The sequence below is a fragment of the Sprattus sprattus genome (assembly GCF_963457725.1).
Source record: "Sprattus sprattus genome assembly, chromosome: 18".
Lineage (NCBI taxonomy): Eukaryota > Metazoa > Chordata > Actinopteri > Clupeiformes > Clupeidae > Sprattus > Sprattus sprattus.
This window is the reverse complement of record NC_137916.1, coordinates 16,501,103-16,572,286: the sequence shown is the minus strand read 5'-3', so window position 1 is coordinate 16,572,286 and position 71,184 is coordinate 16,501,103. Positions and strand designations below refer to the sequence as shown.

Genomic DNA, 71,184 nt, shown 5'->3' with positions numbered 1-71,184 from the left:
GGACACACAAAGGGACACCCTATGTGGCTTTGAGAATGAAGAAATAAGGTGCTGTGGCTACGTGTACATGAAAAATCTGAACAATCAAACTAAATAATAATAACAATAATAATAATAATAATAATAATAATCTAGCTGTGTATAAGAACAGAGCATGAGGGATGGGAGAGGGAAAACAACAGCTGCTCGGAGGTGCCATTTAAGAGCTCCTTGAATGACAGATGTTTGGCTCTTGCTCAGAGTCTTTCCCTGCTCCACATGATATCATGTCCTACTTATCTCCAACGGTCTCCCGAGACCGTACAGAATAAGAGCCAACAGCCTGGTGCTGTGAGAAGGGGAACGAAAGAAATACCCACTGACTTTACCTCTTTCAAATGAGAAAATTCTGTTTATTACACAGGTATGAATTTACAAATGTACTGGAAACAACAACAATATACCAACTGTTCTCTTGAGTGGCAAGTGGTGTGAGTACACTCATGAATGAAGGTGATACTTGTTTACCATAGAGGAGCTTTCAGTTCCTTTGGGCCAGTGTATCTCTACACCTAAAGAATACTTTGAGCAGGCTGTCAGTGTTGCTGGGGCCATCTGAGGTTTCCAGGGTAACATCCCGGCAACCATGCACGTCAGTCCTTACCAGTAACACCTTTGGGGAAAAGCCAAGGAGGTGAGAACGAGTAAGTGAGGGAGAAAGATGTTGCTAGATTGACAGAGTTAAAAAGTGTGAAACAATATTGGCTTGTGTAATAATTAGATTTCAGCATGATGCAATCATGAGTCAAATAAAGCTGAAACTGAGAGTGTGAACAGAAAGGATCTAGAAATGATCACATTGGTGGGCAGGGGAGGGAGTCTTGTTTCTATTTATCTCCAGGATGCCATCGTTGTGATGTGTTTCCTGAAGCTTACCTGGGTTCTACCTGCACTATTATTTCATCTGAACAGTGAGATTAACCTATAGGTTTACTAAGAAGGTTCCAATTTGAATTTAAAATGAATAAAATTAAGGATTGAAGCATGGCCAATACTGTTTCCTTAAATTTTATCGGATTAAATTAGTGGTGGATTAAAGCAGTTCACCGAATTTGGCCCACAAACAACAAAATTGCCATCAAGGACACATTGAATCATGAGCCTGGGGGGTAAAACAGAAAGTTATGATTGTACTCACATTTTGTGTAATATCACATTTATATTAGTGAAAGTCATACTTTGATGTTTGAAGTGATTATTAAGTTAGTGACGTTAAAATATATTATTTCATAATAATATTCATACAGTGGCATGGCCATAAACTACAGGTAGGCCTGTTGTGTATGCAGTTGATAACAAAGCCTTTCAAAAAGTAAAGAAGGTGTAGGCTATTTTTACCCTCCAAATGGAATGTAGTTACCACTAGACCTGTTCTAAATGCAGGTAAGCCTATGACAGGGGTGACCATTCAAATGGGATCATTGCTGTGACCAGAGGAACGGCCTGCTAGATCACCGGAGTGTGATGGAGAGAGACGATCCCTCTGTTCCTGTTAAGGTTTAATTCACAGACAAGATTAGACGATACAATCAGCGGTGACACTGAGCCCAAACCTCCGCTGAAAAGGATACTAGACCACTTAATCGTTCAGTTGCCATGTCAGGCAAATAGAATCTGCCGACGGCAACAGATGGTTGATATTATTTTGACGCTGGGATTATGGGTCCTCCGAATGTCACTCAGTGAGTATGAATGTGACTGAGGCATCGCGCTGACGCACTGACATATATAAAGCCTCCCGTGGTTAAAGCCAACTCAGGGGAGAGCAAGTAAACCCCACTGGGCTCAGAAGTCTAACTTAAGGAAAGGCTTGTGTGAGCAGAGACACAGTTTCTCTGTGTGAAGGTGCCACACAACTGCAAACTCCCCAGGGAGAGAGAGAGAGAGTAAGAGAGAGAGAGAGAGAGAGAGAGAGAGAGAGAGACAGTGAGCTTGATTATCAACAGCAGATTAAAATGGGGGTGACCCCAGCGGCTGCCCCATCAGAGAAGGGAGACAGTCTTCACGTGTCTCTATTGGACAAAGAAGCTTCAGTTCCCCGCACGGGGATTAGACCAGTGCGTCATCTTGCAATTTTTTCTGCCTTGTCCCATCTGAGATTAAAGAACTGGCTTATACTTAGCCTAGACAGAGGAGTTATAAAAGAGGGGGGTATCTTCCTCATAGCTCATGGGAATTCTCCAGCTAAACAATGCGTTTTCAGTTACAGTGATTCCTATGGGAATGCTGAGCTAGCACTTGTGTGTCTGCAAACAAAATCAGTGCATTTACTTTTCCATTCATCTTAACCTTTGGAGAGTGATTCTATTGCCATTAGTATGTACACTAGTTTCAGCAGTAGACTTCTTGATATCATTTTTTACATCATGTTACATTTCAACAACACAAGAGCAAGACACAAATGTAATGTATGTGAATCTTCTGAAAACCATACTATTTTCAAATCATAATTGTTCAAACTCCTAGCTCTGTTCACTCAATTTGTCTCCTTTCTTCCCCTCCTACTCTAGACTATCTCTACTGTGGGATGCTGCTGCGGCAGTCTTTCCACCTCCTCTCCTTGCAGAAACCCTCTGCTTACAGCTTGCCATTCTCCCCACACATACAATTACATGTTATACTTATACAACACATGTTATATTGACATACTGTCTGCCAGCCTACTTACCTGTAATAATAACCTTACACAAATTCCATCATTGACATAGTTTCCTGCTTCTGTTCTGCCTGTCCTTATCATAGTAATCTAAGTTATGAGGACACTGTATACCCACTAAGATGTTCTACAACCAATACTGTCTTTCTTCATTTTATCCACTATTATTATTCTTTGTATCATGTATATATCTTTTTTTTTTCATGTATCATACACATTATGCCACATGTAAGCTTTTTATCCATGAATTCTCCTCCTTCTGATTCTCCGCTGATCCATCCCAACCACCACCCAAATCGCTATCTCTCTGCCCGCATTGAGACCATTTTGATTGTCATTGGTGCTATATAAATACAATTACATTTCATTTAGTTGAAACTTATGTATCACCCTCCTCCCACTCTACACAGCATTACATAAAACTTGAACAGCAGCATCTCTCAGACAGATCAGAGCAATGGTTCTTGGCTCGTTGGCAAGAGAGGAGAGAGGAGACGGCAAAGACTAAACAGATGCACTGTTGAGTGCACAGCAGGTTTTCCATGTCCCAGCTCAAGAGGAGGTAACCAGAGAGGGTCAACACCTTCCACTTCAGGAAGCCCTCGGAGAAAAGCGGAGGATTTGTGTTACACTGACTGCAGGCATGGAGTAATCAATGCCCCTGTGATCTTCACAATTCCTTGACGTCACAGAGATGGCTGGAAGCTAATCCATAAACAATCCCCCATCCCAGGAATGCTTATGGAAGAGTAAAATACTATTGTACCGTTAATACTAAAATCCAGTATAGTATGACAATGTACCTTAACATCATAACAGTTACATAAAATCAAATGTATGAAACAGCATACACTACGACAGATGAGACTTCTGTGATAATGTCTGTTTTCTCTCTGGAAGCTAAAGGGAGAAATATAAATACTTGTTGTAACAGGAAGTAACACCTTTAGGTCACTGAGGGCCAACATCTTCCCTGTTCTTCTAAGATGCATGTCGCACTGGTCCTAGAACAGATCATGCAGATAATCCTGGTCTTTCTAGAGCCTAAGACTGTGGATGGTGTGATTACGTAAGCTTTCATAGCAACATATTGCACCAATTTTGCAGATTACCTTCTGAGAGTCATAGCACAGTACCTATTCCTGGAAACAGTGATTATTCTTTTTTTTCTACCTCTCTTCCTGTCTCTAAATATTGTTAGATTTGAATGTAATCTGCTTGAATGCTGGGTCATGCCAAGTCAGGTCACTGTGAAGACAATATGCCATTGTCAGAGGCAACGAAGCTGAGCTGCGGTGTGCTGTCCCCTCCCTCCTGCCATCGCCATGACATCACGTTAAGCACACGCGCCCGGTGCCCCCGATCCAAGAGACTGAAAGAAAACGACATTACCAGCAGGAATTTTTGACCACCAAACAAGAATTGCCATGAGGGGACCCAATTTACACCTCAGTTTTGTAATCTAAAAAACTCTATTCTTGTAATAAATGAGTATACTGAAATACCACTGTTGCCAGTGTTGCTGATAGTTTTACTTAAATGTACTTTACTTAAATTCTCCACTTGCACCATTATACCATTCACTGGGCATGATGACAGCAGAACTGATGGGGTCCTGTCTGCAGTGTGTAAAGAGAGACGTCTTGGTCCTCAACTGTGGAATTTAATCCTGCTGTCTTCACCTGAGCTCACTGCCATGTCACATAGGACCGTTGGGCTGTTAATGTCTTGCATTCTTCTCTTTCCCCCCCCTGCCTCCTGCACAACAAAACACAGAACAAATACATGTCTTTCCGATGATCGATAACCTTCTCGCCGTCATTGACCACCTTACCAATTCCACTGTAGAGATGTTTGCAAAGAGACTAGTAATGACCACATGATATCACATATGCCATATGTCATATGCCACAGTGGAAGGGCTCATATACATCATGATTTATTAAATCATAAAAAGTAATGGTGTAAAATAGGAATTTTAATTAGACATGGTAAGTACAAAACTTACAGTAACAGGACTTAACAGAAGACAGCAAACTAAACCAAAGACTCAATCAAGTTGGACTACACAAAAGTGGATTTCAAGACTACTTGTTAATTATAAGCTTAATTATAAGAAATGTCTAACATAGAGGTGAACACGCATGTGACACAAGACTGCAGTACACATTATCTTTGACCACCCTCTGCACATTCTCTGTGGTCAATGGTCATACAGTTAATTCAGGGTTACACTTAATGTTGAGAGCATGGCTAAAGGCTTCAGAGAGTACTGGGTAATTACAAGCCAATTACATTGCACTTATGTTACTAATTACACTGCCATTACAGTCCATTAAATAGGGTGCGTTACCTCATTTGGTTAACTGATATCTTAGCAACAACAACAGCGATGATCCATGGTGATGACTCCCCCACCCCACCCCACAAACACACACCCCCTCCTCTTCATTTGCCCCATGCCTTAAACCGTCCTGTAGGTTATATCGGTGTTTCAAAAAAGATTTATGTCGCACTGAGTATCTTCACAGGAATGTGTTTTTCGGTCTGGTTGACAGGTTCGCCTCCTCTGGAGGCAGACATTATATGAGAGGCGCTCACTAGCAGTTATGGGATGTTTATAGTAGGGATCTATATATGCTCACCACTGCTAGAGCAGACGTCAGTGTCATTTATCCCCTTTCCACTGTAAGGACTTGAAGGGAATGCTAAGATGGTAGCAGCCATACCATGACAACAGCCTAAGTACCCACACTGACTCATCAACCCAAAATGGCCATATGAACACACATCAAGGCATGTAACATCTGAAGTCACCGCTCAGTTTTAAAAACTGACCCCGGCACATTTTGAATCCAACCCAGGCAACATTCTCTGAAAGAAAGTCATCTGCTTATGTTATGTTGGGGTGGAAAAACAATCTTTCCAAATGAGATTTGAGGCCCTAGCATCATGTTTGCCTTGTCATGTCTATTTGAAACACTTAGGTAGCCCTGGTGACTGTGAGCTGACCGAACATCTGTTAATGACATTTCACACATTCAGGGGTCACCTTAACTCCTGCAGCCCAGTGCATGAATGGTTTGTGTGCACATGCAGTCCTACTAGTCATTGGTTGTAGAATTTTGTGTGTGTTCTTGGGAACTTTCGGATATTTGGTGCAGCAGATAATTTGTTACATTGCTTGCAATGCATTTTTGTTGATGATCTGCAGAAAATGTGGAGCATTCCAGAACTTTCTGATGGTCTCTGTACAGATGACAGCCTCTCCCAATGCACAGCAGAAAAAATCAATAGCAATGTGCCAGATTAGCCAGGGGTCACAGATGGAAAAGAGGTTATGTAATCAGACTGGGTGAGAATAGAGGTTCCCTGTAAAATCATTTTTGAAATCAATATTTTCAGTCTATTTAATCTGTCATAAACTGGACTAATATTGGTTGGTTCAAATTCAGGTCCATATGTTATCTGTGCTCAAATGTAATGAGCCAGATGTCATTATTGTCTTCATAACTGCATGTGAATTAACACACTTTGCCTTGTAAATCAGCACAGAACTGGTATCAGCCGCTATATATGCATACACATTGTATACAGGGTGCTGGATAATTGATGTTCTTATCAGAGCACACAAACATACTGTGCATGCTGCAACAATCCCCAACGGTAACAAGGCCAGCCAAAGGAGGTGATAAGTGGGCAGACGAAAGCAACTAAAAACAACCAAACCCATCACCAAAATGTGCTCTACCAGAGACTTGAGCTGTTCGGGTTGTAGTGACCCCTATTTTCTCCCCTTTGCAGCAAAGCTCGACACATTGGTGACCTGTCATGATTTTATAAAAATAGCCTAAGTATTCCAAAGCTGTCAGTAAACAACAAATGTGGGCAAATGGGGGCCTTTTCGGGTCACGTTACAGTCCACCGAAGTGTCCTAATATTTTATAGAGCTCTTGTGACCATAACGGATCTCTGGTGGGGCCAATTAGATTTTCTTGGCTCTAATGCCTTGCTTTTGTCCCATGCGGGATGATACCACAGTCACATGACACAGGTAAATCATAAAAGTCCTGAGAGGGTTTCGTGTTTTTCCATTGTCACACACAACTGCAAATGTTAACTCATGCAGAACCATTGGCTCAGCCATCCTGTTGTAAGCAGCAGGAGGGTCATAAACAAGCCTATTAATACCCTTTTGATTCAGCGGTCTGGCATCATAACTAGAAGACTACCGATGACACAGCATGTACGGTATTTAACCTTCGACATGTCAACAGGCCATCAGAGAGGCGATGAAAAGGAAAAGACCATCCAGATGTTTCAGACTCCTATGCCTTCAGTTCTCAGGAACAGTGCTGTCAGTGAGCCACATTAACAGAGACATCTTGCTCATCGTTTTACCACTCACCTGCACTGTCAACGACTATGTAAGGCAAAACCATTCAAGTGTTACCTAAGTCCAAATGATTCGCCCGCATGGTGAACCACGTCTTTCCAGCAGACACTGGCACACCAATTAAGGACACCTGATTCGAACGCATAAATCTAATATAGACACACACACCTTTTGGACAACAGAGACACCGTACACCACTTATTTCGACTGGACACACATACACACATAGACGGTGAAATTGAGGACTGGGTGATGCTCCTTCATTGATATGTCATGGAAAGTTGCCATTAAGGGCACAGGGTATTACTGCGTTGCTAGCTGAGATGTGCTCAACTATCACATCTCCCTTCTGGCTATCGCACTGAGGATTTACCCTCAAGAAAAGTTGTAGTGATCCTCATATCAAACGGAGCCAAGTGAGCTAATCCATGTATTGCATGTCCACAAGCTCTACATATCCATTTCTGTGCCCTTGTGGTCAAGGCCAGAACTCTGAACAGGCAGATGTCCTAAGGCTTGAGGCTTCATGAACATGGAAGTCATCTACGATTGTAATATTTTAGAGAGCCCATTAAAACTTAATGGACCCTAACATCAGAATACTGTATGAAAGGGTCAAATTCACATGAAATCAGCTTTGGCATTCTAGTACTGTATGTGCCAAAGTATTCTGAAGTCTCCACTCTATTTTGCCGTGTATGCTGATGCTCCCTTGCAGAATGTATTTTATTCATAGAAAGCCATTTTCCTCCCTATTGTGTCTACAGCCAGACTTAATAAAGAACAGCACTTCCTTTGAGGCTTGAAGACATGGGAGATTCACGTAACAGTATTCATCAATGCAAAGTGCTGTCTAAAATGTAAGACACTAAAAAATGCACTTTTAAAGATTCACATTATTTCAAAGTGTCCTTAGGCACTAAGTGTTCTGTAAAATGTCCAAAACCTCGTAAAGACCTTAACTTTATGTCAGGCTTTTCAATTACTGCTGACATGAACATGCATGCGTGTCACGCCTCGTCCTTGAAAGGATGACCCCCCCTCCGAATGAGCCTGTTCTGGCTGAGTATGCAGTCTACCACTTGAGGTGCAACAGATCCCCCTCAAACTGTTGCATAAGATGGCTGTGGACTGTACAGGCCACCCTGATGGAGGCGTATCTGCTTTCAGGCAGGCTATGTGCTGTCTCCGCTACTGCTCCCATGATGGCGAGGTATGGGTCCCACAGTAAACCCCCTGTGACATGCTCCATGTCTTGTGATAAGGATGGGGCTAGGAGTGTAGGGTAAACACGTCCATGTCAGACCATGTGGGGCCACGGAGGGTTAGCTTGGCTAAAGGTCCGGATTAACACTCTCAATTAACACTAAAAGAACTCACTGAACCAGCAGATACCAGTAGGCCTACTACTGCTGCTGGCAAACATGTTAATGCTACTGGTAGAATGTTCCTAGTGCAGAATATGATCATCACATAGACCATTCTACCCAAGGAGAACTACTTGAAGTTGAACTAAATTAAGCTTGCATAAAGCACAGGAGACAGGACATACAACACCATTTAGATTGCAACCTTAACGCTTGACTTCAAAGCTATTGCTGCTCAAAACACTACATTGTCATGGGGGCAATCGCGTGGGGTTGACTTGGAAAAATAAATATTTTGGAAATATAATGGGTTCTATGAGGTTTTGTGCATTATACAATTAACAATTACAGCAACTGTAGTGATGCCAGACACAGAGAAATGCGGGTAGGATGCTTTGCTTACGTTCTGTTTGGTTTGCCCCTAAGTGCCAATACTTAAAAGCAGGTCTGGAGTCCCTTTTTGCATTCCACTCGTTTGGTTAAAGCTCTCTGCCATAATTTTGAATTCAGTTGTAAAAGCATGGACATGGGCCTTTTTGGGTATTTTTACTACACTTACCCCATTCATTTCCAACATTATTAATTGTGCAAACCTGAGCCAATTTACAGGGGAGAAGTGGAGACGGTCTTACTTCTTACATGCACAGTAAACCTTGACTGATATTTATTGACAACTCTGACCTTGACCTTAATATCCTTTCCTTGTGTTTTAAGGTCAAGTAAACAGCTAATTATGGACACTGAAATGAAAACAAAGGAGAATAAAAAAGGACGCCTGATCCTATCTGATTCCTTTAAGAAATCAAGATGTAAGGTTTAAGCCTTGACCCTTCGTGCTAATCTCCACTCACATTACCTCCCACTTTCTAAATCACAGCTCATCCCGACATCACTAGTCTTTCCTTTGTTCCCTGGAAGATGTCAGGTAGCACAGCAGATAAAAAACAGTGTAAAGCAGACAAATAAAGCCCTTAAGCTAGGCACCATAACACACCATATCCTTTCAAATGCAAGAAGTCTTGAACACCATGTGCATTTTAAGCAACATGGCCTTGAGTGCAGTGTGTAAGAAGATTGGACCATTTAATTGAAGTAAACATTTAATCCATCAAAATCACATACATATTTACACCAAAAAATCTCAGTACACACCCACACATACATAAGATTACTGCCCATTAAAAAAAAAAGATCATAGACTCTATGGAGCAACTGGCCCTCCATTCCCTCCTCAATTTCAGAATACAGTGCAAAAAAAAAGTTCAGTTCACTGCGACTTTTGAGGTCCACCCCAGTGTACTTGGACAATGCTAATGCCACTTCGGTACTATCGACGACGCGCTGAAAAAAGAGAGATAGAGACGTGCGCACTGAAGACATTCAAAGACATCAGCAGAGGGACAGAGAAGAGGACGCACTAGAGCACTTGGCCCGGCAAGCCAGGGACTTTAAACACTCCCCTCTCCAACCCCGTTATCAGCAGCTGTGACTTAGCTAGTAATGGCTTTAAAATGCACTTCTTAGAATTCATGAACCACACCAAAATATAATAAAAACACATGCTTGGGTCATTCCCTACAAACCACACCCAGATCACTTTGCCATTAAGTCTTTAATTGCTAACCAGTCTTTATTGCAGAATAAAGCCTTTATTTTAGCTGGTCATCTTCCCACTGCTCAAGTTTGTCAACGCTGCACCCCCGATTGGAGACGGCTCACGGAGTTGAAAAAATACGAGGTAGAGAAGCTCATCCAGCACTCGCTGTGACCAGCCCTGTGCTCTGTTACAGCCCGAGAGAGGCCTCTCCAGACGGGCCTGACAATCACAGCAGCTTCTTTGTGATGGCATTTTGACCTTCTCTTCTCATTCACAGGCATCATCACCACAGACGCCACTGACAAGAGATGTGGTCAACTGAAGTATAGAACATTAAGAGACCCTGCTTCGTAGCCATGACTATATCAACCAGACCTCTGACGGGGTATTGGGGGAGAGGGGGTGCCACACTCAAGCCCCCAGATGAAAACATTTATCAGGGAGTAGGGGAGGTGTGCGCGCGTGCATGTTGGTGTGTGTGTTTGCAAAGGTTTGCGGGTGGGTGTTGAAGAGGAGGCAGGTAACTCTTCAGGACTAAAACCATTGACTGAACAGAGAGTGTCTCTCGTGCTGCAAAGCATCCTGGGATATGGGCTCTGGAAACAATCTCCGTACAAAGTAGGGCACTGAAACCTGAGAGATGGCCACAGCACATAAGCATCGGGGAAAGAAGGGACTGACTGGGGTCGTTAGTGTGTGCTGTGTGTGCTGTGTGTGTGTGTGTGTGTGTGTGTGTGTGTGCGTGCGTGCATGCGTCACACTGCGAATACACAGGACAGAGGACCAGAAGCAGAGTAATAGGGCAGGTCAGGGCCTGCATCGCTCCACAGTGCAATGTTTACTCCGTTTAAAAAGTTCAATAGTATTTACATCATTCACACAGCAATCTCAAGCACACAGGTAAGGCGTCGGGTGCGTCTCTTAAGGGCTTCAAATTCATTAATGCACTCGGCACAAAAAAAAAAAAAACAGAATCAAAAACAGGAGAAATGGCCAAACAGCAGTTCTCATAAATACATTAACTGCATAACACTGTCATGAGAAGTATAATCTGTATAATAATAATAACAATAACAACAACACATTTTCCAGTCCCTTACTGTCCAGCATAGAGAAGTGTGATGTAATTTTTGTGTGTGTGCTCAGAGAGGACTGAAGAGGAGCTGAATGTCTGACGCTGGCATAATCCCCTTCCTGTTCCCCCTGCAGGTGGGGAGGGGAGCCCCACAGCACTGGGAGGGGAAGAGGGCAGGGCTGTTGTGTTTGCAGGATGGGGGTGGGGGGGGGGGGGGGGGGGGGGGGGTAGGGGGTTTGCTGTCATATCCACTGAATATGTTTCTGTAGCTCTGTCACCCAACAGAAGCCAGCAACTATCAGGACATCTAGGAATCACAAAATATATATATTTCTCTGAAAAAGGCCTCTGCCCTTCTCACTTAATAAAAGAGTTGTGGATGGGTGTGTGTGCGTGTGCGTGTGTGTGTGTGTGTGCACGTGTGTCTGGGTGAGTGGGGGGCTGGTGGGGGGGATCAGAGCATTTAAAGAAGCAGACAACATTGTCAATCCTAAACATTTGCAACCTTGCATAATTCCATATTTTTTGTACTATGTAGTAATGAGCTCCGTTTGAGCATGTACTTCATACGCGCACAACCAGCCATGAAAAAGAGATGGCATAAGAGAATGCATGTTTCATGACACAGATACATATATGAGAGTCTCTCAGGTTGGTTTTGTGACGTATGATGCCCATTATCCCACGTCATCCACGTGTGAGCCAGCGACACCAGCAGCAGCAGGGCCATCCTCATGGCTTGAGAGTAGAGGTCACTGCAGACGGGAGGGTGAGGTGGCGGTGGACACGTGCTTGAACAGCTAGAGTCCTCGGTGAGTAATACAGGCACACACACGCGCTCTCACTCACTCTCTCTCTCTCCCTCCCTCTCTCTGACGCCTTATGTTACAGCTGGGGTCTTTTCCAGGGTGGAGGTGGGGGGATGGGTTTGGGGGGCGGAGTCTTGTGCTTGGCTTGAGTGTTCACTTAGGGTAAGGTAGTTTTATTTATTTTTCTCCTGTTCGCTCCTGAAACTCCTCGGCCTGTGGTGGATTCATCCTGCCTGCATCTAGTGAGGGAGGGCAGAGAGGGCGGTGGCGTTGGCGACGGCGGGTGTTCCGGAAGGCAGAAGTCGGAGGTTCAGTCGCCAAGAATTTCCTTGACGAAGCTGGCCACGTCTGTGTCTTTGGAGTCGTGCAGGGTGAAAAAGGGATGAGTCTGTGACGGGACATGACAGAGAGCGTCAGACATGGTGCAGGGGGGGGGGGTTTCACAGAGCTCACGTGTATGGGCATGCATGCCAGTACACGCATCACACACAAACACACCCAAGGCAGTGTCACCACTTAGTTTGGTCTGTCCTCTTGTGGACATTTACAATACATCATTAAAACCCCTAAAGCAAACAAATAGCGCTCAGCAACAACGTCTGTGTTTAAGAAATTATAACTGATTGAAATGGAAAAATCAACAGCAACCAACCATTAGATCTGAGTAGGCTGGCCTCTCTTTAGAATTTTTCTTTAGGCTGCAATAACAAAACAAGGATTAAAAATAAATATAGTCACAAATAAATATTGCAAAAGCAGTTACTCCTGTTCATTCAGAGCAATAGAAAGCCTTTGAGAGTTTTCAAAGTGTATGAAAACCGACTGCAACAATAACAACTTCAGAATAATTGGACACATTTTGTAGTTTTTAAAATATAAAGTAAATCTTTCTTCTGAACATGGGATAAAGCATATGGACAACTGTGGAGCCAAAGCAGAGGCGGATCTAAAGACCAATTGTGACTCCTAATGGCCAAACAATGCCACAGCTCTCAGAGCAGGAAAAGGAGGAGGAGAGAGGGGGGGTGAGAAGAGAGGAGAGAGTGTGGGGGGGGGAAGAGGAGTAATGGATTGGGGATCTCACCACTTCGAGGTGAAGTCCACAAACTCTGGGGAGAAGCGGTCAGGTGGGAGCTGGGGGGACGGCTCGTCCACCACCTGCTTGAGCTGCTGGAACGGAGTGCCCCATGACTCGTACGGGAAGCGCAGGATGGCCATCTCAATCTAGGACACACACACACACACACACACACACACACACACACAAAAAAATAGGTCAGTATCATTTTTGAATGATAAAACTTTCTTATGATATGATTATGAATGATAAATCAAACATTCTTATTTCAACAAGTAACTGCGACGGTTTCAACTAATCATCCAGTCGCTTACAGCCGTGTTTACAGCTGTGTTCTTATTTATTCTAGGATTGCTAACCTAGAGTAGCTCCTGTTCTCCCAACAGATAAATATATTAATATACTATAATATACAAATATTTACAAACAAGAACAGGTTCTATAAAGACATAAAAACAGGGCGGAACCAATACTAACCAAGGTAATCCCTAAACTCCAGATGTCTGACTTGACACTGTAGCCCTTCTGGTTGAGCTCTGGGTTTATCCTCTCCGGCTAAAACAGAGAAACAACACACGGTCACACACACACACACACACACACACACACACACACACACACACACACACACACACACACACACTTTGTCTTTCTGCAAAAACTGATGTATCTAGTTTCAGCTGGTATCTTGCTGTGTATGGTAATGGTGTCACGATCCTAACCAATACACAGAGTGCCTGGGAATATTGAAAAGTACAAATTGTCTCATAAATGCAGTACAGTTGTCCCCAAAGGCAGAACAGAGGCTCACCGCCATGTAAGGTTTGCAGCCAGCGTCCATGGTCTTTGCCACAGAGTCCACCAAATAACCACTGATTCCAAAGTCGCACATCTTCACCTGACCTTGAGTGTTAATGAGGACGTTGGAAGGCTTGACATCTGTAGGGTGTAAAAGCAGTGCACCGACACACACACACACACAATTGAGCACGTCACTGTGCAGATAGCTGTAAGAAATTGCCTTATTACAGAGGAACTGATCTCCAGCAATACTAGCAAAGTAGCAAAGAAAAACTTCTTTAGGCGTCACTAGCACAATCTTTGATGGATGTCATATTGGTAGGTATTTCACACAAACAGACACAAAATATATTCACACAGAAAAAAAGATTCTTAGTAGTCACTAAACATTCAGTAAATGCTGACGACTTTACACCGCAAACTGTGCCAATGTACAGCACACATACATTTGGTCAACAAAATCGATCTATGCAGAGCCAGGATACATGGCCCATTTGTCTCAACAAACAGTCCCTTCACTGTGCCTCTAGTTACCTCTGTGAATCACCGACAGGTGACTATGCAGATGTTCCAGGGCTTTGACAATCTGTACAGAGAGAGAGAGAGAGAGAGAGAGGAAGAGAAGAGGGGAATGAGGGGGGGTGAGAGAGCAGGAGAGAAAGATCAGAGAGGAAACGGTAGCTACGGTCCAAACAGCTGTTCATGACTAAACAGTGAGTCACTTCTACACGGTGAGAGACTTCTCCAAAGATCTGATAGAGGCCTGTGACTCACACTGATCCAAAATGGCCATTGTTCAGCTAGGCCTATTTTTATCCATGATTACCAAAAACTATTCAGCGCAGCTACAAAGCACAAGCACTTGGAAAAGGGTGATTAATGTTCAATACAACATCATAAATCTTCTCAAAGGTTACTCATTCATGCAAAACACTAAATCCCTGAAAACCAGCTACAGATAAAAATGAGAAGAGAAAATGTTACCGAAATAGTGATCTTTCCTAAAATGTCCTCTGGGATGGTGGATCCCTTGTCTGTAACCTTGACGTAGAATTTGTCCAAAGACATGTCCAATAATTCCATGCAGATCCAGACATCACCCTGGCAACAAACACATGAGGTTAGGAAAACAAATCCCCCAAAAAAGAGCAGAGATGTTAAAGAACCAAGTGTGCTGATTCAGTTTATGAGGCTGAAGGTACTGCTTGCTTGTGCTACTCTGTACCCAATAATACACGCATGCTTTGCTGAGAAGGCTTGTTTGCGGAGGCACATACCTCTCTGAAGAGGGCTCCGTAAAAGGTAACCGTGTACAAACAGTCCACCGTTCTCATGGAGATGTCCAGGTCCATCAGCAGCCGCTTCTGCTCCTGCGAGTTCACCGTGGCTCGAATCCGCTGGGGGAGGTAAGCAAATACAAAACACTCTCAAGTCAGAAGGACAGCCACAGCTCCCAGTGGGAAACTGCAAACCAGTGTCGCCTTCAGTGTTTTCGTTTGAGTGTAAAACACTTTTCTTTCAAGAACAAAACAAAGCAGAAAAATTATAAAATATTTGTGTCTGACTACTGGTTTCTGAGGTCGGTGGGAACATACCTCACGTTGTATCAATGTCAAGAAAGCCTGACTTTTTGCAAATCTAAAATCATGATTGAGGGCCAACTTGTCATTTAAATGTTGACACAGCCCATGAGTGCAGTTGAAGCGATCCGCTGGCTAGCTAGCTGGACTTACTCACCTTCACAGCCATGATGAGGCCTGTGGGAACGTGCCTCATCTTGTCCACCACTCCATAGGCCCCTCTGCCCAGCTCCGAGATCTGCTCCAGATCATCAGCTTTCACCACCACGTTCTAAACAGGCCAAATCGCCATGGAAGACACAGGCCAGAGAGGAGAACACAAGAGTTTAGACTAACCACACGCCGAGCAAGGAGGAGGTCTATCCCTGATGTGTTGCTCAAGCGCATGCAAGAAACGTCTAGGGAAACAGGCGTGAGAAATGGATGTGAGGGGACAGGGAGGGAAAACTAAAAGCCAATTTTGATGGGAAAGTAAGTGTTTGAAAGGAAACCCTATCTAAACAAGCACAGGTGAAAGAGGGCACCGTACCTTCTCACCAATGGTCACTTCGGCCTTGGAGTCAAGATCTCTGGGGGGTCTGGGGAGGAAGCAGAACACATGATCATGCAGACGTTACCATACCATTCACAGTAGGGATTCCACTATCACACACCACTGCCACGCCATAAGTGATGACTATTAATCACCGCTGTACTGGAGGCAACTCCTGAATGGGAATCTGAGCTTACTGGATAGACAGGCTTGGGATGCTACCCACATGAGCCACTGATTACTTACGCTGGTGTTGGAGCCGGCTGCTGAAACACATCCTCATTGATCTTGAGATCTGGCTTCTTCTTTTTCCCTGCAACAATGTAAAGAGCAGGCAGTCAGGATCTCTGATGTGAAATCCCAGTTGAGTGCCAAAAAGGGTGGCTAATGATGGTTGCACAGAAGATGGAAATATTTCAGTCGAAGGTAGGGAAATGACACAGCAGATCTGGTCAAAGTTCTCCAGCAAATGCCTATTTTTATGACCAAGCGCTTACACAAGCTTTCATGACTCAGCAAGAAGAAAAAGAGGGGAAAAAAGTAAAATGTTGTGTTCCTCAATATGGCAGATGCACATCCAGGAACAGACACTACAGATCTCACTGGAAAGTTCAACTCTTGGTATGCCAGGGTATTCCTGGAAACACAGAACTATGTGAAAACTGTGTGTGCGTTTCCCTTGTACGTATCCCATTACTACTACTGGTTCAGCTTTTGTATGAGAATAGAGAGGCCTTTATAAAATGCAGCATTGTTGAGTGCCCTTCCTCTGTGAGTGCATAATGGGCTTGTCGCAGACAGCATTTACAAGGGTTGGCTGTTTGCGTGCTGGACCAATGTCAACAGACTAATGACTGAAAATAAGCAACCACAAGTACAGCACTCCTGCTGCAAAATATAAAGCACGGCCCATCCCCATGTGTCTCAATCACAAAATAGCCCAGTTCCATGTCACTTTTGCCCATTTATTTTATTTTCCCAGAGAAATTAGTTTTTTAAAACATTATTCTACTAGATTTTGAGATGGTGTGGATACACATGGGAAGAGCGTGATTGACAGCCCTCGCTGGAAGAGTCAGGTGGCAGGACTACTGCGCATATCATATATCATACATCATAAAAGACCAGGGATTCCCATGTATTTTTGTTTATGGCATGTGAAGAAAATGGAAAACAAATGAATCATTTCAGAATCACAGTCATTGTGTTTTCACAGTTAGACAAAAAATGACAAATGATAATATACAAACACAGTTTGACATTATAAATTTCAAGTTTGTCTCACACTTTTACACGCAAATCAAAATGAATATTAATACCCACTATAATACACCAACTATAGAAAAGTGTCATCTTTCTACTCAGCTGATGAGCTAAAACCAATCAAAACAGTCCATTGCTATATGTAGCCGTAGCCTGTGCTGCATATGCAAACTACCCCTAAATTTGTTTTGAAGGGTTTGCAGTGACAGGAAAGTGACCGGATGAGAGGAATCTATGATCTGCTGTGCCTGGGGTGGTCTGGGGAGATGTACGTCATGGTTTACACCTTCATAAACAAGTATGCTACTAACACGTCGTGAAAACTCTATGTGGCTAGCGAGTTTGTCACATCAACAACCAGAGGTTTGTAATATCAGCCTGTGAGCCCATTTAACAGATAAGTTAGTTCACAGCTAAGGCTACCATGTCTTTTGCAGCCCAAGAAGCTAATGTTAGCTGCCTTCTGTAACATTACCCGTTGCATGTGTCAGTTTCTAAATATTGCCATCTTTGTACACACTTGTACACGTTTTGTCTTTATCTTCCCATGTGCGTAGATAGAGGGGAGGGTTGGATCTGTGAATATATTATATGAGATCATCTAAAAATCTCAAGCAAAATATTGTGTAGAGCTCACACATATTTGTTGTTCGTCACATGTAGTAGCATTTTGTGCTGACAGGTAATGCTGGCCCTATATTTCAGACCTGTGGGAAACACTGGAGAAATTAGCTGAATTTGACCAAAAGTGTATGGGATTATACTCATAGACGGCACCTTTAATTCCTGACACTTTAAACCTGTCTGATTGTCAACATTCCTACCCAGCTTCCTTCACTGCATGCAGAGATCTGGACTCGTCATAGTCTGTTTGTAACATCTACTAAACCTTCTTTCAACGTGCAAATGTCTCGTTTTGATAGTGCTGAGAGAAAAAACTAAGAAATTATTTGCTTTGCAGCTGTGAGTTAGAATATGCTAGACACTATCTACACCAACATAAGACTTGGAATCATGGGAAGAGGAAACTAACAGTAGAATTCCAGACGTGGTATGTCAGTCTCCTGAATATATGTATTGTTCTTTGTTAGGGGTGGGGTGGGGGGTTGTTTTGACTACTTGCCTCAGAAAGCCACACAAAAACTGTCAACGTCTGAAAGTCTGTTTTTACAATTAATTCTAGAAATGAAATCTCACAACATAGACTAAATTCAAATGGCAGTTAATACTGGGTAAAGGGGTAAGAGAACGTTCGTTAAAAATAAGCTTTTATGCAAAGATTGGAAAACAATCGGTCATGTAAAATTACCTTTTTCAGAGCCGCTGGGCTCATACAATTCTTGTCTGCTGAAGGACTCTTTGCATGCCGAGTCAAAATTAGTCTCACAGACGCACGCACACACACAGACACTCCCTACACAAATTCATCAGCAAGCCCAAAAGTCTTTGATAAGTGTGAACACGTCACGGTTTTCTCCCAAAAGCCTCACCTGAGCTGTGAAACCTGAGTGGGCTTTCCTACATTGTATGTTTACAGGCGCACACATCCCTCAGCAAGGAGGCAGGTGTGGTCCTCACAGTAGCTAAACGACTCAGAGGGGCGTGGGAACTGGCACACCACCACACCACACCACAGCCAAACAAGGCTGTTCCCTGAGACTAATGTGAGGAGGACCCAATGGAAGGCAGCCAAGCCATAAGCTCTCCTGGCCTGGGGGCCAAGAGCAGACAGGGGCGACCCTTAAACTTGAACAAGTGGAGTGGCGAACAGGGTATCCCCAAACACCCCACCCAATACTACGACTGGGTGGTATATTAAAAATATCGACATGCATTTTAAACTGACCACATTTCAACAGGGAAGAATGCACACGCACACACACACACACACACACACACACACACACACACACACACACACACTCACACACAAACAAAAACCTCTGTAGCCACCAGGGGAAATGGGGGGCGTCACACACAGCACGCTGTCATACAGAAGAAAGCATGGAGGCCACCGAAGGCTACTGAAGTCAGTATTTACGGTTTCATTTAGAAGTTGATGTGCAAAGAAAACTAACCAAACTTGTGAGTAGCAGGAGAGCTGTTTTGCCGTGCACAATTGAATCATGCATTATGTGCGCATTGACGCATTGTGTGTGTATCATCTTTAGCAGTGAGAATGTAGGAACACAATAAAGCAGAGCATGACTCGTCAGATTTCAGCAGGTGACATATCACGGCCTAGTCGGCATAGTATCTGATTGAGTGCTTTTATGATAACTCTTGGCACCATAACAACTCCGTTAAAAGACTATCCTTGTTTTCCTCTTGGGTTACTGAATGTCAAACTATTTCTGTGTGAGTGGGTGAAAGTGCTTTGGTCATTTTCATTAAAAGCCCCATTATGACCACAACAGAGCATGCGCTAAGTCACTTAAAACAGGATGAAGTAAAAGGCTTTATGCCTGTGTCCCGCAAAGAGAATTTTGAGGCTCTGCAAGAGCATACACGATAAATGCAAACTGATACCACACCTTAGAGCCAAGCCACGAACAACACAAAAAGATCAGATTGTGAAACGGCAGACGCCATGCAGTGGTAAACCACGGAAAGTTGTTAACTCATAGCACCCGCATGTCCATACACGTGAAAGATGGACCGGGATGTTCATGCCCACAGAGCTAAATCTAACCATGGCCAGAATTCGTCTGCTACGAGAGGGCATTTTCCTTTGGTCTGACATTCACCCGCGAATACCAAATTTATATTAAACTTTGTAAGAGCAGAGATTTGTGAGAAGTCAGTAATAATATAAAAGATTTGAAACGAATGTGATGTCAATGGCAATTTCCTTCATTTAATTTAAATACAGATACAACGATATGCGGCACGAGCCTACTTCCTAAGTTCATAATCTACATCGTTAGTTTTAAAACACAAACTATCAATCAAATCACAAAAGCTAGTGAGGGCAAATGTTTAAAAGGTCAGCTCTGAGAAATCTTCTAATACGAAAGACACAGCTTGATATTCTGGAAAGTATTGCAGGAATGCGAGGGAGTCGACGTCAGTGGGCTGCTATTTTCCTTTTTTCTCAGGGGTATTCCGTCATGTTCCGGTTACGGGAAGTATTTGGGAAATGTAGCTGTCTACAAATCGTTTTGAAAGTAGCTGGACAGCTAAGGTAGCTTGAGACACTACTTTCAGCTCTAAGTTAACCTGAAATCCAGTCAAAACTGTTCTTACGTACCTTCTTGCCCTTAAGAATGAATCACCTGCTGCTAAGAACGTTTACGTTACTGGTTTGCTAATACATGGCTAACTTTCTTATTTGCTAATGATCGCTAGCTAACGGTATACATTTAGCTGGCAAGTCATCACGTTGTTGTAGGTGATTTTTGGGGAATAGATAGCAAAACATCTTAACAGTCTCAATCCTGCAGGCCACCAACACCTTACATGCATGTGTCCACCTGGTGGATTCAACAAATCCCCCACGCGAAATGTATGAAATTAGTTGATAATGAATTTAAGCATGCAGAATTTCACATAAGTGCCCGAATTAACCCCGGCTAACTATCTAGCTATTCTCCCAAGCTAGCTAACTTGCCACAAAGCTAACAGCAACTGACGGCAAAATGACAGGTAACAGTGTCCATACTGAAGCTGTGGACGTTCCACGCCAATTATCAGAGTATGGGGTTGGCTCTGTGGTATGCAATAAACATAGACCAATTTAATATTGTTTTCTGTAGTCGCATGCGTCTATGTTGTCAGGCTGGAAAACCCGAACGCCAAGTTAGACACTTTGTCTCCTTGCTAACTAGCTAGCAAACTTGGCTATCAGGTTAGCTTGCTACACTTCAACTTCTGCTTGCAAAAGCAATTTAAGTGCTCTGCAAACAGAGATAAACGCAAAGGTAATGGACATGCACTCGGAAACTATGCATTTAAAAGTATCTTTCCTACAGTGATGCACATGTCAAACAAGCTAATCATAATGCACGATTATTCCAACTTTGTTAAAAGGCATGAAACTCTTACCTCGCTTCGGCAGAGACATTTCCCCTTTGCTGTGGTGGGGGGGATGGGAAGCACAAAAGACTTCGCTTTCTCCCTCCCTCACTCCATCTCCCCCTGTCGGACGCATAGAATGTAGTCCAGCTAAACTGCAAGTACAGTACCCACCCCACCCGGCTGACAAATGGCGACGTGAGCTCTGATTTCACCAGCAGTCTTAGAAGAGCCAGTGACGCTCCAAACTTGTGTTTATGAAGTTGATGTAAGGAGCAGCGTCATCATATTTCAAACCTAGCCCAGAACTTTCTGCAAATTCTCTACAGGGATAGCCATAAGTAGACTGTACAAGTTATTAGGCAAATGTAGGCTACGTGATTCCGAGCTATTTTCGGGCTTTGTTCATTATAAGGTATAGAAACCCAAATTCCACACCTGCGCTATTGTCACGTTATTTACAGCCCATGCCAACTGTTGTTCTATTTCTTTAGCTATCTTTAGTTAGATGTTACAACTGTTATCCTTATAGTTGACGTGATCAATAGGCTTTAAGAAAAAAAACATGAATCGCTTTCAAACGTTTTGCTTTTATTTGAGGTGAGCAAAAGGAAAGTAAACATCAATTGGACAGTCTAAACATCCTAACAATTACCTACCAGTATATTGCACCTAAGGCATTGCCTCTTCTAGTTTATGTTTTATGCATTCAGTGAACATTTGCAGCACGTTATATTTGTAAACTCATTTAAAATGTGAACATCTTCATATGGTCTTGAATAACCGAGAAGTTGAGTGTAATATCAATGTAAATTGCTGTGTGTGTGCATCATGCAGGAGACCATATGGAAATTAGGTGTTTAAAAAATGCATGACTTATATGTTCTGTGAGGATCTAGTAGCACCAACACAATGACAGCTCAGACATTTAAACACTTTGCCTTAGACTAAATTAAACTGCTGTTTCAAACGAAAATGCACCAAAATAATCTGCATTCAAAACTGATAACATAGATTTAAGCGAAACAGTACATGGGCTGCATGGAAGCAGCAAGTCAGGACAGACTAGATGTAACTTTAATGTAAATGATACACAAGCACAGTAGGCAGTGTTAACTCTTAAGAGTCAGAGGTGAAAATCAAGACGTATCTGTGGGAAAGCTTGTGAAGACAGATATTTAACCAGGAGAGTTTAATGGTACATAGAAGTGCACTGCTTAGGCATGTGTGTGAGTGCAGGGACTGAAGTTGTGTCAGACACTGGCAGGACAGAAGGTTATGACGGGGATGATCTTTACTTTTTGGAAACAATAAGACTATGGTAGAGGGGCTTCACTATGACGTGTAAGAAAAGGGAGTTGTCAATGAGGTACTCAGAGCCGCGGCGCTGCAAGTCGGCATCCACCAAGAAATCTCCAGACTCCTCCGTGCTCTGGTGGAAGTTGTAGACGTGACGGACCACCATTTTGCCCTGCTGTCTCACAGCCACAATCACTGTCTTCTGGAAGCTCACGCCTGCAAAGTCCGGGCTGGAGGTTGCTGGGGTGACGATGATGCGAGGTCGGCCCAGGTCGGTGCGCGTGGACTGCATTGCGCCGTGCTCACCATAGCCTGAGCGCACACTCAGTGGCAGCCAGCGTGGCGAGAACAGGGTGTTCCAGGTCACACGCTTGGTGGAGTCATGGCCGCTGGGGCCCAGCTGCGTCTGGAAACTGTAGCTGCGGTCGTCACGTGTTGGGTTGTTGATCACCCAAGGCGACCCCCAGGACGCGGACAGGTAGTTGCGAGGTGTGAAGATGCTGCAGTTGACATCAAAATACTTGGCGAGTTGGATGGGAGAGGCTGAGTGGAACTGGAAGGCCAGAAAGAGCAGGTCGCGGATGGACTCGTAGTGTTTGACCATGAGTGGAGACTGCTTCTGCAGCCGGAACAAGTGCTGTGGTGGGATCATACCATACCGGATGGCCCGCAATGCGGTCTCCACTGTGTCGGTTGCCGGCTGGTTCTGCTCGATCCAGTTCTCCAGAGCCTCGTAGAGGTCCAGCTCGCTCTGCAGGATGAGATCAGAGCGCTGAAGGAGCGACAGCAGCAGTTCATCACTGATGGATCCCCACTCGGCACTCTGCAGCACAGACGACAGGTTCCAGGACAGGTATTGCAGGCAGCTGTCCCGCAGCGAAACGTCACCAATTTGCAGGGAGTACTGATACCAGCCCACCACGTGACCCGTTGGTGAGTCACTGGAGAGGTGCTGAGTCATGTAGCGGGTTAGGCCCTGCTGCAGGCTCCACACACGATACTTGCTGGCAAGCTTATGCAGGGAAATGGCCTGGTCTAGGCGCACAGAGATGTCACCACAGTAGAGGTACCTTCAAAGAATGTGAGGAGGTTGATGAGTTAGAGCAGACAAAGCATGGACCAGTGACCATTGGCTCATCGCCATGGTAACCTAATCTTAAAGTGCAAAATGCCAGTATTGAGTTTAATCTAAAACTAGTGACCTCACAGGCAACAGTCTTTCAGACGCCAAGAACATAAGAGCTAACACTGATGAAAGCTGGCAGGCTTTTAGACCACTCACCAATGTGAATTAAGTTTTTCTTACATTCCATGGGGTTTTATGCCTAACACAACCACCAAACAATATAGTTAAAAGCCAGGGTGGCTAGTGGGAAAGACGATAATTAGATGATTATCTGCACTTCAAATCACCTTGAACCATCTCAATGAATTTGAGGTTTTTATGAAAGCCAGTCACCTATACGAAATATACTTTATGAATGGACCCTTAATATTGTCTCTCTAATAGTTTATCTTTCCTTTTTTTCTTGTGCTTGGTAATGGGTAATTTCATCCAATCTATGTTAGTACCAGTATGCAACAAAGGGGGGAGCCATCTGACAAGAATACACACTGCAAAAGTGTTAGTGAGGTCGTAGGTCAGGCTCACATCATTCAGAGAGATTGTCTCCTTTAAAATCAAAATGATCTGCACACCAAACTGGTGACAGAGAGGGTTGGTTAGCCTTCCTGGAGGTATACCATCAGCAGTGATATGCTACGCTCACATTCTGGGATCTAATAATCATGAGCTTGATTACCTGCACCACATGAATTATGTTAAATCTACAACTATGCTAAGATATGCCTATAGAGGAAGGCTGATTTCCAGGTGCTCAATGGGGCAGACCTGGTCACTACACCAATTCCAACAGTGCATCTGATTTCGACACAATCCAACTCCTAAAGAGACAAAAGGTATGGCTTAATCTCAGCCATAGAAGCCTTGTCCCTACCTGATAAATTTGTCAAAGACTGCAGCGCAGTCCTGGGGCTCCCTGAGGACAAGGATGCTGCTGTTGCGGTTCTGGAGCAGCTCGTCAAACATATCACTTTGCAGGGTCAGCACCAGGCTGTGGGCCTGGATTATCTTCACCTCATCTGTGCCGATGGTCCTCACTCGGAGGGTCACATCACTGCCGTTCCCCTGGGCCAGCAGGGCCTCCATCCGCTGCACCATTGCCATGGAGTGATTCAGTGTGGTGAAGCCATTCTCCGGGTTCATATCTAGTCTCAGAGCTGCTGTCGGGAAGACAAATTAGTTTTCTTATTTCACATTTCAGTCAACCCATATCAGTGAGGACTGTCAATCACAAAAAGTTCATGCGCACATCAAAAAGAGGGTTACGGCAATAACATAATAATTATAATCCAGTATGACTATAAAAATATAGATCATGACCTTGATGACAGAATACAATACCATTAAAAGTAGAACATTACTATTTTTGCAGACCCATTTTCTATGTATCAATACAACTACACATTTAGATACATCATAGCATGTGTGATGAGAACAGAGTATAATTGTATGTCTATATATCTATTTGTAATTAGTGCTTAATCGCATATTTACACCAGTGTAATATAATGTGAGGTTCCTTAAACAGTTCTGGCTATGTCATAGGTTTAGATCCACTCTCCGACTTCTAACATTCAATAGCTGTGCTACATGTAGTAACTGATTCAGCAACTTACAGCAGTAGCCCTGGGATATTGGTGACATGAGGTCAGTGTGGCATGTGCACAGTTCACTAATGATTATTAGCTTAGAGAGTCACTAGGTCCCTCGTAGTTTCAGCATGAGCCAGCACTTTTCATGCTACCAATACACTTGAACCAAATGTATTTCAGATGTGCTGGACACTTGCTGAACACTTGAATTAATGATGTGGACAGATACACTTTAAACCCAAAGCTGTACATGTGCCACTTTTCCTGTTCTAACTTTTGTCTTCTTATTCTCCTCCACCTATCTCTCCATTCCTTGTGGGTGCTCCCCCTTTTGAGATTTGCAATGTTTCCTAAAAACTGCCACCAGGTGATTCCTCCTGGGGTTTTAGACCTCAGTTTCAGTCGAGTGCCTTAAAACTAAAGGTGAACTGTTGAAACTAATTTAAAATGAAGCTACTGTCCTGTATATTCTGTGTCAGACTCCTTTGTGTGTCGTGCTGGGGAGCCAAGAGGTGGCTTTATGCTTCTGAGATGCCTGAGGTAAAAGAGAGCAGGTGCTGGAGGAGGAGAGCACAGGAGGCAGGGGGCATGTGTGCATCTGCAGACTGAGTCACAGCTGTGGAGTTGCACTCGAGCTCCGGTGCTGGAATCACACATGAAAGACATAGCGCAGCACGGTTCCAGTCTCTTGGCCCAATTAAACATCATCTGATCTCTCATCCTCAAAGGTCACCAGCTGCTCCGCTCCAAATGGCTTTTAATGAGATTCAGTCTCAAGACTTTTTTTTCTCTTCTGTCTGTCTGGCCTTGCAATATCCATGATGCCCAGTTGATCCACCTTAGCTGTAACAGTTTAAGGCAACTGAGCCCTTAGCTATCTAGTTGTTCATATTTTCCAGTTAAGAAATTTCCCAGAATTTACCTCAAGTGCCTGTTTTTGAACCTTTGAATTGTGGACTTCATAACAAAACCAATGAATACATTCCCATAAGAAAAGAAAGTCTAAAAAGAGTTTCCTTATTATCTCCTTAGTTTCAACTAGACAACAATGAGATTAAAAGTAAGATTTAGGTTTAAATCTGTTGCTTCTCAGATTTCTATATTGTCTACATTTCTCCTATGGTGCTAAAGGAGAAATGTTTTATTTTCACAATTAATTGCGTTTAACTAGCATATGAGAAGAAAACTGTTCAAAGCTGTTGTGGAGAGAGGATCCTTTTATTGTCAATTATGGTAGATTTTTACAATAAAGTGCCTCATCTCATTTCTGTCTAAAACTGTTTCTCCTAGGGAATTTTAGGATAAATATATGTGATTAAACTGATACATTATTGAAGCACTAAAGAGATCATGTTTAGGGTTCCTAAGCTTTCAAAGATCCATCTTTGAGAACTAAAAATGTCCGATGGGTTTCACTGTAGAAAAGGTTTTATTCAACATAAAAATCCTAAAATCTTGTAAAGCCTCCAGAATATTTTTAATGTGAATAATATCCATATTCATCCATTACAATATTTGACCGTCAGTAGTGTAATAGCAAAACTGAATACACGTCGCCCATGATTTAGGGGAACTGGCTTTAGGAAGTGACAGCTGTAGAAATGAGTCCTACAATATTGTTATCACTGTCTAGTCTACTATTGTTTGTAGTAATTTAGAGGACCTGAGAACATTTAACAAAAAATCCACTTTCAAATGTACTGATTAGAATATATAAATGGACACACTTGAATTGCTAAAAGTATTCTGATATATTAAATGGAAGTATACAGGACTGCTGATATATGTCAGTCAGTCTTTGCCCAAAATATCTTTTTTAAGTGCAAAAGCACCCAGGGCTGTCCTTATCCACATCTGAGGACTAAGCGGATGTGTGGGAGCTGCAACAACAGCGTTGTCGGGCTGAGAAAGTGTCCATCTCTTGTTTGTGTCTGTGTCTCTCATAACCCCAGGGCTGGATTTAGCAAAGCTACACTGAACACAGACACTGGACTGGACTGCACTCACACAGATGGTGCCCATCATGGCTACAAACTGGGCTCTCTGATGGAGAGCAACTGCACGCACTTCACATGCACTGATGCAAAAGTAATGCACCTCATTCTCCAGGGAAGGAGATTCGGTAATGGCAGAGAGGACAGAGCATCTAAAGCATGAGTCAGTCAGCATCCTTTTTTATCAATTACAGTAAATGGAACAGCAAGTGTAACATAACACAGAGTTAAGTACATCTTGTTGATGTATGCAGAGTGGAGAGAGAGAGGCGGTGCAGAGTGTGTGTGACCTTACCTCCCCCAACGGCCACGGCGTGGAAGTCTAGCCCCACCAAGAGAGTCACCAGACAGAGCAGAGTAGACATACTTCTTCCCTCAAACGAGTAGGCCATGCTTGGTCCGGGTCTTTTCTCCCCTCCTTTCTGTGTTTTCGCTCTTCTTTTATTCTTCTATTCCTCGCCTTGTCCTTCCTCTCTCCTACTTGTCCTTCTTCTACCGGTGTGTTTCTCGCTGCGCTAAGGCTCAGGATGTCGGGTCGCCCTGTGTGGTGCCTTGGCTCCCAGTCCTGCGCTCTTTATGTAGGACGCCGGCCCTTCCTCGCGCATCTCGCAGCCTTGCGGTCCACATTGATTGGTGGAATCAGCCTAGGCCGTTGCCATGACTACAGCTTTGATTTTGAGTTTCTCCCTTTTCAATGTTGCATGGCATTGATCTGCGTGGTATTTTACCAGTTGGGGGTCCAAAGTTGTTTTTTTCTTTTTGAAGGGAGTAAGTGGGTGGATGGATGAGTGTGGTAGGATCTCTTACTATGGAATGTTATTGAAAAATAGCAACATCAATATTTGCACACACTGTACTACAACATACAGCCACCACATACAGTGCAGATTATGAAAACAATGTTATGCATTCATATCCACAGCATTTATGTATTCCATAGCTATATATTTTTCCCAAATAAGGTCATGGGAAATGTTTTCAACAATCAGTTCACGGTTTATATTTAAGCAATATAGTACGAGTGGGACTGGGGTAGGTAAGGAATAATCCAACGGGTGGTGTTCGGCCGTAGCCACCGAGGCCGAAAAAAAACTTTGATGCCCAAATCTCTTAAAGGCTTTGACAGTTTGCAGAATCTCAGTAGAGGTACACATTCTGATTGCCTAAGGAGCAGTGCCATGCTGCTACACATGTTGTCTTTCCTTTAAAACAATTGCAGAAATCTCACTAAGTGCCTGTGCATGTGTGTGGTGAGTGCATGTGTGTGTGTGTGTGTGTGTGTGTGTGTGTGTGTGTGTGTGTGCCTGTGCATGTGTGTGGTGAGTGCGTGTGTGTGTGTGTGTGTGCGTGTGCATGTGCGTGTGCGTGTGCGTGTGCGTGTGCGTGTGCGTGTGTGTGCTGAGTACTGTGCCCCTGTGGGTGCTGTACAGTGACCCTGGACCCCATGTGCATTAAGTTCTCTGGCAGCTGCAGGCAGGGAACAGCACTAATGACCAATGCCAGAAAAGTGCAGACGGTCAATACTACGCTCTCCCCACTTCTCCAGTCTCTGCGCTCTGACCACGAACAAAGCAAAAGTGCCACGCTTGCACAGCCCTCTGGCATGACATGGCCTATAGTGTCCTGGTGTGCTCTCAAAGGACAACTCTGTTTGGTAGGGTAGAAACACCAGATTAGTCATGGAAGTTGCATGGTAAGTTGTAGGTGTAGGTCTACTCTAATGTAGGGCCATTACAACTGCACATTATGAATAACCTGGTACTTATGAACCAGCCATCTTGAGAGTTTAAACAATAAGTTGAGTCTTTCGATACTCAGAGTTGCTTAAGTCATGAGGGAAGGCGTGATACTGCAGTGTATTCGGCGGTATTTTGACAATACATAGTGGGATAATCTGAAATGAGTGCAACTGTAAAAGAAATTCTATATAAATTCACGATGACACAGTTAAATAAAGCTGAAATGCCATTAAAACAGTCAAACCTTCTAACCTTCAAATGTCTGTACAGAACTGCTCACCTTCGCAGCCTTTGAGAGAGACAACTCTTTTTTTCTTCCATAAATAAGTTACTGATCTGGCATTTGAAGAGAGGTATACGATTCGTAACTGTCAATCATGTTTCTTTCTGGGAAAGGAGCAGAGACAGAAAACCGCCCTGGCATTTTGGCTCAGACCGGCCCACCACAGTTGATCACAGCACACACCTTCTCTGAAATACTTAAATATGTTACAGTGTGGGCTACCCACTGTACTATATATCCAAACCACACAGCTTTGTAGGAATTAATCAACTGCAGTGAAGAAGGATAACTGAGTATAAACATACCCGGTCCAGAATTATTGGATTCCCTGGTAAAGAAGTGCAAAAGCATCTTTATCAAAAAGCTGCATTATTTAAATAAAATGGAAATGGTAATGGGCAAGTTGTTAATAGATGTATGAATTCTAACTCTTCTCCAGTGTCCCTTTCTATGAACAAACTAATCAAAGCTTAGAATGGGGCAATGTTGTTTGTTTGTTTGGGATCTTTAACTCTTGAGGTTAAGTAATGTTTAATGACGGTCATGGACATAACAAAGCTTTCCAAGACACAATTTTAGGTCTCAAAAGAACAGGAAAATAGAGCACTACATGTGCTCTGTTAGGTTGATGTTATGTGTATGTTATTATTATTATGTTATACGTATACGTATACATATACGTATAAGACAACCATACTAAAAGTCAAGAAGAAAGATGGCTCCTGGCATGCCTGTGTCGACTGTTACTGTCTTAAAGACTTAAACTCGCTGGCACACAACGATGATGCCCTCGACTACATCGCTTGGTCCAGCCGGTTTAGTTCTCTCGACATCAGTAGTGGCTCCTGGCAGGTGGAGCTGACTCCAGAGTCATGCCCGAAGACCGACTTCGCCATCGGCCAGGGGCTCTGGCAGTTCAAAGTGTTTCTGTTCAGGCTCTGCAATAGACCAGCTACCTTTGAGCACCTGAGTGAGAGAGTGCTGGCTGGTGTTCCTCAAAACCAACGCATAGTCTATTCTGTGTACGCTGCAGAGCTGGCCTGCATCTGCACCCAAAGAAGTGTCATCCTTTCCAGTGAACGGCTGCATTCCTGGTCCATGTGGTCGGTGCAGCTGGTGTGTCCACTGATTGCGTGAAAGTGGCAGTAGTGAGTAACTTGCCTGTTCCCTGTGACGTTGGAGAGCTGGAGAGCTTCCTGGGGCTGGCTTGGTACTATAGATGCTTCATCAGATGTTTTGTCAGAGACTTTGCCACCAGCCTGCTCTGTTGCCAGTTTCCAGTGGGAAGAAGATGGCACTGTTGACTTTGACCGACTTCAAGCAACCCACATCGAAGACCCCGTGCTGGCATTTCCAGATACACAGTGACCATTCATCTTCTACCCCAAAGCCAGTAATGTGGGTATTGGTGCAGTGCTGTCCTAGGAGAGAGGGCATGCTGAGCTCACTCAGCCGATCACAGAGAAACTGCTGTGTTACCTGTCAGGAGCTGCTGACTGTGATCCTGGGAATTCGTCACTTCAGAGCCTACCTCTACGGAAGATGGTTCCTGCTGCACACTGATCATGCCTTTCTCACCTGGCTTCTGAGCTACAAAGAGCTGGAGGGGCAGCTGGCTCGGAGGCTCAAGATGCAACAGCTTTCCCACCATTGACCAAGGGAACCGTTAAGACCTCATGGCTATGAATTACTTCACCAAGTGGTCGCTGTGCTAGGTCTATGGGGGCCCCGATCAGAGTGCTTCCACCTCTACTGATGGCCTGGTCAGCGAGATGTTCTGCTGTTCCGGTGCTCCCGAGGAGCTGCTCAGCAAACAAAGGAAAAAGTTCAAGGCTGGCGTGCCTGCTGGCAGCTGGGTAACGAAAGACTCAGACTACTTTGTTTTATCCTCAGAGAGATGGACTTGAGGAATGTCACTACTCAACGGAACCTTTCCTCACCTTAGCCCCCCAATTCTTCTACCTGCTCCCTTGCATAATAGTATCAGTGATACAAGCATGACATTTGTTAGCAGATTCTGTCTTGTCTTGTCCACAATTTCTAAGCACCTCGACTGCACTTCACTTATCCATTTTGTCACACAATTTTGACCCAGTGAACATGTTTCACGGTTGACACTGAGACAAAAAAGAGGATGGCCTTATGTATTTAACAATATGTAACTTAAGTCTGATTTTGTCAGCCCAAAAGACCCACTGGGCCACCGGGAAAGTGCCGGTCTGCCAAAAAAAGGCTAGAGATTAGTACCAATAGCTATTGTGCTACATGAATCTACAATACTATTCAATCTGTGCACTTCAAATTACCTATCTATTTTAGATAAGTAATCTACAGTGCACAGACTGAATCAGTTTGTAGATTCATATAGCACAGATAAATGGTGATGCACACACAGTAAAGAGAGCCTGACATAAAAGTGGATGTTAAAATTAAGTTGACAAACTTTTGTGGAGCACCTTCATGCAGAATGATCAATTATTTATAATAATGAATTCATACCAGAACCATAACACAGGTTCAAGAGCTAAGAGGTGGTTAGACTAACTTATAAAAAGCACTTTACGGAAAGCATACGAACATTTCAACCATATGAATTTCTAGCGTGTCATTCACTCACACATTGTTGTAGTTTGAAATGTTCCTCTCATCTCGTCAATATAAATATTTTTAGTGTTCGCCAAGGTCAGTTTCACTTGTGTGCTGGGTCACTCATGGTCAAGAATGTGCTCACTGATCAGGGTCAGGAGTAGCCTATACCCTCTGACAAGCTGCCAAATTCTTAAAAGCCCCCCTGGGGCAGATTGGCACTGAATGATCAATGCCTTTAACATTAATCTAACGGTTAAAATGGCTGTTTAGGTGAGAGGCGGTGTAAAAGCCAACTGCAAAAAAAGAAAACAGGTGTCAGTAATGGCCTTGCAATGTTTCATGAACCATGTGGGATCAAAGGGTTCATGGAACCTAGTTTACCCTCTGATAGCATCACGCTAGGATGCTTTGTACTCAAGTGGAGTGTGTCAGCTGCCAGCATGCTGTTCTGCAAAGAGACATTGTTTTAATGGTATGTATGTGTATATGTGCAATGGTACAAAAACCAAGAAAGAAAGCACCAAGTTTAATATGTTATGACCTTGTTATGGGTTTATTACTGTATTATGGTCTGTTCATTATGGTGAGGTATCTGTCCTTTCATGTGTTTGTGAGTGAGAAAGTCTCTGTGTGTGTGTTTGTGTGTGTGTGTGTGTGTGTGTGTGTGTGTGTGTGTGTGTGTGTGTGTGTGTGTGTGTGTGTGTGTGTGTGTGTGTGTGTGTGTGTGTGTGTGTGTGTGTGTGTGTGTGTGTGTGTGTGTGTGTCTGTGTGTGTGCGTGTGAGTGTGCAATGTGCATACGTGAAATTGTCACATCTGTATGTGAACTCATAAAAAATGTCAATGTCTCTTTGCTCTGAAATGTGAATAAGTCAGCCATAACATCTTCCCCATGGCGAATAAGTTTAACTTGAGAATATACATTGGTAAGGCATATGTGAGTTTATCCCTCTACACAATGGTAAAAGTGTGCTGGAATTGCTCAACATGTTTGTGACTAATATCTATATATTTTAGGTTTATCATAATCAAACGACTAACTTTCCTCCATATTAAAACAAAGAAACTTATACATATATTTGTAGTACTCAATGATATTAGTGTGATTTCCTGATGACATGAGTTGCATACATAATGTCTAGGCTTTATGATGTTAGTATTCCTTAAGTGCAAACTAAAATGTGTTTTTTGAGCTGTAAACTAAATTATATGACTGAACTGTGATAAAACACATCAATGCTGGTGTTAATACTGACAAAATTCCCGATTTTATAAAAATCTGCATTTTATTGGTGGAAAATGGCTCAACGTCATCTACTGTTTAAAATCATCAAGGCAGATGCTGATGTATCTTCAAGCATTTGATACGTATCCACATCATAAAATGGGCGGCATGTCTCCCCCAACCCCTGCTCGTAAATGTGAGTCTCATTTTCATTTGCTAGTCGAGACTCAACATTCACAGGTGTTTACGCCCCCCCCACCCCTGTAAAAACAGTTATTTACAGTCTTTGAATAAGTGGAGTTATCTTGAAGGTAAACACAGCCCTGTTGTCTCCGTCATTTCACCTGACAGATACAATATTAGGGCACGTCAGGCCACGGAGAGGTGCTCGGAGAGGGTTTGCAACGACGCAGAGGGCTCTGCGTGTCTGCTGATACAGACGACCATAGATCTGGCTTTACACTTCAGTAATGCAAATATTGTATGTTATGCTATTCCATCAACATAGCACACTGGAATAAAAAGGCAATGCAAAAAAGGAGAGCAAAATGTGAATTTAATAAATAATGTGTAGATTTCCAACTGTCCAGATAAGAGCAAAGTCACCAAGTAGTTGCAATTTATACCAGAGAGCTGAACGAAATGTGCTCATGCACGCATAATAATCTACCACTGGGTGGCACAACACACCACTTTCTAACTTTAAATGCTGTAAACTAAGGTTATTGATTGATATTGATCTACAAATTAAATCTACTTATTAAAATACCTTCAGATTTAGTTCAGTAACTAAATGTACCGAATTAATTAAAAGCTTAACACTCAAACCGTTTACAGAAACTAGATAGACCCCAATAACAACCCTACACAGACTAGGCTACTGCTGACTTATTCTTAAGTATAATTTAGTTACTGCTGGGCAGGAAAGGTTTTTTCAGCAGCATAGCTGTATGTGTAAGCTGGTTCAGGAAATGTGTTGATTGGCCAGACTACTTGCACAACATGTGGAAGGCTTTTGTGCGGGCCACCAGGGTTTTAGACAGGCCCAAATACAATTGGTTTACTCTGACTTAATACCCGTGGTAAAAGGCTCGAGAGCTAAAATACAGCGGAAATGCTAAGAGAAAGGTGGATTACAGTGAGACTGTGTTCACGAGAGATGTGTGCAATAGTTGATGTGGCTACTGCAGGCCTACAGTAGGCGGGTGGAATGATTTGAGTGCGTGGGCGGAGAGCGCTAACATTTTGATCAGACGTGCAGAAGGTGTGAAGAGTGCGCTGATGTCTTGATTGAGAACATATCATGTGTTTTGCGTTGATTTCTGGAATACCTGACATGACAGCAAGGAAACTGCCTCTCACACTACCATAAGAAGACACAAAGTCTGTCCTTTTTAAGGGCCTAATTATTAGAATTTACAGGTGGTACCTCTGAAGAGAAGAGAACTGTCGACTGACTGGGTGGACAGGTAAGGGCTCTGATATGAAATGCCTCTAGTTTTATAAAGTTAGTGGTGACGTACTGAATTCTATCAGAAATTATTTTCACTCCCATTTAAATCTTAAAATTCATGAGCTGTTCTTGCGCAGCATAGGCTCCAAACCTACGGAGACGTTTTAGTTTTATATTGTTATTGACTTACAGGGAATTTTCATAATTCCGCTCGTGACTTTAGGGTATTAACTCCGGTAACGTTAATACTCATGTGGCTGGTTGTTTGTGCTAATGATATGCGCTCGTAAGGGTCTCACACAGCTTTACTGGTCTGGTCTGAGAAATCACAAGACCAATGATTATTCAATAGCCCTTCACTCGAAGTCGCCTGTACGTATAGAAACAAATAAAAATAAGTGATTGTATGTTAATTTGAATTAGACTCCGTATATTTCATAGCATGTGTGTGAGTTTTAAAATAGTAATATTTGACAATCAAGTGCCACCCCAAATAAAAGACTGGCCAGAGCTGCCCCCCCAGAAATAATGTCCTGGCTACGCCCCTGCCTGTTGCCACTGTTCAAACAACGTAATGAAGACAGTAACGTTTCCATCAGGCAGTATAAAGCAGAGAACATTGATGTGATGTGTAGTATGGGATTCTCGCAAAAAGCTCGATCAAGGCCAATCTATTGAGAAAATTGCCAGGGAAACAGAGGGTGAGTCTATGTTTGTTTGAACTGCTTATCTTAGCAGAAGGTACAATCTCAGCCCCCAAGTACTGTCTTAAGAACCTCTCCACGCTGTTTCCATCCACCATAAGGTGTAAGAGTCATAAGAGTTCTGTCTTAAATGAGTCCTAAATATGTGCCCTCTGAACACCATTAAAATGAGTGATTTGGTCATCTCGATGTTAGACAGATGTTTTGACAAGATTTGTGTTGCTGTCTCCACCAGACTTTTGTGACCCTAAATAGTCATGCCCAGTGACAAATGTTGTGTCATGGTGTTTTCAGATTCCAATCAAGGCCCAATCCAGACTCTCCAGGGCCTGTGTCCATTTCACAAGGCTCCCCATTGCGCTGCCCCCCCCCCCCCCCCACCCCCCGGTGCCATGGATCTAACCACTCAGCCCCCGAATGGCTGCGGCCCCTCCGTCCAGTCTCTTTACTTTAACCTGTGCGACCTGGAGGCGGTGTGGGGCATCGTGGTGGAGGCTTTTGCCGCTGCCGGCGTGGTCGGTTCGTTCATGCTGCTGATCATCCAGATGGCCAGCCTGCCGTTCGTGCCCGACAAGACCCGCAAGAGCATGACCCTGCTGCAGGTCAGCTTCCTGGTGTTCACGCTGGGCCTGTTCGGCCTGTCCATCGCCTTCATAGTGGGCCGGGACTTCACCACGTGCATGGTGCGCCGCTTCCTTTTCGGTGTGCTGTTCGCTGGCTGCTTCTCCTGCTTGCTCATGCACGGCCTGTGGCTGGTGCTTCTGGAGCGGCAGGAGAGGGGCCCGCGCGGCTGGCTGCTGTGGCTGGGCGCCGTGGCCGTGTGGCTGGTGGAGGTCATCATCAACACCGAGTGGATGATCATCACCGTGGCGCGTGACCCCGACAGCAAGGCTATGCTGCCTGAGCGCTCGTGCCGGATCACCAACAAGGACTTTGTCATGGCGCTCATCTACGTGATGGTGCTGCTGGTGGTGGTGGTGCTCATGGCCGTGCCCTCGCTCACACACAAGCACAGGAACCTCCGGCGCGACGCCATCTACATCCTGATGACGGGTGTCCTCTCCATGGGCATCTGGGTCACCTGGATAGTCATGTACATCCATGGCAACCAGATAGTGGGGGACGTTTCCTGGGATGACCCCACCTTAGCCATCGCCCTGGTGTCCAATGGCTGGGTGTTCCTCGTCCTCTACACCATCCCTGAGATTTGCCTGCTCAGCCATGAGAACCAAAGCGCTGAAGAGCCTGACCATGAGGACCACATGTTCCACACCAGGGGTGTGGTTTATGAGAACATTCTGAGGAGACAAACTCAGGTAGAGCAGAACATGTACATAGAAAACAAGGCCTTCACCATGGATGAGCCCAGCACAGGTACTAATAAATGGACTACGTATATATATATGCTGTCTATAGTATATCTTTATTTAGCAGGCATTGTCTAAATGATTGAACAGTGCTGAAAAGGAAACACAATGGTGGTTCATGCCTAACATTAACTGCATATTTGATTATTTATAAAGTGGATGAAGAAAAAGGTGAACTACACCTACAAATTCAAAAGGCAGAAATGCCTTTGCTGATCAGTATATCATAGTTGTATTCACAAAGTGACAATAATATGTTGTATTGCAGCTCTCAATTCATGGCTCTGGTGTCCCTGTTGACATGTCTATGGAGTATCAGTTGTAATTGTAGATAGTTAGATAGCTGATGGAAAATGGTACTTAAATCTGTCTGATCTCACTTCCTGCAAAAGTGAGGAAGCATATACCCCTGTGATATAACACAGACCTGTGATGTAACATTTTACATTACGTTTCTCTCTTTGCCTTCGTAACTCATAGCGTTCTTCAAACCAGGGTATGGAACATAAATTAGTGCCTAACCCTCAACACCCTCTTAACTGCTAACATAGTAAGTTAACTTTGAGTTGGGTTTGAGACCTTGTCATGTGGACTTTGTTGCTCCTAAAGCTTTCAGTCGTATGTTCTAAATAGGGCAGGAATGTGTCCGATGCAGGCAGAGCCCTAGGTGGGTAGTATTTTCATCAGTACACACACTTATGGTTGGTACTGGTGCATGCATTTATACTCTGGACTGGATGTGTGGGACACTGCTGTTTACGATAATTGATAAAGATGTGATTTTAGGACTATAAGCAATTATCATTTGGCGTAATTTTAAGTTCATATGGGTTGACAAGTGATTTCAAGCAACAGCAGTGCTTGACAGACAACCTCAGTAGCAAAATAAGCATGCCACAAACATTTAAGGAGTCTGGTTTGTGAGGTGCAAATGTAAGAATATGGAACACATCATATATTTTAAAGTGCAAAACAAGCACAAAAAAAGCATAAACTATTTTAATTAAATGTGTGAATTTTACCAAGCTAAAAATCACTATACAGATTTAAGCTAGAATAATAAGACAAACAATAGAACGAAAACATGTGGAAACACAATGACTATGTATGAATACTAATCAGTGCGGCCAAATATCTCATTAAGCTTTGGAATCATTTTATATTAGGGGAATGATGGCTTTTTCAGATGAAGGCAACTATTATGTACTGCATTGTGTGGGAGTTACACAGTACTCTGTGTATACAGTACTGTGTGTAGAGTTAATAGTAATACCTCGTGCCCTCTATGTTGCTCATTATCACTGATGTTTAGTAACAGTATGAAGGAATATGGGATATATAACTTCATGTGGATAAATAACATACATGCTGCTGCCTGTGAAAGGCCTGTAAGTGATACTGACATGTTAAAATGACAGGAGCTTAATCAGTTTCAATGGGAATAGGTCAAGCCTCTAAATAATGGCCTAATTGTTGCCAGGGATAAACAAGTGCATGGTACAAGTATTCCCTTTTCAGTACAGATTAGTTTGAACCAGCTGGAGTATTAATTCGAGTTGGCACTGTGTCAGACATTGGCTGCCCTAGTCCAGAAATGGTAAATAATCACAGTCAAGGGGTAAAAAAGATAATTTGTTGGACACATACACTCAGTTTTTACATTTATATTAATTGTCTTCTTGTGTTGTTATCAATCTGATGTTAAACGCTGCCCCCTTTCTTCTGTTTGTTTTTTGTCGATTAGCCAAGAAACTTACTTCTCCATACAGTGGATACAACGGCCAGCTGCGTAGCAGTGTGTACCAACCGACTGAACTAGCGCTGATCTCCAAAGGTCTTACCAATGTGAGTGTTCAAATGATCTAACTTCTGTACAAATTCTCAAGCCCTCTGCGAAACCGTTTTCGTGCTTTCATAATTCTCAGAGTAATTTGAATGTGGTTTTTATACTTCTTTAAATGATGCCGGAAGTTAGAAAAATGCAAATAATGCACCATTGATAATTCCTTTGTCCTGTCCATTGTGTCTGTGTCCTGCATGTTGGCCTGTTATGTGATATCGGCCCTTCAGAAGGACTTCCCCCGTGAGCCCGCTATCCCCAGGGCATCTGCCCCTCACCTTGCTCAGAGCAGGAGCAGCTCTCTGCCCAAACCCCTAGAGCCGCAACCTCTCGTCGGCATGGCTCACACAAGCAGTGTAGGTGGAACACACAGACACACACACTCTCTCTTTCTGTCTCTCTGACACACACACACACACACACACACACACACACACACATACAAAGATAGCTATTTATAATACATTTAAATCATACTTAAGTGTATTCAAATGTTGTTATTGATTTTAAGTAAGAGTCTCTCTGTTTTTCTTCTAGGGAAATGGCTTACATAGGCAGTGGTGAATCTGGTGACGCAGCATCATCCATGTCCACCCCTTATTTTGTCCTTCATGTCATTTCTTCACTGTTGCTGCCTGATCTGCACTGGAGTGCCCACAGGAACTGCCCCACTGCTGGAAAGAGTGTTTCTAATTTTCCCAACTATCCAGAATCCCACTAACAGAGCCCTACCATAACCCCCGCCTCTAGACCTCCCAGCCAAAATGCATTGGTGTGGGGGAGCATATTCGTACAGCTGACCGCGTAATGTGAGGTCCTGCACCTCAGCTGTTCAGGTGGCACGTGGCACTCGATGCAGAGGTCAGTGTAGAGGCCTCAGGGAGTGTAAGGACTGGTACATTATATGCACTCCAGATATAGTCTGTTGCTTTGGTTTTATGTTTCAATGTAATGTAATTTTACTGCACTGTGATTTCTATGGGCAAATAGTTTGACCAAATGTTTTTTTTTTGCTGCTGACATTACAGTGAGCGCTAAGATAATCAACTTCACAAATCCCAAGGAAACTCTTAAAATTGAAATGCAGCCTGGCACGTCTCTCGTTTTATTCTCTGTGGCCAGACCCTCTTTTGCATGCAGTCTGCCATACCTTGCCTCCTCTTTCCGGTTACCATCAAAAGGGCGGGGGTAGTCAATATGGCTTCTTGGTTTATATGGACATGTTGAAGGGGGGCAAGATGGCCACTCGTCACGGAATGCTAACGAATAAATCAGAGCCAAAATGTCAATCAAAGAAATGTTCTCAAGCACAGTAATTTACAAAGATGCTACTGATTAAGAGTTTTAAATTATTTGTCAATAGCGTAGATCATTTGAGTCGAGCGTTGTTTCATTTGGTTAGTTAATAGTGATGGTCAAGCTTATGCTAGTTCATGCCAATTACTGGTAAAACAATGGACAGCGTACGCACAGTCAAAAGTGAAGCCACCGGAGGGAATTTTAAAATGGTGATTTAACCAAATATGGTTAATTCTGGGCAGACATAGACAATTTTTTGTTTACAATGCATTCTCTGTCTCCAAGAAGCACTAACTGTGCAGACTCCAATTTTGCCAATTTGGCTGACCAATTTAGGGTTAATTTCTTAAGAACATATGTGCATCACACCATGCTGTCCGTCTTTTAGTCATTGGTTCATACTGTGCAAGAGTGGATGGAGCCGTTTTACCTTAAATCAAGATCAATGTACTATTAAGCAGTGCTCCATCAAGATTTTATACTATGAAGGCTAAGTTCTTAGTATACCAATCCTTTTACTAATTTTAGATGAATCATTCATGATTTTGGAAAGCTTATTCTTATCATACCTTGACACATTTCAACTAACTGATCTCTACCCTGTCCCTCTCAGCTCATAAATATTATTGTATGTATAGACCTATTCAGGACGTCACGTGCTCAGTGATGTATAAAAACAAATAAAATAAACATTTGCTGATAACTTGCATTATGCAAAATATATTTAAAAATGGTGACTAGAACCAAAAGTATTTGGATGTTCGGGTGCTGTCAAAAGCCTATTCTCTTCTCTGAAGTAATGGAAAGAGGAAGCAGTGTGGACATGAAAACACTGGAACCTTTTATGAGGTGGGATTTACATGTGAGGTGATAAGTGCCCCCATGCCAGCCTTAGTGGAGGTTACAGGCAAACGGCCCTGTTCCCATTGCCAGGATATGCAGTCACGATATTCAAATAGTTCTAACCTCGTCCCTTCCTGTTCACTATACTGCAGCATAGCTTCGCTAGCTCTACCAGTACTGGAAAACAAAACAACATTAAATGGTGGTCCTTTAGACAAGGCAGGGCCTAGGTGACCTAGATGTGCAAAACAATTTGGGATAAAAACAATTGTACATACTGTGATCAAGTTTTATACAGCAAGTCCCCACATGTTGTTACGCCACTTCATTATGAAACAAGTGATCTCTTTGTCCACATGTGCTGACAGGATTAAAACATACTACATGTGCTTTTAAAGGACAGGCGTTACAATTTGCCTCTGGACGTCTGCTATGGATGAGTGCATTTTCCATGTCCATCAAGTTGAGAGGGCCATAAAATACGTAAGCAGCTCCAGTGAACAGCCCATTCTGCCATGTTACTACAGTCCAACCTGTGTGTAAAAACATCCTCCACTTACTTTACGCAGAAAATATATATATATATATTTTTTTTTACTGATATTTCCTGTTCGCCACTATTCTAAATTCTCTGACCAACATTAGAATTGACTGTAGCACTAATGAAGCATGTGTAGTGTAGTGACGTGTACAAACATTAGCCAAAACTCCTCTGTAAATGCACTAAACATCCTTCACAACACTTGGCCTGGGCAGGCACAAAAAAATGAAAATATGTCTATATAATTTGAAATGGAATAATTTTATACAAGCTTGTGGGTAACGTATTGCCTATTCAGAATGACAACCCCATAGATGGAACACCTGGTTTTCATTTAACCTCAGTGAAATTAAATCTTGAATCCTGTTTTTAAAATCCATTACAATGCAAAACATTTAATTGAGAAGTCTAACACCTAATGCCATGGAAATATATTCATAATAGCATAAATGTATTACCTCGTCGGTTTCAACACTGCTTTATTAGGAACTGCGGGTCAGACCAAGCTTGAGCTGATTTCAATGAGCGGCTAAAGTAGGTTATGGGTTTTAAAATATTATTAAGATTTAAGCAATTCTATCCAACATCTTGTGCTCTGTATTTTGCAACACAGTTGAATGCTATTTGCAGTAAGTGCACAACTTTCCCAAATGTATCAAATCAAAATATCAACACGTTTAGTTAATCCATCAGTGTATGTTTTTGTCTGTAAAGCAAGTGTTCAGTTTGTGAACACCCCACTTATTCACAGCGACCTAACAATGAATACCAAAGTACACATATTCAAACTACACTGTGCACATGCACTGTGTATTAGACACAATTGGGTTTAGATACAAGTAACAGGACTTCAACTCCACTCACTATGACCATGAGAGCCCGTTGCTATAGACGCGACCATAGGAAAGTGTCTGTGTGTGTGTGTGTGTGTAAATGAGCGGGCAGAGTCCAAGGCTGAGGGCGCAATCAAGTCCCCACTAAACATCAGAGGCACCTGCCACTGTCGCCTGGCAACTGATTTGTCACCTGGACAACATTAACCACTGGAACACCGAGCCAGTCCACAGGAGTGACAACGGCCAGGTGGCTCAAACAGAGCAACTTGAGAGTAAAGAGAAAATAGTTTAAGGTTCAATATAACAAACAGAACACTTTTGAGCAACTAGATGATGTGGCTACCCTGTGTTCCCAATGCATAACTAAACAGAGAATAAACACATCAGACAATTACATCACTTACCAATGACAAAGTTTTATAGAAAATATTACACATTTCAAGCAGAGGGGACATGTTCCTTTTTTGGAGGAAACAGAAAACAAATGTCTGGACATGGAAAAAAAGGTTTATTTCATGCTTGCATGTAAATCACTCTACGTCAGACTTAAAAAAGAAAATTTGCAAAGGCAATAAATAGCTAATGATTTGTTTACAGCACTCAGCCCTCTTCTCTGAAGACTCTGCGGAGGTACCAAACGTGCTGTGGGCACTGAGGATGTGTCAACAACCCGGTGATCTGACTGCCATCTAATGGACAAGAAACGTTGCAATGCTGGCACTGATAACTCGAGCTACTGATAACTCAGTTTTGAGTTCTATGAGCTACGAGTACGAAAAAATCTGAAAGGGACAGAATGACAAAACACCTGCACAACCAAGAAACCAAATTATTCTTGCAACTCTTGTAGTTCCTGCTAATAGAATTATTCCTGCTCTGAGTAACATGTCCTTACTGAGGCATGCTTGCAGGCCATCTGATGACATTACAAAGCCAACAGTCAGTTGCAGTTTAAGGCATGACTGAAAGCTAGCCATTACACACTCAGCTGGCTCCCAGTCACCACTGCCCGTTGAGTCTGACATCGGACCGGACAAGCCACTTGAGAAACTCTACAAACCACCACACCAATCCTGATGAGAGGTGCTGTGGCTCTGAGGTCATTTGTGTAATGCCTATGTCCCATCTTCTCCTCTGGGGACTGCAGGCTGGTGACTGCTTAAGGGGCGTCACGCTTCACTGTGGGTTCAGCAGCTTACTCATGCTGGCGGTTCTGAGCTCGCTCTGTGCATGTTTCTGCTTCTTCAGGTGGCGGTATGCCTCCACCACGCGCACACGCTCTTCCTCCATTATCCTCTGCCTCGCCAGCGACGGCTTAGCGACAGAGACGGGCGTGTGGCCCAGGAGAGAGGTAAGCAGCAGCCCCCGGTTTGCCCCCTGGAGGTAACAAACAACAAACAAATTAAAGCCACATATTTCATGCAGCATCTGAGCGCTGAAATATTTAATGTTAGGAGAGGAGCTTTTTGTTGAGCCATTAACTCATAGTTCCTCCTTCCATCCATAATGTGTAAAGTGTCCATAGGCCTACCTTGGACTTGTTTGGGTCCTTCCTGGGTTTGTAGGTCAAAGAAGGGGGAGCCATGGCAACCTCGCCAAACTGTACTTTATCTGCATGAAATTAATTAATGTATTAATACATTGTGCAAGTTACCACTATTTATTCTCGTTTACTGACAACATTGTGAATACATGCCTTCAAACCTCTCCTTTTCCTCCCTCTGTACCTCTTGGTCCAGCTTCTTCTGATGCAGTCTCTGCAACCTTACTTGGTCATGTCTGAAGAGGAACAATTAAGCTGTGTGAATTTACAACTGGGAGATTTGTACCCTTCCACGAATAAGCAATTGCCAAATGTGGGAAATGAAAGCAAACAAGGCAATAAATACGCAAACATCGCTCAGACAGGAAAACTCACTCTTTCTTCTTTTCCGACTTGCGTTTTCCTGCCATGTGCTCCTGTTCGTTCTGCTCCAGCTCTGGCTGACGCTCCACCTGGTTCTTTGTGAGAAACATGACATGCTGGGTCTCTCGTGCCATGCGCCTGAAGAAGGCCGGTTCGGACTCACTCTCCTTCCTACGGAATTGTGGTACTGGTATGTCGCCATCCTCTGGTTTGGGGGGTGGGGCGGGGGCTGGGGCTGGGGAGACACAATAAAACAAACAAAAGTAAAAACCAACTGCAACTGTTTCTCTATGCCTTAGAAATGCACCAATGGCACATTATCAGTTTAGCCTAAAAAAAAAAAAAAAAGCTTATCACTCACATTTCTTCACAGTTTTAGTCTTCTGGGCCTTCATTTTCATTCTCTCTTTACTTTTCATAATTTCTCGTAGGCGGTAGGGAATCTGCTCCAGGTGCTCAGTCGGCGTTGGCTTGTCATTTTGCTTTGGCTTTTTCCTATGACGTGAATAGACATATCCTAACTTTAGTTACTGTTACCACATGACATAACAATCACAATTTGGTATTTTCCAACAACTTTAAAACTTTAAGTTCCTTTTAGTCAAGGCAGGAACACAGTATGACGTTAAGTCACACAATAAGGGAAGTAACTTTCCTGACATTTCAGGGAGTGCAGCTGGTTAGAATGTAGCTAGCGATAACAACGTTAACAAACATCAAATTAATCTAATTTATGGGTGAGCTCATCTGGTTCAACGATTACCAGAGTATCACAATTTAGTTTTCAAACGTCTATATATTGACTTCAAAATCTCCTGTTGGATACAGAAAACTAAATAGTATAGGCTGTTAGCTCAAAATAGCTAAAGTTAGCGTTAGCTTAAGTAAACATTACAAGATTTAGCCTACCGCCTACTAGGTCACCAAAGTAGTTGGAGTGTATATATTTGTAAAATGAATCGTTAGTCTTGAATAGAATACAATACCTCTGATGTTTTTCGGGTTTCTGCGTAGCTTTGGGTTGTTTTGTCTTCCCCATGTTGTTTTCACCGATTAACTTGGACCCACGTGGGCTAAATGCGGCTTCGACCTCTCAACTCTCAAATACACGCCTACCAAGGGATCAAAGTGGAATGTCGTAGTCGACCGGAAGTTTGTAGTTTTTAGTGTGGGTTTACTACACCTGTGCATAATATTATAGCCTAGTTTGATGAATGATAACAAGGTCCTACAGTTAAGAAAGCTATTCGTTTGCCCGTGGTAAAGAATATTTCAGCCTTTATCAAAAATACAACAAATCCATCCAGCATAATTATGTTAATTCCAGTGTGTGGTATTAAAAGAAAATACATCTTGCTGCTGAATCTAGCCCGGAAACTTTGACTGTTATTGTCAACTCAAGTAGTTAAGAGAGCTATAACCAGCACATCAGACATGAGGTTTACAACTTTTAAAAACAAGGTGAAAAAAAAAAAAATTGCCTCCTAATAAAACAACATAATGCAAAATATTTCAGGTCAGATGGGTGCATTATAGCATAAGGGTCCTTACAGTTTCTGCATTGCTTGAATCTGGTATGGTATCTATGCAAGTCAAAAGCACAGGGGAAAACTTGTGTGCACAAAACTTTACAACTTTATACACACACACACACACACACACACACACACACACACACACACACACACACACACACACACACACACACACACACACACACACACTCATTCAGAGAGTGTTCTTATCTTACTATCAAGTCTAATCAGACAGAGAGCCATGAGCTCTGAAGCGGGTAAAGTTGAGGTGAAGGCTGCCAGCAAGGCTCTGGTCCATGGTCCTGCTGGTCCCGGGGGCTCGGGCCCGCCAAAGTTCAAGCAGAGAAACACCCGCCAGTTCAAGAAAACTTGTGTGCACAAAACTTTACAACTTTACACACACACACACACACACACACACACACACACACACACACACACACACACACACACACACACACACACACACAAAATAAAGGTAAAATAAAATGAAGATGAGCTACGTCAGAGGCACGTACTGCCCCTGGCGGAGAAAAGGTGAGGCTCAGTGGCAACACGTGTGCACAGCGTAATGTTCAGCCAGGCCCGTTCATGCTCAGCTCCTCTGGCCACTGGCCTGTTGTTACAGTGTGTCACATGGAGGCTCAAAGTGCGTCACAAGAGTTAGCGCTGCACATGGACATTGACAAATATGATTGTTGATGTGTTGTTTGTGTCTGTTTGTTTATGTGGGCACATACATCAACACAATAAAGAGCCTCCAACTTATACAGAACACTGCTGCTCGTACACTCACCAGAACTAAAAAATATGAACACATCTCACCGGTACTCGCCTCTTTGCAATGGCTCCCTGTCAAAAGTAGAATCGATTTCAAAGTACTCCTGCCTTAACGACCTGGCTCCAAACTATACCTCAAGGAATTAGTCGTCCCCTATTGCCCTCCAAGGCTGCTCCGTTCCCAGAGTGCAGGCCTCCTGGTAATTCCAAGAATATCAAAATCCACAATAGGAGGCAGAGCCTTTAGCTACCGAGCCCCCCTCCTCTGGAACAATCTCCCTGCCTCCATTTGAGATGCAGACACCGTTCCTATATTCAAATCAAGACTAAAGACATTCCTCTTTAGTGCATCCTATAGCCAAAAGTAATTGCGTTGACAAACCCATCACCTGCTGTGCCAGCCACCCAGACATATCCGAACACAAATAATGTTCTAATAAAAATAAAAATATGTGCTACAAACAGCGCATGTTGTACCGTGTAGGAAGACCTTTAAGGATCCCGGATACAGCATAGGACACGTTTTGCGACTGTCACCAGCCAAATGGGCACTGCTGCCCTGCAACCCTAACAAAGCTTACGACTAAAATCTCCACATATACCAAACCAAACAAAATGCTCAATGCCAGCAAAACTAAAACATATCTAAACACATGCAATACCCCCCTAATCAACAAAACTGGGCTATAGACAGCGTATGTTGTACCGTGTAGGAAGGCCTTTACGGTTCCCGGGTACAGCATACGGCGCGTATTGCGACTGTCACCAGCCTGTGTACCCTGCAACCCTAACAAAGCTTACGACTAAAAGAAAGGTGTGCTGAGAGCTTCTTTGAGGAGAGTTTGGTTTGGGTTGATTGATTCGTCATTTCCTGTTTGTTAGAAGCACTGCAACCTGCCGACCCCCCTTATCAACAAAACTGGGCTACAGACAGCGTATGTTGTACCGTGAAGGAGGGCCTTACGGATCCTGGGTACAGCATACGGAGGGTGTTGCAACTGTCACCAGCCAATTAGGCACTGCTGTGTACCCTGCGACCCTAAAGCTTACGACTGATATATCCATATGTACACTACCAAACTAAATGATAAATGCCAGCATTACTAAACATATCTTTCCCTTTCTCTTTCTCTCTCTCTCTCTCTCTCCTTTCATATCATATTGCTTATGCCTATAATAACACTGATAAAATAGCCATATTGCCTACTGTTAAATCTACTACCCAAATGTATCTCCCTATCTGTTTCTGAAATTGATGTCTACGAACATAAATGTTCTCTCTCCCCTTATAGCGTGTTCCAATCTCTGATGGAAGTGGAAACATTGCTCCTCACCCCCACCACTCCTCATCTACGCACATGGACAGCTGAACTCTACCCACTCATTTTCTTTGTTTTCTTTCCCTTTTCTTTCCCTACTAATCTAGACTATCTCCACCATGGGACGCTGCTGTAGTCTCTCCACCTGGTCTACCTGGAGAAACCCTCGGCCAATTGCACCCACCGCCACTGCATTGCCGTACATTTACTCTACCCCATACCCTATGCTAGCATTTACAATAAACATTATTGCCACCACTGAAATGTTTCTCTGTCCCTACATCCCTTACCCCTGTAACAGTAACCCTATGAGTACAGTAAACTGGTCTTGCCTGTATCATGTATTTACCACCGGTCTGTATACATACTATGTCCAGTGACCAAATGCTGGCTGTGTACAACCCCTGTTGCTTCCCTTCCCCTTCTGCCACACAACCCTCCCCCTTCCCCCCTTCCCACCTTCCTATCTCCACCCGGCCGACCTCAAGCAGATGGGTCCCCCCTTATGTGCCGTGGTTCTGCTTAAGGTTTCTTCCTGCCTAAGAGTTTTTTCTTGCCCCTTTTGCCATTGTGCATGCACTAAGGGGGTTTAGGCTCTGGGCTCTGTTAAGCGCCTAGAGGCAATTGTATTGTTATGGCGCTATTTAAATAAAATGTAATTGAATTGAATGTAATTTAATTGAATGTAATGTAATGTAATGTAATGTAATGTAATGTAATTGAATTGAATTGAATTGAATTGAATTGAATTGAATTGAATACAATACGGTATATAGTGGGTAGGTTGCACCTCTGAACTCCAAACTTAGTTACATATTTACAGATGATTGACTATTAACGGAGATTATAATCTGTGGGATTGCTGATGAGCAAGGAATGGAGACTTGCTGCTCACTTAGTAAATGGAGAGAGGGAACAGTTGATGCCTTTGGGAAAAGTGGCCACCCGTTCTGTGACTATAAATGTGATGACTCATGTTCTGGAAATGTCCCTGAGGTGGTTAGAAATTCTGGAAGGACTGATTTATCTGCATACTGATACTGGCAAAATCTTTGCTCTGGAAAATTCTAGTCTTTATGGTTGTATTAGAATCTATACTTCTGTTAGCAGGAACTGAGGTGAATTAAGCTTATGCTTCAAGCCAAAAGATGCTCTCTGAGCAAACTTTGACTTTTTGTAGTGGAACACCCTGTTCATGATTCCCAGTGCACAATCTGGAGGAGTAACCTGGCACCACTGTTCAGGAAGTGCCCACTGAGCTGTCATACACCTCAAATAATCTCTGCCGCAAAACTGAAAAGACCTTCGCTGCTGACCACTACTGTTCTCCTTAAGGATCATCGTTAATGAAAACACTTAGGCCAGGCCGCGCCCAAAATATACACAAATGGCACCAACCACGTGTGCCCCCTGCTGAGCTGTACCTCGGCTTCAGGTGCAGGTGCAGCAGTGATGGGGGTGGGTGCAGGTGGGTAGTTGGGTAGTTCTCACGTTGTCTGTGGCTGAAGCATAATCTCCTTAGGGTCTCGGAGGGGTATAAAAGTCCAAATAAGCACACAATCCAGTCAGCGCACAGCAAGACTGATCAAGTCCTCCCCGCAGAGAACAGTAGTCACTTACTGGTGAGTAAAGCACATTCTACTGTCTTTTAATAAAGATGAATGAGAGATATCTGTGAAAGACTGTTGATAGATGGAGGGGTTTTCATTGATGCTGTAGTTGATCTGACTGTACTGAGGGGCATTTTGTGCACAATGATAATTGACCATTATCATTTAAATCACTATTATGAATTAATCAATAATGATTAAGATATTACATTACTTAATTTAAAAACGTACTATCATTTTGTTTTAGTCATAAGTTTTAGTCAAAACTATAGTAAGTCTACTGGATAATAAAATGATTATATTTAACCTGTAACCTGTAGTTTCGTCAAGAATATTGACTAAATAATATGAATTTTACCTCACTAAGGTATTAGTCACTGTTAACTCAGCTCATAGTGGCATTCATAAAATAGTATTCTGACTAGGTGAGCAGGACAGGCTACGGGAAAAGTGAGTAACTTGATGAGATGTTGAACTTGTTGAACTTCCAGTAAATTCTGCATATTCTGAAGTGCTCTTGGTTTAATAAGATTATGCTAAATCCCACTCAATGTTTGAGTGGACAGATGCCTGTTAAATTGAATCAGGGATTACAGTAGCTGTGGCCCACTATATCTTTCCATGGCCACACACCCTTTAGGGCTTTTGGATCAGTGAGAGTGTATGATAATATGATAATGATTATAACCTTTTAAATGCCAGTAAAGCTCAGAACTACCTGGGAAAGCTAAACATCAAACATGGAGGGTTTGAGCACTTTTCATACCAGAATGTCTTATACATTATTCTACTGTATTTAGGATGTATCTCTCACTCTCTCTCTCTCTATCAAACTTTCTGTCTCTCTCTCTCTCAAACACACACACACACACATATACACACACACACACACACACACACACTCATTCAGAGAGTGTTCTTATCTTACTATCAAGTCTAATCAGACAGAGAGCCATGAGCCCTGAAGCGGGTAAAGTTGAGGTGAAGGCTGCCAGCAAGGCTCTGGTCCGTGGTCCTGCTGGTCCCGGGGGCTCGGTTCAAGCAGAAAAACACCAGCCAGTTCAAGAGCAAGCCCCCAAAGAGAGGAGTCATTGGGTAAATAACAGCATTCCTCTCCTGTTTTTCCACTCTGTGTCTGGGACAGTATGATTTCATAGCACGACTTTGTGCTTTGTGTTTCATATTGTTTTTAGTAATAAGTCTTTTGTTCCTAAAGGTTTGGCAAGGACACTCCTGGAGTGGAGGGCCTAGGCATGGGTAAGTGTGACATTTGGGAAACAAAGTTACGAGGTGCTATATTTGTGTTACATTCAGGAAAACTCCTACAGTTTCACTAGAGACGCATGAGTTCAACAACTCTACTTCCCAACATTCACTGTTTGTTTGCATTCACAGACATCACGGTCATCACGGTCATTACAACCATCTGGAGCTGCATGAACTGGTGCAGTACGGGATCATCTGAGAGTAGCTCAACCTCTTCTCCTCTCACCTTCCCCAAGCATCACACTAAATGTATTCACTAACATGTATTTGTATGATGTTTCGGTCAGAAATCTCATCTTAATTTGTTACTCTGTGCTGTCATATATAGCCCTGTATCCCTACAGCTACCTCTATAACGTGAATGTATTACTCTCTTCCTGATACACAAACCAATTACAAAGAGGGGTTTGTTTTAGAGATGCTCTAAACTCAAAACTCCATTTTTATTTGTAGCTTATTTCTCCTCCTTGTTGTCTCGTGCCCTTTTTAGCATTTTTGGAGAATGAGCGTAGACTTAGAACACGTCGTTCCCTGGCCCTCTGACTGTTTCGCATTATCAGCCGTGACGATGTTTGATTTATGTCCGTAAACATTGTGTGTGTCTTTTATATCTGAATACAGTTCACATGTGCCACTTCTGAAGGATCGACTTGCACTGATTACATGTAAAAATCGAATCCAAAGGTCTCGCCATCGTAGGATTACTTAGGTCTGCCCAAGGGCAGACACCATACAGCTTTCCTTTTATACAACAGACTTCACATTTTTTAAGTGCTTGTTCATGCTGCCATGTTTCTGTCTTGTCCATGCTGTGTTCAGTGTTGTGACTGGGAGCCGCTCAGCACTGGGAGTGTGGAGCTCGGCTCAGGCTGTCAGACTTAAAACGCCTGTGTGTGAGGAGGGGCACCAGAGTGATGCATTCTGAGTGATTTAATATGTTCTGAATGTTTAATATGTTTTGTTATACTGCGGCACAGCCACCAGGAGAACTGGAATGGTAAAAAATAAAGCTTCACATTTTTCCTATTATCACCATGTTTGTGTGTTTTTTTTTAGCTATGACAAAATGTTTATATGTTGTCTGAATTTAGTACACTGATGTTCACATTTCGCAATATTGATTTACACTTCACACTAGAAGTAAACACCAGGAAAGAAACGAAAATCACATTGTTTCTTTTTCTTTTGAAATTCATATTTTTCTCATGTAATCAAATGTCATCAAAATAAGAACTTCACAACAACACAATCCTCAGAAACATGGCAAAAGAACAAATTGTTCTTTGATGAGGATAAATCACAGTGACAAACTAGTACTGAGGGGGGGAATTTTGACAAATGAATTATACACTGCAGCAGTTGGCCAATTTAACATCCCAGCTGTATCCTGTGAGAGGATTGTGGCAGGACTGTTTAGTGTGTGTGTGTGTGTGTGTGTGTGTGTGTGTGTGTGTGTGTGTGTGTGTGTGTGTGTGTGTGTGTGTGTGTGTGTGTGTGCTTGTGTCCAGTGACTGTAGGTGTCTGTGTTGCACCTCAGCCCTCATGTCCTGGATGCTTGTGTGTTGTGTCGACTCACTGCCCTGTGCCACTGTATCTTATCCATCAACCTTGTGGTGACGAACAGAACAATAATCTGGACGACGAGCAACACGATAACCACGGTCCCGATGAGTCCGTTGTGCTGCTCAATCCACCGGGCCATGGACCCAAGGCAGCCCCCCAGGAAGATGACACTCTGGGCTGTGAACTCGCCCAACTCCAGGGCTTTAGAACCGCACTGCGAGTTCCACACGGTGCCATTCTCCAGCGGGTCCAGGCAGCAGGAGGCAGGGACCCCACACGCCTGTATGCCTGGGGCTGAGCAATTATAGTACCTGCAACAGACCACCAGAGAGCAGTGTTAGCTCTTGTGACTTTGATTTCGTTGGAGAAAATTTGAAGTTTGAAGTTTTGGCACCATGTAACTTGAACTGAGCTTTGTTGTGTCTTCATCATTACTAACAATACGTTTTAGCACCGAGTTGTTACAAATGTGATGTAATCATATATGAGAGGGGTAACAGTTACCAGTCACCAACATCAAGGCCGTTCAGATGGTAAATAATTTGTCAGTATTAAATATAAATACTTAATAATTAAGTTATTTGTTTTACTTGTGTCTTGAAGTATGACCAGTTTAAAACATTTGATTTAATATACTGACAGTTAAATTATGCTAAACAAATAGATATGCCTTGCCATGCCTGTGATTATATATAAGCAAACAGCTGACACTCACATGTTGATCTCCCAGTCCCTGTAGTTGTCAGCCCCACAGCACTGCAGGCCCGTCTGGATCTCGTCGGTGATGAACCTCATGTCCAGGTCGTCCTGGTAGCGGACCATGGCCGTCAGCAGGCCAGAGCGCAGCACTCCCACAATCCTGTCCTGCAGGCTGTAGGCCAGGATGGCTGCCAGCACCTGGGCCGCCACCATGGTGAGCACCATTGCCGAGAAGATGCGCAGCAGGCAGTAGTTCTCGCGCAGCGCGCCCACACAGCCCGTTAGGCACAGCAGGGACAGCAGAAGCCCGAGCAGCACAAACACCAGCATGGGGTCCGTGCCGAGCTGGCCAATCCTCTCCTGGGCGAAGGACTCCTTGTTGATCAACCCCCACAGACCCAGACCCAACAGGGCAAGGCCCATTGCTGTGAACACAAGGTTGCAGATCAGCAGGATGAACTTGAGGATGTAGTCAGCGAGGCTGTCGGGAGTGCGGGGTTGGGCAGAAGGGGCTGCTGGTGATGTCTTCTCGTCTTCGCTGGGCCTGTCTGGCTCTTGTGAGACTGGCTTTGTTTCAGTCCCCTGGTATACAGAGGCACCTGACGCCGGTGCTTCCTCAGTTTCCCCCTGGATGACACATGGAATGATACTATGACCTCTGAAAGGCCTCTCAAATTAGTTGACATACATGCTAAATAGTAGTCTTACTGACAGACAACACATCACAAACAACACCCAGCGCATACAGTTAAATATCACGCCCATATACAATATAGGGAACTATTACAAACACCAATAACCATTCTGGCCCTTACCTTTGGTATAAGTAAGCTGGTTTCTTCATCTTGCGGGTTGGCTCTCTGTGACCAGGAGAAAGGAAACTTCCTCAGCAGCTGAAACCGCCTCATGCTCCCAGAGGTCCGGGAGAAGAGATTTGTGTAGCCTCGTCTCTCTTCTCCTCACCACAACAAGTCAACGAGAGAACAAGAAGAACACAGAGAAAAGGGGATGAACTGAAGGCGGAGAGGGTGAAGCAGCGCCTGAAGTGGCCTGAGGCCTGGAAGGGTAGCAGCAGGAGCGGCATCATGTGAGAGTCACAGTGTAGAGATTAGGGGGCACTCCTCTGAACTAACCCCTTCACAGCACTGCTCTGCTCACATGCTGGGGCCTACAGACAGGGCTCAGAAAGAATGCCTGTTACAGTAAGAGTGTGAGAGTGTTGTGCTATACATGTTTCTTAAGTCAACTGGGATAACCAAGTATGTGTGAACTAGGGTGACCAGACGTCCTCTTTTACCCGGACATGTCCTCTTTTCGAGACCTAAAAAATGTGTCCGGCAGGGATTCCAAAATCGTCTGGAATTTTTCCTTTTGCATTTTGCATATTTGTTTCTCTGGGTCTTTCACAAATTAGTTTTAAGGCCATTACAAGTTTTGGAAAGGGTATCTCCTTTATGTTCCACCTTCTTGCGCGAGCTCTGACTGCAGAGATAACTGTCATTGGTCGACCTCCATCTCAGTGTTGTCAGATGCACGATAATTATCCTCCAAATACGATTATTTTGAGCATTTGGTAGAATACTTCGCCATCTCCAATCTGGCAACTGAGCACCTTGCTGCCTCCACGAGTTGCATTGTTTACAACAGCACATGACATCTGCATGTGAAAAAGATGTGAAAGCGCAGTCGCGGGGGAGGGGGCGGGGTCATCTGCATGTGAAAAATATGTCAAAACTTTCCTCGCGGGAGAGGGGATGGCGTGTACTCACGTTACTGTAATTGAGTAGTTTTTTTGTGTAGCTACTTTGTAATTTTTTCAGTAGTTAATAAAATTTGTAATTTTACTTTTACTTAAGTAGATTTTGACTGAAGTATTGTTTTTCGCTACATTGGAAATCACATCCGTAACTGATTAAAAAAAACACTGCAATAACTTTGGGAGTTATCACATTTATTTAAGACTCCAAAATGTTCATCGCTAGAGTGCCTCCAGCAAAACTTTTGCAATATGCCTAAAGTAGGCTACATGTATTTGTATGGCACAGGATGTAAAACTCAGCTGTCAGCTATGGAAATCAACCGATTGACGCTGGATAAAGTGACGAAACGTTAATACAACGGCAAGGAGTGACAGGATTATCAATGACATTACTTTCTGACGGGCAGGTAGTTGTTGTCAATTTGCTATTGTTAGTTTCAGTTTTAAGGCCCCATAAAAATCTGCCTAGCATTTGCATTTTTTTTCCTGAATGAACAAATATCTTGAACTGACAATGTATTCAATGTGTCTACAAATTGTGCGTGACGTAATGCTATATATTATTTAAAAAATAAAGGTCTTCTACCCAATGAGTTGCACAAACACTATGGAGATACTAAAACAGCGACATGACAAGCAGTGGAGGACTGCGTGGACATTGATGCGTCACATATATGGCCCAAATAAAACGTTTACAGACCTCTTACGGCCTAAATGTCAGATCTTTTACTTAGCTAATTGAGATAGCCTAGCTACTGGTCGTTTATTGGTATATTCAATAGTAGTTTCGCACAATTCCAAACTGAATGCTCGCTAGATAGCCTTTGCCTGTTCCAACGTGTTTAAAAGCTTCAGTGCATTAGCATCTTATGCAATCTTACACATGCATTTAGGAGATCCGTTTTTTAACTACGACTACAGGTGCTCTAACAACATTACACACATGCGTTTTTATTGCGGCCATCATATGGTTATGTCTCATTATAACATAAAACACAGTCTGCTACCAAATATTTCCTCAGTTCTGTCTTTAAAACAAGTGTCCTCACACTTAGGCCTACATGTTGGTTGATTTTGGTTTTGAGTGATTTTGGAAGTCAAAACTCTAGCGACGTTGATTTGCACTATAACTGTTGTGTTGGTGAAGGGGAATGAATGGTCTATAGAATTCACAATTAGGCTATGCAATGTTTTATGGGATGGTCTGAACTAATTTGGCACATTATACCTTCCTAAAGGTCCTAAATGTTGTGTTGACAACATGTTTAATGTCATTATTACATTTGTAAAGATTTTCCTTTAATTAAAAATATCTAGTTTTTGGATTGGATATATGACCCCTTGTCTTTGTTTGCACATAGGAGCGACCCCCATCAAGTTGTTGGAAGTAACTAAGTAACTTTTACTTATTTTAAATGAACTACTTTTTACTTTTACTTGAGTAGATTTTAAGATGGGTAACTTTACTTACTACTAAGTAAAATTTCATCAAAGTAAAGGTACTTTTACTTGAGTGAGCAACAATATTCCAGTACTTTTTACACCTTTGGAAATATTCCAACTGTCTACGGTGTGTATGTGTGTTTGTGTGTGTGTGTGTGTGTGCGTGTGTGTGTGTGTGTGTGTGCGCGCGTGTGTGTGTGTGTGTGTTTTTATGTGTGTCTGTGGATGAAAAAAAGAGCCTAGATGTGAATATTGTGTATGTGGATTTAAACTGACGAAATGTAGGCTACTTCTTTGGAAAGTCATGAATTCCATTTTTTATATTCTATTTATGACAGGTGTTTTTCATTTCATGTCAGTATATCGGCTGAGTTTAGAGACTGGGCTTCGGCTTTGCCTCAGCTGTTTAAATTATTGATTGTATAACATGTGTGGTTAGAGTCACTCATCTTTCTTTCTTTCTGTCTGTCTGTCTTTTCTTCATCTTTCTTTCTTTCTGTCTGTCTGTCTTTTCTTCATCTTTCTTTCTGTCCGTCTGACTTTTCTTTTCTTTCAGGATATTCCAATGTCAACATACAATCTAAAAACAGCAACTTGCTCATTTTGCCTGGGTTGCAGATGGTGAAAAATGGCTTGTGCCTTACAGATGCGTAGTGTGTAGCCATGTGTAGCCATCCTTTTACTTTAGAGACCAGATCTAAATATAAAAAAAACTTGAGCTTCCAATGACTCATGACCCTTCTGTTCACAGACATCACACATATCATACAAAATGAGTATGCTCTGCATTTCACTGCTGAGGGGAGGGAAGCAGTCAGTCAGTTCCACAAGATCATCAGTTTAGAGCTGTAGGAGGGAGAGATCTGTTGTTTGTGTCAACAACTACATACTGTCTATTTATCATCTCTACAATACTTTCAGATAGTGCATGTGTTTGGCTTCGGGTCACTGGTTAAAATACATAGCTCATGCACTCTCTAATGCCACGCCAAACCTATATTTATGACTGCATTAGCACAATCACAATCCACCCTTTGTCTTCAGCAGATTTATCATCTCACGTCTGGCTGGTTAGTCTCCAGTTGGGCTGCCCATAGGGAGCTGCTTAGCCGACAGGGATGCAGTGACGTGCCAGCGGTTTCCCCTCACAGGACTGATCCACATGCGCCTGCTGGCTACTCCGTAGACCTTGGCTTGCCCTCTCTGTGTGTTTTTTTTTGTATTTTTTAAAGATATATTTTTATGGAGCATAGCTTAATGCAGTAGGCATCCGAGGAATGGGGCTGACAGATTTTCCCCTGCTGCTGTGCCAGGGGCCAACACATCTCACCTCTCAGTGGCAGGGGCATGGAGTGAGTGAATGAGAAGAGATTCATGGGTAACGTGTTTGCATTCCAGCTGGTTTGTCACTGTTCAGATGCAGATTCTTCATGCATATGATAAATACATCTGCATTCATTTTTTTTGAGTGACACCTTTGAGATAGGAAACAGTATGGTAACATTACATGTCCTCAGCATATACAGTAAGATACTGTTGCTGTGGCTGATTTGTAGGTTTTTTGATGAAGTAAAAACTCTTCTTTTCAGATCTGGATAAAACTCTTTGTTCTTGGCCTTCAGAAGTCACGCAGAGTGTGTAGCAAAAAAGGTTTAGTTTGCCAGTTCAATACCAACAGCATAAACCTAAGCAAGTCTCTTGCAAGACTATAGTGATTTTACAGAGTTTTGCTTTCCCTTTTTATATACCTGAAGAACCCCTCTTGTCTCACTTTAACTTCCTCGACCCTTTCCCATGGGGTTAAGTATTATTTTGTATTTGTAGGATCCGTTGGGCCCAGATATATTCATGTCATATTTGGTCTGTCACCTACACCTGCCTTCAAGGCCAAGGCCCAACAGATAGCTCCTGGTATAGTAGAGAGTAACCCATGGGAGAAACTGGATGGTTCCATGTTAAGAATGAATAGCGTCTGGGAAACAGTCAGGAGTGCTCAGCCAACATACCGATTGTACCCCTGATACACCTCTTAATACATTTTTTGCATCAGTATGTTTGCCACACTTGATACACATTTAAACATAGAGTTTACATATCATTAATTTCAATAGTGTAAATCATTTCAGTAGTTTGTCACACTATAGTGGTTATACTGATTGTTGATCTTTTCACACACAGATTATTGAGTTTTATTGAACTTCTGCCAAGAAAAGAACTTGGCTTCCAAAGTGAAAAGCAATTACTAATGTCAAAAAGAAACAAAGGGTTGTAGATTTCTGACTACTTGATTGCTATTCTGTTAACCCAAAGAACATTGTGTTTTCTTGAAAGACCCAGTGAAACATCTGCACAAGATATAATCCCAATCTCTCAAAGTATGCGCGCCATTCAAGGGGGCTTGTTAAAGGTTTTCTGTTACCAGCCTTTTCCTGGCCTCTCTGGTCATGTAAGGCATATGCTATACAGCCTTAAAAAGTCATTTTGATGATAATGGTAGAGAGATACTATAAGTCAGTATTGTGAGGTTATTATGGTTTGTAAAGCAGGAGCACATTCACCTTCTCTCATTGGACTTATTTACTGGAAAAAAGCAGCAGTTCCTGCTGACTTTGGCTTAGACAAAGAGCCTAACTTCCAGAGTGAGACAGTTTAAACCAGTTTAAATGAGCAGTGATGCCTCTTTAAATCAGTTGGAATAACAGCTCAGGAGATCATTAAAAGCAAGGTGTGGTGAATCAAACAGAAGCACCCCAGATGGTCAGAGTTTAATTTACAGCGCAGACTCTCGAGTGCCTGGCTTCCAGTTAAATAATGTGTGTGTGTGTGTGTTTGTGTCTAAGTAAGAGTGTGAAAAAAGGGAGGGAATAGTGTAAGTATGAGGAAAAAGTAACAGACACAAGGGAATACCGAGGAGAGAGGAAAAACTACTGGTAATTAGTTCACCTGCTCATACCCTTGAGCAGAGCGCAATGGATTCTCATTCCATCCTTAAGTTCAGTGTTGGAAAAATCCTCTCGTCATCTTCCGTTAAAGGTGTCAGTTTCTATCTGGATTTCAAGCATGATTTCTGGTGCACTGAACAACATAGCATCACTCATCTAACAGCAGTGAGTGTCCTCATCACATTTCCTAGAATGGCTACTTTTTGCTGATGTTTACCAAAGCTATTGTTTTAAAATAAATGTGGTAATTGTATTGTTAATTGTTTCTCGCTCTCTCTCTTTCTCTCCTCCCTCCCTTGTGCTATGTTTAAGCACTGCCTGACATGACCACAAAAGTACACTGACAACATTTAGTACAGATTATAGTTTTTAGCAACCTGTCATCCCCTCTTGGAAAAACTTGGGGTATGACCTGAACTCCTTGGCAATGCTTAGAATCATCAATTGTTATGACTGTTGAGATTTACTGGTCACTGGACATGGAAAACAAAGAGATGGTTTGGTCACCGTTCCGTCACAAGCGTATACGTTTACCACTGCCACGTGCCTCTGAGGCATGGAAGCACTTAGCGTCAATGCTAATAGGAACTAATGATTCACATTTTTAAGAGCAGATGAAGTCAGGTTGCAGCGGGGGTGTGTTCTTTTTCACCAGGCCTCTTGCCAGTGAACACTGACAGGCCTGTAAAGCAGAGCAACTGGGGCACCCCTGAGAGGCGAGACTCTGGTGTTATTTTCCAGAGAAAAGACAGCATTGCCGTCTGATATAGCCATCATCTAGGCCAAGGTCCCAACTGTGTGCAAATGCAGAGAGGGACTCGAGAGAAAGAGAAGGCCTCCTTTCTTCTTCTTTTTGCTCCATATTCGCTGGCATCCATGGGCCTTCAGTAGTCATTCTTTCCCCAGGTCCATCGCTGGACTGTGCTACTGGGCTGCTGGCCTTGCCCCAGGCTTCTGGAATGGATTAAAGTGCACTGCTCCTTTGCACAGTTGGTTTGGAGGAAAGGGGGCTCGGGTCCAAGATGGAGGGAAGGGATGTGTGTGTGCGTGCGTGTGTGTGTGTGTGTGTGTGTGTGTGTGTGTGTGTGTGTGTGTGTGTCTGTGTGTGTGTGGCAGGGGCTGGAGAGAAGGTCATAGCCAGGATGTTGTTTCTGGACCAATGGTTAAGTTTAAGGCTGGTACTTAGTCTTGGTTAAAGTAGCCCAATTATTGGCTCAAAATGAGATCTAAGTCCCCCAACTTCACTATTTTGCCTAAAAAATAGGAACAGTGGGAGTTTCCACTTTTGTATCAGATCCAGAAAATGTCACGTTGGGAATGGAATGATATATTATATGTTGAGAAATACGTGCTGCAGCTATGGATAGTAAAGGTCCTACTCTATCCTGGGCATGAAGGTGTGCTTAAGCCACATGCAATTTCAATCTGAATGGAATATAAATATGGAATATGAATTCACTAGCTCCTTTGTTTGTTTGTGCTCTCCCACCGTTCCACAGTCTGGCAAACAGACAGGTTGCAATCATCATCTGCATCATCTCACAGTAGGGCCCCTGTTTTGGTGTCCTTGATCTCAACTTTGTGGGTAGCTTTAAGTTGAAGAAAGGAAAGTTAATCAAAGCAGCTCAGAATTGTATGTTTATCAGAAACCAGTGGCAGTTGGAAAATACATCAACCCTCTTATCTGATCTGTCTGCTCTTAGGTGTTTTGGGGATTTGATCTGTAGTTCCAGTAAAGCACTATAAAACAGTGTTTATAGTTTAAAAGGTGCCATATGCATACATTCAAACAGAACTTGACTGAACCCTGTAACATAACAGGTTGCAGCAGCAATTTCCAGTCTCCCAGAAGCACAGCTGCTGTAGTTCTCAGCACCGTCCCCCAGGGTGATCATGATGAGGGGGAAAATGGCATAGTGGGATACTGGGATGCGCAGACCTGTCCAGTCCTCCCTTCTCTTCCTGTGTGCTCAGATTCACTGCAGATGGGGTGGACTCCCCTTTGCTCTAGCCTGGATGGAAGGCTTTGCCCGGCCAGCTTTCCACAAATAACTCACTCTGATATGTGAATCATGTGTCTCTGGCTTCCCCATGTTGGCTGAGACGCTAATCGCATCACGGGTTTCAATGTGATGGGTTCCTTTAAGATGGTTAATTGTGTCATCATTAAGCAGTAATTGAAACAACATTTGAGTACTGCTCAGGGATAGCCAGCTGCATCTTTGCATTCCTTTCCACACACTGCTTCTATTGAACCGATGTTGGTGGTTACTTGATGTCAAAAAATGACATCAATCAAACTGCTTCTGCGTGTGACTAGAAGCTCCTGGTTCCCTCCTCACTCCCAGCTTACCTGATGCTGAAATAATTTGCGTCTGTCTTGTGCCTTGAGGAAAAAGTTGTTCTGAACATGTGTCTGCATAAAAAGCTGTTGTGTGTGATGGGAGTACATAAAAAACTGCTGTCTTCTCAGATGTAGCATAAATGATAGCTTTTGGCAAGTGTGTGCTGGCTCACTACTATTTCAATATATTTTTGATGAGAAAGTGCTCCAATTCAATTATGAGTTCCTTCTCCTGATGATCAAACCTGTCTGGTCTTTGCAAATGCCAAAAGGAACTGGTCAGTGCTTACAGGGCCAAGGATTTCATATCGTCTGAATTGATCCTCAATGTGCTCATCTCAGGGACTTGCTGTATCATGGAGCAGAGAGAAAGTTTACCTGAAGTCTTTCTCTTTGTATGTATCCACCTATGTGTTTAAGGGATGACCTATTTTGTTGCACTCACTCACTCACTCACTCACTCACTCACTCAAACACACACACACTCTCTCTATCTCACTCACTCACTCACTCACTCACTCCCCAACCTGTAGGCCTGTTCAGTATTTCGACTGCTGAGTTTAGCAGTAGTGCTTGAGCATAAACAGCTCCAGTGAGAATTTATTTCCACCTTTTTGGGACAGCAAGTTTGTTATTAGCAATAATTTCTGTAACTTGGGTGTTATTACAATCGAAAGGACCATGTGTTTCTTCGTGCTGCCATATGCTGCCCAGACACCCTCGAGCAAAATCTCCAAGGATGCAAAATTGACTCCTTTAATTGCCTATGATCTCTGGAACGCTTCTTTGATGAAATGTTCCTCTTATCTGCCCTTCTGAAGAACATACACTGTATTTTATGAGAACAGTGTCTGAACATCAGTGTAATGGGTGCAGATTAGGTAATTGACAAGAATTTGTAACAATCTAGCAAATTCAAGCCCTTCGACTTATTGTATATCCATGTCACAAGCATCTCAGTCCAGATATAACGATAGCTATATTATTATTACTCCTGTTCACATTTTGAACAATGGGGCTGGTTATCTTTTTATGACCATCAGGGGTGTGTTGCTGGCGCCCCAGGCAGGCGCAGCATGAACCCCTTGCCACCGCTGTCTCCCCCGGCTGAAGGCGTGAGTGTTGCTGGCTCTGCTCCGGCAGGCGCAGATGTTGCGCAGACGATGACGGCGTGACGCAGGAATGCAGCGCTCGGAGGGATGCTGCGACATCAAACACTTCTGTCAGGGCGCCTGGCTTGGTCCCGCAGTCAGCACCTCACGCAGGCTACACCAGGGGGAGTGCTTTCTCGCCCCGCAGCGGGAGGTTTTATGTGGAGGCTTCTGAGAGGCAGTTCAGGGAAGCCAGTGTGAATTTGACAAAGAAGGCGAATGAAGGAGAGTAAAGGGGGATAAAAAAATGAATGTGAGTATTCATGTCTCTTTTTCTCTCTCTCTCTCTCTCTCTCTCTCTCCCTTTCTTTCTCTCTGTGTATGTGTGTGTGTGTATGTGTGTGTGTGCATATTTGTGAGGGTGTTAGTCCAGTCATTGCATGGATGTGCATGCCTAAATGTTTGTATGTGGGAGACATTATTGAGTGTTTGAGTGAGTGACTGAGTGATTGTGGTTTGCATGTGTGTGTGTGTTACTGTGTAAATATGAGTTGTGTGCATGCGTATCGTCACTGAATGGTCATCTCGTTCTGAGCCAGTGGGTGGGGCTAGGTCAGGTTGAGGGGAGGTTTGTGGTTTGGAGAAGCACTTAAAAACTAAGATCTGATCTCCTTACTTCTCACAAGCTGCAGCATCAGGCATCACACACTGGGATACTTTTGCCATAGGAACACATCTAAACACAAGCATCAAAGCAGGTACTCAGGAATCATTATGTTGGCAGGTGAACATGTATTATGTGAAAGCAGCATGCAATGCATGTGTTGAGTATCACTATGCTTTAGTGTTATATTCTACTTAAAATGTATATGAATAATGTTGGCACACTCTTGGTTCATTCAAATGTATTATGGATGTTGTGTGGTCATTGCATGCTTTACTAAGCCTAAAATTTGTCATGAATTTCAATTAATAGTTTTGGCCATGTTCTATTTTCTTCTTCTTTACAACTTGAAAGTGAAATGTTAATATCCACAAGCAGTTCTCCTGTGTGCCTTGTATGGCATGCATTACAGTTTTGCAAATCTGGAGTTTGTTTGCAGTCTCAGAACATGAAATATGTTGTTTATTGTTCACATGCTGCACATGTGTAAGCGAGAGTGTGTGAAGGACAAGTCATCTCTAAGGAACTCCTAGGCTCTGACTCTTTGAGGGGGCTGGTGGGAATGCTCATATTTTCATCTGGCTCTGTTTTTAAATGTGTGTGTGTATGTAAGTGTGTGTCTGTGTCTGTGTGCGTGTGCGTGTGCGTGTGCGTGTGCGTGTGCGTGTGCGTGTCTGTGTGTCTGTGTGTCTGTGTGTCTGTGTGAGAGAGTGTGTGTTTGAGAGAGAGAGAGAGAGAGAGAAAGACAGAGAGTGAGAGACAGAGAGAAAGAAAAGGAGAGAGAGTCTGTGTGCTTGTGTGTGTGTGAGTGTGTGTGTGTGTGTGAGTGAGAGAGAGAAAGACAGAGAGAGAGAGTGTGTCTCTGTATGTCTGTGCATGCGCTTTCCCTTGCGCAAAGAGCCATGTTCTTATGTAACCACTAAAGTGACCTCATGCTTGTTTTTCCTGATGAAGATGAGGGTGATGAGGGCCCTGGCCCTGCTGTCTGTGCTGGCCTCACTGGGTTTGGCTCAGAAGAAGTTGACTGAGGACCCCTCTAAATGGGACACCAGAGGTTAGGCTGTCTTGTTTTGTGTGGCACAGTCGAGTTGAATCATGTTCTGGACTCAAAAAGAGAAAGAAAAAAGACTGTGGCAGCAGACAAAGCACTTTTGTGTGGATATAGCTCAAGAGATGTAATATTGACTTCAGGCGGCATCTCAGCAAAAATAAAACTTTGAGAAAAACATGAGGAATTTGAATTTTGGATCCTGTTTGTGGAGCAAATATCAGAAGTTACAGAATTTCAGACTAAATGAATTGCAGATGTGGATTGGAGCTAAAAAGTGCAGTGTGTTTTGCTATTAAAACTCTTGCACATACTGACTTCTAACTGTTCACGCTCTGTCAGTGCCTGAAAAACCACAGGCCAAGGGCTGCTCGAACATGACGCAAGTGCTGGATAACTGGAAGTTTGCCATCATGACCCAGGTGAAGGACATGCTAGTCAATGACCATGCCTCTGTTCTGCCAGAATATGTCAGGTATGTAGACCATCTGCTACAAAATGAGGATTTGTATCAGGTGTTATGCCTCTATTGTCCAATAGAAACACAAGTTGTGTGTATATTTTGTATATGGGCCATTCTACCGAATTGGTGCAAAGTCAGGTCGGAAATATTTTGAATTGTTCTATGTTTTATTCCCAAAACTTTGTCTGTATGTATATTGTACCATATCTAAAGTACACATATCTAGTAAAAGAACAGTCCATTTTTATATTGTATTTTCAGAATGTGTTGGAATTTTTTTCCTCTTCCAAAATTGTCACTACCGAAACATCACATTTACTATAGTAAAAAAGTATTATTATTGACCTGTTCAGATTGTGTTTCCTTCCCTTCTCTGAAGAGTATTTTTACAAATATTTCTTGAAGATTTTCACAATGAAATCCATAAAAATGAAATTTTTACCAAATTTTCAAGTTCAATTTATACAATTCATCTGTTTCGGTAGTGACTGCACTGTTTCGGTAGTGACTGCACTGTTGGATTGATGTTCATTTCTCTCCCAAAATCTTCCAAAAGGTGCTCTGGGCCGCCCTTTAGTCCACACAACATATTTATTTAAAAATTATGGGATTGAACTACTTACCATTTCATTTTGTCACTACCGAAATCATCAGGTCACTACCATATGTTTCGGTAGTGATTGTTTCGGTAGTGACAATTCTAGCTAACTTTAAGCATAAATAAAGAATTCTAGCAAGCACACGGCTTGCAAACAAATCTTTGAAGAGGTGTACACACAAACAAACATAAGATTTTGCATGAAACCCCAAAAGGTTTACTTAATTGAAGAAAACATGGGTTTCGGTAGTGACAATTCTTAAGGTTACACGTGGATTTTCAGACTTTGGAACACATTTATAAAAAAACTATGGGATTTAGCTACTTACCATTCAACCATGAGGGACAGGGATGCAGTGTCACTGCATGGTCAAAAATGCAGGGTCGTGGCTAAAACACAGGCTCAGCCAATGGACTAAAACTCTTGTGTTTCGGTAGTGACATGAAAACTGGGCACATGATTTTTTGAGTATAGTTTATTTATTTAAAAATTAAACCCACAATAAATCTAAATATTCCAGGTTCTGTTTAAACCCAATCATAAAGATATTTGAAATTAGATAATTGAAAAAAATTAAAAAAAATTGAACAGTGTTATTTACAGGCATTGAAATTTAGATGTCTGGGTTGGGGACAGCTACTTCCCAATAGAAAGTACCCTATAAATGATGATTTTGTATATATTTAGCTTATCACTATCTCATTTAATGCATTGGGTTTATATAGACAATAACATTTTCTTAGTAAATATCTATGCCTAAATACCTAATTGTTTTGTAAATAGTTTTTATTGTTGAGGGACTGCATATTACAGGAATTCGGTAGAATGGCCCATATGTGTTAGTGTGTAAGAGGAATGGTGTGGAAGATTGTACATAAATGTACACTTCTACCCCCATACTCTTTCTCTATCTCTCTCTCTCCTTCTCTCTCTCTCTCTCTATCTCTGTCTATTGTGAACTATGAACTGTATGCATCTGGATCAGTTGTTCTAAACTCAGCAGTGAATGCTGTCCAGGCATTGTTCAGATTGCATTTGAGCAGTTGAGATGAAGTGTGCGGGGGTCGGGGGAGTTGTAGTCATGAGTGATGAGTGCCTGATGGAAGCAGAGTGAAAAGAGACCAGTGCACTGCTCTGTTCCTTCTGAACTATGTGTGTGTGTGTGTGTGTGTGTGTGTGTGTGTGTGTGTGTGTGTGTGTGTGTGTGTGTGTGTGTGTACACATCAGTTATTGTGTGAGAGTGAGTCTGGGTGAGAATGCATAAGCATTAAATGGAAATCTGATCAATGATTTCCATATTTTTAGTGTTAGATTAACAATGGTTAGGCCTGAAGGTGTTTCAGATGTTCCAGAGCTTATAAGAGCAGATGGTTTTATCCAAGAATGTGTCCGCAAACAAAGTATTTAACTACCCTTGATATCATTTGACGTGTCTCTAAAATAATTAAACACCGTCGCCCTCATAATTTGTATATAATATATTGTAATTGGAATCACATTTGTTCACAATTGTCACATGATAAATATAGGATCCTTTGTCTAAAAAGAAAGAGGATTCCTTCAAATGGTTAGGGGGTAACAGCCAATGCAGCCAATGGCCAATAGACTTTTCCCTCTGTTTAAACCTTTAAACATGACTGCATACATGCTTTCTCCCCAGAATCAAGCCACTGTCTGATGCACTGGGTGACCTGTACAAGCAGTTCAACTCCCTGAAGGAGAACCTGGGCGCCCTCACTGCCAAGTTTGACCGGGTGGAGGCCTTCGTGGACAACGTCCAGGCAGGGAAAATTCCGAAGCCCAGACCCAGGCTGCCAATGTGGGCCCCCCCTAGACGGCCAGTCAGGAGAGTCTCTGCCCGGGTTCCCCTGAGGGACGCTCCGGCAAAAGCACCTAACTCGGGCCTCAGGCCAGTGAGGACGAGGGCACTGAGACAGCCTCAGCTGTAGGGAGGGAGGACGGGGGGTCAGGGATGGGGTCTGAGGTGAGGGAGAGGGCATGGCACTCAGAGGGAAGACTTGGGGGGACAGATGGGATGTGATGGGAGAGGGGGACGAGCTGTACATACTTGTCTTGAGAATTAGCAGCTCTAAAGTAAGAATGTCTTAGACTTTCATTTGATTTGTAAGTCATTTCATAGTGGAGGTCATACTGGTGTTCATGTCGAAGAGTAGCAAGATTATGCTACAGTAATAAGAGGAAATCGGATGAATTTAAAGCAGGCAAAGTAAATATTAAAGTGAATTCACTGTTATACAGCAATATTGCCACAGGGGGACAGTATTGTCCACCGGAAAGCCATCAGATGTCTTCATGACTATGAGAGGAATTCAAATTGCAGTTTAATTCTGATGATATCTATCTATGCCTATCTGTACATAGCATTTAATGAATGTTCAGCTAGTTGTTTCCAGTGTCAGCACAGTTTTATGAACAGCATAACAATAAACATGCAATGAAATGTAACGATTCAGCCTGATTTCTGACATTAGTTGACAAGAGATTTGTCTGCACCTCCAAATGAACCACAAAGTAAAAGGTAGGTCCTGAAGTGAGTTACCTTCCTTTCATAGGGGGCTTTGTCATGAAATAAAGGTACATTCTGGAGCTCTAACCAGGGTTTCTACTCAGTTTCACTTTTTTTATTGGATTTATTAATTTATGAATTAATGAATTAATCTATTTTGTGATTTAGACTACATTTTAGGATTAATCTACTACACCATTCCTCCTAGTTGATTACAGAGTGCAATGCTTAATTTGCAGTGAAACAAATATAAATATGTTGCGAATCATCAGACTCATACAAATATCTATGAACTAACTAATTGATTCTGTTTATTTATTTAAAATATGTAACCACTCATTAAATTGCTAAGTGTCTTCTCCTCACAGCTGCAGGTTAGAAACTGTCTGTTTGCCCCTTGATCAACCACGCGTGGAAAGAGAAACCACCAGATTTCCATGGGACTTTAAATACAAATGAGGAAACAGCAGGTTCTTTCCCATGAGTAGTGAGACTAAAACACCACCACCCTTGGTCAAAAATAAGAGAGAATCCCATTTCAAATTCAAAATTTGGTTTAACATCTTTTAAGAAAGGGTTGTAATCATTTATGTATTTATTTTCTATGAAATGGGCATAATTTCATGAGAAAGTAAGGAACACCATTAGTACCAGAGACTCAGGGAATAAAATGTGATAAGCTGTGACATACAGTCAAGAAAGGGTGAACTAAATTCATTACAAAACAGATTTAATCATATGCTCTTTATTAGAACAAAATAATTGAATAGTGAAAAGAATGTGGATTCCAGCAAATACAACACAAAGATAGTCTGGAACAGTTCTGAATCTTTACAGCATTTGAAAACAAATCAGAAAACCCCTGAAACAGCCTCTCTAAAAAAGAGCCAGTCTGGGGAAGACACAGGTCATAACTGTTCCAAGCATTTCCCCTTGCCATCAGGTCCTGCAGTCTGACTTCTTGATGCTCTTGGAGGCCTTGGAGCCGGCACAGGCCACCTGACAGGACACCTCCTTGCCGCTGGTCCACTCAGACGTCTGGTAGGTCAGAAGGCTGCTGAGCCGAAACTTCTTGTCGGGCTGCTGCTGAGGGGAGCTGGTGCTGACGCCGCTGCTGACCGGGTTCCCACTGACGGCCCAGCTGACCTCAGCCCAGCCCGTGGGCATATCCTTTGCCACACACACCACTGACACTCTGTCTGCCCGCAGCTCCTCACTGGAGGGAGGAAAGAGAGTCAGAGACGCAGCAGGCAGCGCCGAGTCTGAAACACAGCACAAGAAACACAGCAGCAGTGTTTACATAACAACATGTCTCACACACATACACCTACAAGAGCTTATCGAGGGAGCAGCAGAGGAGAAACCTTTACTGACTTGCTGCAATGTCAGAACTACAGTTTAGTCTCAGTATTTCCAAAAAAACTCACAGACTTGTAAACTGTGCTTAGGTGAACAAAGTTTGTCAGAGGACAGAAATCTTACAGATGAACAGATATTCCAGAAAAACACAAACAAGACAATAAATGTTTGCCTGTGACAACATTGCCACTGTAATGACAGTAATTCAATTCATGAAATTGATACAAATTTAAATGAAGATGAGAAGATTGCAGATTACACTTCAATACAACGGCAATCAACTATTAAATAAAGTTTTTAAAGTTGTACTTACAAACTCTTCTTAGTGACAGTTTAAAAAATGTATTGGCATGGATATTTAGTCAAACACATTTTGTTAAATCATCAATAACCAATTATCAAAACCTATGAAACAGTCATGATATAACATGAATTCTAGTGAATTATATTTTGACTTTATTAACTCATGTTTGTTGAGAAATAATAAGAATAGCTCAAGTTAAATAATAGTCCTTAAAGGTATTCTAGCAAGTTTATATGCTGAGTAAATTATTTATTAAAATGTGGGACAACCATGTCTTCAAGCTGCTTCAAAAGTTTTGACAAAAGTGAAGTCTTGTTGTTGTAGTTCCATGAATCCATTATTATTCACAAAGTTTAAACCTGTACAGACTGAAGGCAAACTGTCCAAAATATGCCACCAGAGATCAACTACCTACAAATGCAGATAGTGCAGTAAATATTGAAATTGAAAGTTGACTTACCGGTGACAAACAACTTGGTGCCTTGACCGAATACCACAGTGATTCATCTCATATCAGTCGCCGTACAAAAACCTCCCCAGTGTCAGAACTGAGAGGCAGAACTGAAACCCACTGCTCCTCAGACCTTCACTCTCTCCTGTTCCTGAAGATCACAACAGTCCTTCCAGGGTTGAGATGAATAACCCATTTCACAGAATATGGAGGATCCACAATAAACACATTATACGAATCTGGTGTCTGAGATTAACCTTTTATTGTATCTCCAGGGTCTTCTTTTAGTTGTGAGAGCACATTCTTCTTATCCATATCCATAAACATATGATGGCTGTTTCATGAAAAGATTCATCAGGCAACTGAAGAAGTCAAAACAGACTCATGGGAAACAGTGGTGACCTCAAGAGTTATGTCCAAATGTTGTCTTTAAAAGAATGATTTGTATGTATTTAATCTCTTGACATCCAAGAATGGTTTGTGTTGATAAAACTGCCTTTAAAACTGGAGTGAGGAACACTGAGTTCAATTAACAGGTTTTTGTCATGGTGAATATCACTGTGACACCCACTCATTAGTAGTGTGTTCCCATGAAGCACAGTAATATGTGCCTGAGTCTCCCACCTGGACATTGCTGATTAGTAACTGATAGTCTATGCTGGATGAGGCGTTGGATGTGACATGGTCACAGAAACCAGTTCCATATTGATTAGGAGAATCATGATTGTAGTAGAACTGTAACACAAACTGAGGAGCTTCAAATGGAATCTGTTTATACCAAGACACATAGCCTTCATCTTTCTCAACGTTACAGTAAAGGGTTGCTTTCTCATTCTTTTTTACAGTAAGTGATGATGGTGTCTGGGTTACCACTTTATGACAGCTGACATCTGTGAAGAAGAACACATAACATTGATGTGAGTATTTATTTGCTGATGTAGACCTTAGTAAAGATATACTATTGTTGTTATTTTATTACGTATGCATAGAAATGAACATCACTAGGCACAACTTACATGCCAGAGCAGTGATGAGAGTGCAGAGTGTCCCCAGCATGTTGTCAGAGTGTGCTGTGAATGGCTCTTACTGTCCAGCAGAGAGATGACCAGAAGTGGAGTGTAAGGAGAGGAGAGACTGCAGGACCCTCCTATAAGGAGCCAGGCAGCTGGGGAAGGGGATGGACATTCAGCAGACAGCCTAATCAGCCAATCAGACTGATGACTGTATGTTGTGAATATTAAGAATAGCTGTGAATGACAGTAATCATCAGCATGTACGTGTTCAAATACAAGGTTATGTTACTGGCTTGAAGTTGCACTGGTGACTGGAGGTTATGGTGAAATGGAGGTCTATCATGCCATGAGAAGTTTGATTAAAGTGTTTGAGGTTAGTCTACAACTTACAGGCTGTATTTGACATTCTAACCATAAATGGAGTAAATAAATAGTTACATTGTTGAATTGACATAGAAATGTTCACCTCAAATGTCATTTAATCACAAATATAATACAAAAATGTATAGTGATATTGTTATTGCATTTATCAGAGTCCTGAAGAAATGCAGTAATTTACCACTTGAT

At 42.8% G+C, this 71,184-nt stretch overlaps 6 protein-coding genes and 2 pseudogenes across 8 annotated transcripts; 3 read left to right on the top strand and 5 right to left on the bottom strand.

Moving 5' to 3' along the window:
• Positions 1-10,850: 10,850 nt before the first annotated feature.
• LOC308378878 (dual specificity mitogen-activated protein kinase kinase 6-like) lies at positions 10,851-21,343 on the bottom strand (the record flags this gene model as incomplete). Its single annotated transcript, XM_080855886.1, has 12 exons — positions 10,851-12,327; positions 12,592-12,637; positions 13,024-13,163; positions 13,495-13,572; positions 13,829-13,956; positions 14,353-14,404; positions 14,803-14,919; positions 15,096-15,215; positions 15,556-15,669; positions 15,928-15,976; positions 16,177-16,243; positions 21,238-21,343. 12 exons carry the CDS (start codon positions 21,341-21,343, stop codon positions 12,250-12,252), a joined length of 1,095 nt encoding a protein of 364 aa, XP_080712012.1. The 3' UTR covers positions 10,851-12,249.
• Positions 21,344-22,501: 1,158 nt separating this feature from the next.
• Positions 22,502-27,607, bottom strand: btbd17b (BTB (POZ) domain containing 17b; the record flags this gene model as incomplete). Its single annotated transcript, XM_080856597.1, has 3 exons — positions 22,502-23,576; positions 24,504-24,789; positions 27,511-27,607. The coding sequence occupies 3 exons, from the start codon at positions 27,605-27,607 to the stop codon at positions 22,502-22,504; spliced, it is 1,458 nt and encodes a 485-aa protein (XP_080712723.1).
• A 7,870-nt stretch (positions 27,608-35,477) lies between these two features.
• LOC308379792 (G-protein coupled receptor family C group 5 member C-like) lies at positions 35,478-38,977 on the top strand (annotated as a pseudogene). Its single transcript has 4 exons — positions 35,478-36,580; positions 38,318-38,418; positions 38,644-38,769; positions 38,951-38,977. The product of its transcript is annotated as a G-protein coupled receptor family C group 5 member C-like (transcript).
• Positions 38,978-42,425: 3,448 nt separating this feature from the next.
• On the bottom strand, positions 42,426-44,914 carry ccdc137 (coiled-coil domain containing 137). Its single transcript, XM_080856012.1, has 6 exons — positions 44,825-44,914; positions 44,200-44,333; positions 43,851-44,073; positions 43,629-43,711; positions 43,464-43,543; positions 42,426-43,309 (listed from the first exon to the last, which is right to left on the bottom strand). The coding sequence occupies exons 1-6, from the start codon at positions 44,875-44,877 to the stop codon at positions 43,109-43,111; spliced, it is 774 nt and encodes a 257-aa protein (XP_080712138.1). The 5' UTR covers positions 44,878-44,914; the 3' UTR covers positions 42,426-43,108.
• Positions 44,915-50,036: 5,122 nt separating this feature from the next.
• On the top strand, positions 50,037-50,547 carry LOC308378930 (retinal rod rhodopsin-sensitive cGMP 3',5'-cyclic phosphodiesterase subunit gamma-like; annotated as a pseudogene). Its single transcript has 3 exons — positions 50,037-50,177; positions 50,299-50,339; positions 50,478-50,547. The product of its transcript is annotated as a retinal rod rhodopsin-sensitive cGMP 3',5'-cyclic phosphodiesterase subunit gamma-like (transcript).
• A 1,341-nt stretch (positions 50,548-51,888) lies between these two features.
• tspan10 (tetraspanin 10) lies at positions 51,889-53,551 on the bottom strand (the record flags this gene model as incomplete). Its single annotated transcript, XM_080855855.1, has 3 exons — positions 53,426-53,551; positions 52,627-53,237; positions 51,889-52,222 (listed from the first exon to the last, which is right to left on the bottom strand). Exons 1-3 carry the CDS (start codon positions 53,516-53,518, stop codon positions 51,889-51,891), a joined length of 1,038 nt encoding a protein of 345 aa, XP_080711981.1. The 5' UTR covers positions 53,519-53,551.
• Positions 53,552-62,880: 9,329 nt separating this feature from the next.
• LOC308379650 (uncharacterized protein) lies at positions 62,881-67,577 on the top strand. The gene is made up of 4 exons (XM_080856877.1): positions 62,881-62,947; positions 63,808-63,907; positions 64,244-64,376; positions 66,624-67,577. The coding sequence occupies exons 2-4, from the start codon at positions 63,808-63,810 to the stop codon at positions 66,910-66,912; spliced, it is 522 nt and encodes a 173-aa protein (XP_080713003.1). The 5' UTR covers positions 62,881-62,947; the 3' UTR covers positions 66,913-67,577.
• Positions 67,578-68,429: 852 nt separating this feature from the next.
• LOC308378983 (immunoglobulin lambda-1 light chain-like) lies at positions 68,430-70,660 on the bottom strand (the record flags this gene model as incomplete). The annotated part of the gene is made up of 4 exons (XM_080856018.1): positions 68,430-68,752; positions 69,614-69,647; positions 70,172-70,494; positions 70,621-70,660. 4 exons carry the CDS (start codon positions 70,658-70,660, stop codon positions 68,430-68,432), a joined length of 720 nt encoding a protein of 239 aa, XP_080712144.1.
• Between the last annotated feature and the right edge of the window lie 524 nt (positions 70,661-71,184).

Coding starts and splice junctions, on each gene's coding strand:
- LOC308379650 (XM_080856877.1), top strand. CDS start 63,808: ATGAGGGTGATGAGGGCCCTGGCCCTGCTGTCTGTGCTGGCCTCACTG. Junction 63,908..64,243: donor CTCTAAATGGGACACCAGAG/GTTAGGCTGTCT, acceptor ACGCTCTGTCAG/TGCCTGAAAAACCACAGGCC. Junction 64,377..66,623: donor GTTCTGCCAGAATATGTCAG/GTATGTAGACCA, acceptor CTTTCTCCCCAG/AATCAAGCCACTGTCTGATG.
- ccdc137 (XM_080856012.1), bottom strand. CDS start 44,877: ATGGGGAAGACAAAACAACCCAAAGCTACGCAGAAACCCGAAAAACAT. Junction 44,074..44,199: donor GACTAAAACTGTGAAGAAAT/GTGAGTGATAAG, acceptor GTGTCTCCCCAG/CCCCAGCCCCCGCCCCACCC. Junction 43,544..43,628: donor GGAAAAGGAGAGGTTTGAAG/GCATGTATTCAC, acceptor AATTTCATGCAG/ATAAAGTACAGTTTGGCGAG.